Here is a 72,089-nt window from a genome sequence, read left to right on the forward strand (position 1 = left end):
AATGAAGACATGCAGGCTGCTGAAGTCATTTAAGATACTCAGACTTCATGTTATGAAGGTGATAGAGGTTACATAGGCCATAAAGACTATGAAGAACATAACAGTTATGCTGGTTGTAGAGACTCTCATACATTCTACACAATAATATATATGCTACTTAAGTCCCAGAAGCTACTGAGGACATACAGACTACACAGGTCATAACGTTTATGCTGGTCATAGAGGCTACTAAGTAACATAGAAGTCATTCTGGGCATAAAGGGTTAACTAGCAACATAGGCTATTCACTCCATTAGATGCTACTCAGTTCGTAGAATCTTAAGGTCATAGAAGCACCTAGGACATAGAGGTTACTCAAGTTACTGAGACTAGGCAGGTCCAAGGGATTAATAAGATCTTTTAGGCTAAAAAATCCATAAATTCTTATGCCGATCAGAGAGTATACATAAGTCATAGAGGCTACACTGTTCTAAAAATCTACACTGGTCATAGGTTGTGCACATTGCATAGAAGCTACTAGGTCATAGAAACTACTCAGTTCACACAGGATAAAAAAATCCATTGGGTGACTAAAGTAAACTAGGCTACTTATGCCATAGAGATTACTCATATCATAGATGCTAAGCAGAGTACAGAAGCCATTTAGTTATAGAGGCTATATGACCAGATTTCTACTAAAGTAAGAGAAGATATTAAGTTCATAGAGGGTACTCAACTGTTGGAGGGTATGAAAGAACTAGAGGCTTCTCAGTCCAGAGAGGCTATGGAGGTCATAGAGGTTCCACAGGTTGCAAAGACAAGATATGCAGATCATGAAACTGTTGATATTGGTGAAAATGTTAGAGGTTACTTGGTTCATAAGGGGTAACATAAAAGCTAATCAGACCATAGAATTTATGTAGGTGATAAGGGTTATGAAGGTCATATAGGCTACTCATGCCATAGAGTAATCAGGTTATAGAGGCTACAAATTTCATAGAGGATTCTTAGGCATTAGTGGCTACTAAATTTATAGAGGCTACCAAGATCATAGAGAATATATAGTCATAAGGGCCACTATGGTCATTTAGACTAAAAACATCTTAGATTGTACTCAGATCATTTAGGAAAAACACAAACCATAAAAGTGAGGCAGGTCATTCAGGATCCTCAGGCTATATAGGGTTGGAAATTCAGAGGATACTCAGTTAATAAGTCTATATTATTCATATAAGTTCTGCAGGTCACAGAGGCTATTTAGCACATAGAATTTATGAAAACATTAGAGTATACTTAGGCCATGTAGACTATGAAGGACATTGATCTGTGCAGGGCTTAGGGCCTACTAGGTTCATTTTGGCTACTCAGGCCATCAAGACTATTTAGGACATGCAAGCTCAGCAGACCATGTGTTATACTCTTGTAATTGAGGCTACTCATGCCATATGGCTATTGAAGTCATACAGTCTATTCAAGGCAAAAAAGCTACCTATATAATAGTGGTTATGCTGATTGTAGATAGACTCAGATCACAGAAGATGCAAAGGACAGTAATGCATCAAAGGTAATTATAACCTTGCAGGTCATAGAGGTTACAAAGTTCATAACAATAAGCAGGGCACAAAAGATCTATATGTCATAGGCACTGCACTGCACAATTCATAGACTGTACAGAGTAAGAGAGTCTACAAAGATCATACTGCCTAATGAAATCAAAAAAGAATACTCAAGCCATAAATGCTATGAGGGTTGTTGATGCTGTGCAGGGTATGTAGTCTATATATGTTATCAGTGCTACACTCTCTTGGAAGAAACATAAGTGATAGTTGCTGTGTATGTCATAGAAGTGACTCATTCCATAGAAGTTATGTAGACCATAGAATATATGAGAATATTTACAAATACAAGCATGCACAGGACACAAAATCTATGCAAGTCACAGAAGTCATGCTGGTTATAAAGGGTAAACAATTCATAGAGGAAACTCATAGGTCATTGAGTGTTCACAGGAAACAAAGGCTACTAAGGCTATAGATTCTAAGCAAGTTATAGAGCCTTCAGGTTATGGAGGATATTCAGTTCATAGAGGCAATATAAATCTTAGAGGCTATGGTGGTTGTAGTGACTATTATGGTCATAGCTTTTATGAATATCTCTATAATCTGCAAAACACCTATAGACAGTAGCCTTTTTGACCATGGTCACTTCTATGGCCTGAGTAATCTAAATGATTTCAGTATCCTATATTACCTCAGTAACCACTATAAACTGACTAACTTCAATAATCAAGTAGACTCTATGATCTGCATAGAGGTCTTAGATTCTACTAGGGTTATAGAAGCTACAAAGATCATAGATAGTAGTATGCTTATGAAGGATTATCTATGAAAGTCATAAAACTTCCTCAAGTGATGTTGGCTACTTAGGACATAAATTCTGCACAGATCATAGGGGCTATTAAGGCCATAGGTGTTACTCAAGTCAGTTAGGTTAGTAGGACCATAAAGGTTATGCAGATTATGAAGATCAAACTGTCCTTAGAGGCTACTCAGACTATAAAGACTATGCAGGTCAGAGAGTCTACTAGATCAAAGATGTTAGTCAGTTTATAGTGGTTAATGAGGTAATACAGGATACTGAAATCATTTGGATTACTGAGGTCATAGAGGTGACCGTGGTCATAAAGGCTACTGTCTATAGGTGTTTTGAAGATCATAGAGATATTCATAAAAGCTAAAAATGTTCATAAATACTATACAAGTTATTGAGGTTACTGAGTTCATAGAGATTATTCCGTCCACATAGGGTTAACAGAATATAGAGTCTATGAATTTCAATGGATCAATTCAGATCATATAAATTACACAGGTCCCAAAGGCTGCTTAGCTCATGGAGATTATTCAGGTCAAAGGGGCAAACTAAGTTCATTTGGACTACTCAGGCCATAGAGAGCATGTGGATGACAGAGGTAATGTTTTGTACTGAGACAACATATGTCCTAGAGGCTACTCAGGTGATAGAGCCTACTCAATCACAGAGGGTGAGCAAATCATAGAGGTTACTGGGATTAAAGAGACTATGCAGGTCATGTAACCTGTACAGGTGATCGAAGCCACTCAGGTGGTACAGGCTTCATGGAATGGCATGTGTAAAGACTAAGAGGATAATCAGGATTTACAGGCAATGAAACCTTGTAAGGTCATAAAGGCTATAAAGGTCAGATAGTCTAGTCAGTTCTTAAAGGCTATGTAGGTCACAAAGGTTCAGCAGGTCATAAAGTTGCATAGTTCATAGAGGCTATCATGGTCACAGAGGCCACTCAGTACAGTGAGGATACTCAATGCATAGATGGTACACAGAAAATAGAGAGTAGTCAGACAACATAATCTATGCCAGTTGAAGGGTTATTCAGATCTTAGAAGATGCTCAAGTCATAGAATCTGTATCGGTTATAGAGGTAATGCAGGTCAGAGCTGTTACTCAGGACATACCTTCTATACAGGTCTTGGAGTGGCATCAGAGATCATGGAGACTAGAGAAATCACAGGTTTTGCTGATCATATAGGTTACTCAGTTCAAAGAGGTCACTCAGATCACCAAGAGTACAGAAGTAAGAGATATTTTGCAGGCCACAGATGCTATGCAGGTCACCAGAGTTATTCAGTTCATAGAGGCTATACAGATCAGGGTGGCTATTCAGGTTTAGTGTAGTAATAGAAACTACACCAAAGATGCTAGTCAGGTCATAGAGGTTGCTCAGCAAAAAGGATATGCAGACCACAGAAGCTGCTCAGACTGTATATGCTACTCAAGTCATTAATCTACTTAGTATACAAGGCAATACATGACATAGTCTATGCTGCTAACAGGAGACTCAGGTCATACAATTGCCGTAGGCCATAAGGCTACTCAGAAAATAGAGCATGTGCAGACCACAGAGTCACACAGATCACTCAGGTAATGGAGGCAATGCAGTCCATGGAGGCTATTCTTCCAATAGAGTCTATGCAGGTCATAGGTGCTACACAGGACATAGACATTACATAGGTCATAGAGACCCGGCAGGTAGTAGATGACCTCAGGTCATAGAATATTTTGGCAACTCAGGATATAAAGGCTATATCAGTCATAGAGGCTTCACAGGTCATAGAACCCTCTTATATTATAGGGGCTACTAACATCATTTATGTTACTCAGACCTTTTGGGACAAACAGGTCCAAGAGGCTAAAATGATCATAAAGTCCACTCCAGCCAGTTGAGGCTGTCAAGGCTGTAGAGGTTATGCAGGTCATAGAGATTGTGCAAATCGTAGAGGCTACTCAAGTCATAGAGACTGTTATACAATGGTAGTTACACAGGCCATAGAGAATACTCATGTAGTAGAGGCTTCCCAGTTCTTATAAGTTGCTCAAGCGATAGAGGATATGGAGGTCATAGAAGCAACTATGGTCATTAGGCTAATATGATGATAGAGGTTAGGTAAATTAAGCACTTCAGGCCATACAGGCTATGCAGATCATAACAATCACACATGTCATAAAGGCTACTAAGTCAATAGATGATACACAGACCATAGAATATACTCAGAACATAGAGGCTGCATCACTCATACTCAGTCATAGAATCTATGCAAGTCATATTGCCTCCTGAAGTCATAAAGGCAATTAATGTCATTTGGACTACTCATGCCAAATTTTACACAGTATACAGAATCTGTATAGAACAAATAAACTACTCAATCCAAAGCTTCTTTGCAGGTATTACAGGCTACATGGGTCATACAGACTTTGTTGGTCATATAAGCTACTCAGGTCATAGTAGCACCCTGATCAAAAAGGTTACTTAGTTAATTGAGGTTACTTGGGTCATAGAGAAAATATAGGTAGTAGAGTCAACTAGGTCCATATATGTTACACAGGTCAAAGGGGATATGCACGTCATAGAAGCTGCAAAAGTCATAGTTCAGAGGGACTACTAAGGTCATTTTGGTTATTCATACAATAGAGGCAACTTAGGTCATCAAGACCAACTAGATAACAAAGGCAACACAGATATGACTGAAAAGGTCATATTGTTGGCTAATACCATAGAAGATAGGTAGTCACAGGCAGTATGTGATCACAGAGACTATGCAGATCACTAATGCCACTCAGCCAGGGGCTACTCAGGTCTACAGACTTTGAGGATCTTAGAGATGACTGAGGCCTAAGAGACTTTGGAGTTCATAGAACCTCTGCGGTCATAGAGGCTATTCAAGTCATAGGGTTCATGCAGGCTACAGAGGATGCCCAAGTCATGAAGAAAACAGAAGTCATAGAGGTTTCAGATTTCATAGGTGGTACTCAAGCCTTAGACACTACTCAGTTTATAGAAGGTATTCAGGTCATAGAGGGTATGCAGGCAATAGAGGCTAGTCAGTATATAGATGGTATTCAGACCATGGGGTTACTTATTTTCTTGTGGATATGCAGGTCATAGGGACTACACAGGTCAAAGAGGTTACTCAGGCTATAGAGGCCATGAAAACCATAGAACTTATTCAGGTCATAAAGACAATGAAGAACATAGGGACCAATAATGTTATTTAGCCTACTAAGGCTACAGTTGTTACTCATGTCATTTACACCCCTGAGGCCATAAAGTGTATATGGACGTTAAAGACTTGAGTGACCATAGAGTTTACCAAGTCCATGGAAGGCATGGAGGCCATAAAGTATATTCATCCTGTAGAGGTTATACAGGTCATAGAGTATATGCAGTTCTAAAAATTAATAAGTCATAGAGGCTATATTGCTCATAGAAGTGACTTTGGTCATAGATGCTACTCAGGCCATTTAGGCTACTCAATCTATAAAGTGTTTGCAGGTCATAGAGTCTGTGAAAAACATAAAAGCTATGCAGTTCAGTGTCTGCACAGGTCAAAGATATGCTTTTCATGATACCTACTCAGAACATAGAGGATACACACACCACAGTGAATACTCACCACAGAAGATACTCAGGTCATTTTGGCTACTCAGGTCTTGCAAATTCTATGCAGATTATAGAGGCTATACCGGTCTTAAAGGATATGAAGATTGTGCAAACACTTCAGGACATACAGGAAACAAAAGAGGGTATATGGATTACACAGGCTCTGCAGGTTCTAGAAAGTACTCAGTTCACAGAGTCTATGGAGACCAAAGAAGATATTCAGACCACAGAGACTATGCAGATTACAGAGACTACACATAAAAATTAGTCAGGACATGAAGGACATGCTTTTCTGAGAAGTTGTACAGTTCATCAAGGCTCTCTACAAGACACAAAAGAAATGGAGATCATGGGGCCTAGTGAGGTCATATATATTTTGATGTTTAGGTTACTCCTGCCATAAAGTCTATGCTTGTCATAGGGCCGATGGCATTCTTTATATTTTGGCATCCCCTCGGAGTTCATGTGCAATATAATCTGAGAATTGTCAGAAGTGAACTGATTACATTATGATAGTTTTAATCTAATGAGTGTATTCATCCTTGATAGAAAAACTCAGGTCCTTTAGGGTACTCAGATCAAAGCTTACACATTTCATACAGGCTGTGCAATTCATAGAGGTTACTCAGGTCATAGGTGCTACTCAGTCCATAGGAGCTATTCAGGTCATTCAGGCTATATAGGTCATACAGTTTACACAGGACATGGAATCTAGCAGGTCATAGAGGCTACTGAAATTATTGAGAATTTTCAAGTCATTTATGGTACTTGGGACTTAAAGGTTACATATGTTATAGATACATTGCCAGTTATAGAACTCTTGCAGGCTATAGAGGCTGTGTTCATCATAATGGATACCCAGGCCATAGAACCTATGCTGATCATGGACACTAATAGAGGCTATTAGGGGCACAGAGGATTCTCATACAACAGGTCCAATAAGTACAATGCAGAGAGGAAATACTAAGGTAATTTAGGTTCCTCTTATCTTAGAGCATATTTAAACTATGATAACTACACAGGACCTCAGGCTATGAAAGTAATAATGGATATTAAGGTCATGAAAACTGCACAAGTCATGTTTTTATGCAGTTCAAGACAGTTCAGTTTACAGAGGCTGTCTCAGGTAATTTGGGACGCTCAGGACATAAAGACTATGTAAGTCATAGAGATGTAACCAGTCATAGAGGCTACCCAGGTCTTTAGTCTACTAACACCATATAAAGAATACAGATCATAGAAGCTACGTTGGTCACAGAGATTTAGCAGGTCATAATGACAACTGAGGTCATAGAGAATAATCAAGTCATTTATGCTTCAAAAGTCATATGATATGCAGTTAATAGAAGCCACATAAGGACTGGAAGGTATGTAGGTTAAGGATGTTTCTCAGGTTATAGGTACTACTCAGGCCATAAAGGCAATGTAGGTCAAATAGGCTACACAGGTCATAGAGGCTAAGGATGTCAATCAGTCAACTCAGAACATAGAAATTATGCAGTACATATAGGCTACCAAGGTCATAGATTATATTCAGGCCACAGAAACTATGCACACCATGAAGACTGCTCAAGTTATAAAGGATTATGGAGCTATGGCATAGAGAGTATTTAGGCCATGAAAACTATTCAAGTCACCAAGGTTACACAGATCATAGAGCTTAAGTAGGTCATAGAAGTACTTAGCTCCTTTTGGTTACTAAGGCCATAAAGGTTACTTAGGTTATAGAGTGGAAAGAGTTCATAGAGGCTACTCATGCCACCAATAATATTCATTCTATAGAAGCAACAAAAGTCAGAGGTGTTGTGCAGGTTGCAAAGTCCATGCACATCATAGAGGCTAATCCAGGCATGGAGGATTCTCAGGATATTTTGGGAAGTCAGGACATAAATCCTCCATGGACCTAAACATCAAAGAATGTGCACAGGGAATATATGTAAGGAAATTTATAGAGATAACTTAGGCAATATTGGCAACACAGGGCATAGAGACTATACAGGACATAAAGGATACAAAACACATAGAGGTTACATAGATAATATGGGTTATGCTAGTGGTGCACTCTACTGAGTACATAAAGACTACTCAAGTCAGAGAGTACATAGGCAGTAGAGGCTATGCATATCCTATAGGCTTTAAAATTCATAAATGATGCTCAGGCCACAGAAGCTAAGAATATCAAGGAGACTGTACATTTATGTAGGCTCATAGAAACTCATAGAAGTTTCTCAAGTAAAGGAGGCAATTTAGTCCATAGAGATGACACAGACCACAGAGAGTACTTTGTCCATGAAGAGTACCAGTTTGTAGAAGCTACCCAGATCATAGCAGCTATGATGTTTGTATGTGATCCTCAGGTTATAGAAGTCATTCAGGCTGCTTGGGTCATAGAGGCTACACAGAATATGGAGATTAAGCAGGTCATAATAGCTAGTGAAATTATGGAGGTTAATTGGGTAATTTAGGCTAAGTGGACATAGAGACTACACAGGACATAGAGGAGACATGGGTCACAGATTATATGTAGGGCACATATGAATGCATAACAATCAGGCCATCAAGGCTTTGTAGACCATAGGAGCTACCCAGACCTTAGTGGCTATTCAGGACATAGGGGCTTAACAGATCATAGAGTTTAATATAATTCAGGAGAATGCTTAGGCAATAGTAGCTTTGCAGAATACATAGGGTAATAAGGTTGCAGAAGATATTCAGGTCATAGAATAGATGCACATTATGGAGGCTTCTAGGACCATAGAAGCTAGGCAGGTAATAGGAGTTGCACTGGTCATTCAGGCAACCCAGGTCATAGCAGGTCCAGGTCATAGTGACCATGCAGGTCCTAAAGGCTACTCAGGATGTAGAGCTTACTCATGTCATAGAGTACAAGCCATAAAAGCTACTCAGTTCACACATGCTATAGAGATCATCAAAGAATCTCAGGCCCTAGATACAATTTAGGTCAAAGAAGCTACTCAGGCCATAGACACTCTATAGGCCGTAAAGGCTATACAGACAATAGAGGTTATGGTATTCAAAAGGGCTACATTTCTTAATACTGCTCATGTAATAGACAGTATTAAAGCAATTGAGATTAATTATGCCATAGGATCTAGGCAGATCATAGGAACTACTAAGATGAGAGACTACATAAATCATAGAAGCTACTGAGGTCAGAGGCTATGGATATTTTAGAGAATACTTGTGTCATTGAGCCCACACAATTCACAGAGGTATGCAGAAGATAGACTACTCTGGTGATGGAAGTTAGGTAGGCTATATAGAATACTCAGGACACAGATTTTAAAGGATCATACAAGTTACAAGATGACAGAACAGGACACAGAACATGCACTTCATAGAGGATACTCATGCCATGGAGTTTATACTGGTCATATAATATAAGTAAGTCATAGATTTATTAATATCCTTTAGGCTACTCAGGCTGTAAAGGTCATGCAGTCTCTGCAGTTATTAGAGCCTAATGAAGTCATCCAAACTATTCATGCCATAGTGGCTACTCAGATAATAATGGAGTCTTAAGTCACACAGGATACTCAAGTCATTTAGGCTATTCAGGCTATGTAGTTACATAGGTCATATAGAATTCTCAGGCCAAAGAAGTTAAGTACCTCTCTGAGGCTACACGGGTAACAGAGGCTATAAAGATCACTGAGGTTTTACTGGTCATAGATGCTGCTCAGTTCCAAGAGTCTACATAGGTCATAGAAGTTCCTCAGGATATAGAAGCTATGCAGGACACTGAGGATACTCAGATCATGTAGGCTACTCAGGCCCTAAGGGCTGCTCAGGTCATAGAGGGTGCACAAGTCATATTGACTACACTGGTCACAGAGGTTATGGTAATTCTATTGACACTGAGTTCCACAAGGGTACTCAAGTCAGGGAAGGTGTAGAAGCTACCTAATAGGTCATATAAGGTAGGCAAAAAATTTCTACTTGTAAAATAGATACTACACAAACTATACAATTTACTTAGACTACAGAAGTTTCCAAGGTCTGAGAGGCTACATAGGTCCTAGAAAATACCCTGGTTAAAATCTGTCTTCAGTCTTAAGAGACTACAAGGGAATAGGATATTCATTCCATAGAGATTACACATACATAAAACCACTGTAGAAAATAAAGGCAAGCAGGTCATAGGGGTTATGCTGGTCATAGAGGCTCTGCATATTTTACAAGCTACTCAAGAAATAGAAACTTTGTAGGTCACAGAGGCTACACAGATCATAGAACTTACCTAAGTTATAGAAGGTAAACAGACTATAGAAATAACCCAGACCATAGAAGTTACACAGGTCATAAAAACTATGCAGCTTATGAGGCAACTAAGTTAATTTAGGTTAATAAACCCATATAGACTAGGGAGATCATTTATGCTACTCTAGTTATAAAGGCTATACAGGTCATGGAGGTTACTCAGGTGATATTGATTACAAGGATCATAGAAACTACACAGTGCATAAATTCTCAGATCATAGTAACCATGAAGGTTATGGTTGCTGAAGAGGTCATAGAAGAACTGAAGTCATTTAGACTACTCAGTTCATTAAGACTGTGCAGGTCATATGGATTGTGCAGATAATTGAGGCTATTCAGTGCTCAGATGCTATGCAGGTCATAGAGGGTTTTTACAACATACAGGTAATTTAGGTCTTGGTGGCAATTCATGCCATAGAGCATATGCAGGATATCAAGTTAACTATGGTTATTTAGGCTATTCAGACCCTAGAAGTTGCAGTGTTAATAGAAGTAGTATGGGAAATAGAAACTATGCTGCTCTTAGAGTCTTCAGTTTTAAAAGGCCTACTTAGGTCATTCAGATTACTCAGCTATAAAGACCACACAGGTCATAGAGTCTACTCAGGCCACAGAGCTACTCAAGTAATAGAGTATATTCAGGTCAGCAAGGCACTTCAAGTCATAAAGATGCCTAATAAACTATTCCACCTCTAAAATTGTTCAGGTCAGAATATTTAAATTGCAGCAGCAAAAACTGACTAAAAAGATACTAGTTCATATAACCTACTCAGATCATACAAGTTATGCATGTCATAAAGGCTAGGAAGATCATAGTTAGGTTATTTAGTTTACTAAAACCACACAGACTTGGTAAAGCATTTTGGCTACTCAGCGAATAAAGGTTATAAAGGTGATAGTAGCTACTCAGATGATATAGGATACTCAAGTTTAGAGACAATGTAGTATATACAGGCTATTTAGGCCATGAAGAATATGAAAATTATAGTGACTACTGAGGCCAGAGAAGATATTGAGGTCATTAGGTTTCTCAGGCCTTTAGAGCTATGCAGGTCACAGAGGTTCCTCAGGTTATTTAGACTATTCAGAATATAAAAGAGATACAGGCTATAGTGACTACAAAGGTAAAGAGGTTACTCAAGTCATCAAGGCTATGTAGGTCATAGAAGCTTCACAGTCAATAGAGTCACTTCAGGCCATAGAGTATACTCAAGTTTTGAGGCTTCAAAGTCAATGCTTTCACTAATCATACAGGCTATCTTGTTAACATATTCTATTACAGTTATAGAAGATATGTGGGAAATAGAAGCTACATGACTCTTAGGTCCTACACAGGAAATAGGGGCTACTCATTTTACACAGTCTAATAGATCATTGATTATAATCAGGTCAAAATGGGTACTAAGGCCTAGAGGTTACACAAGTTGAAGAGTTTTCACAGGCCATAGAGGCTTCACAGGCCATAGAGGTTACACAGACCATTCAAAGTACACAGGAAGCTTTGACTTCTCAGGTCCTAAAAGCTACTCAGGAACAAGAAACTATTCTAGCCAGAACTACTATGGTGATAACAAAAGCTACTCAAGTTATATAGATTATTCAGGTCATTGAAGCTATGAAGTTTATATGGGAATATGTACGTCATTTAGACTACTAGGTCATAAAGATATGCAAGACTTAGAGTTTATTCAGGACAATAGGCTACCTAGTTGTTTTAGACAGTCATTTCAATGCTGTGACTAAAAGGATGGAAAAGCACAATGCAAGGAGTAAAAGCTTATTTAGAGGCTCCTGGTTTCACAGGTCACAATCCATAGACATCAGGCTCCATTCCTCAGAGATTGAGTGTGTGGTAGAACAAAATGGTTCAAGAAATCACATCAGGAAGCAGAAACTACACTCAACTCACCAAATTTACCCCAAATTCATTCCCCCAATGACCCACCTCCTCCAACCATACCTTACCAGCCTATGGTTACCCAATTAATCCTTATCAGGGAATTAATTCACAGATTGAGTTAAAGCTCTCATAAATTTTATACTTTCTTTCATCTTCTTATACATGAGGGTTTTTCGGGGAAACCTTATATTTAAACCATAACAATATTCATAGAGACTACACAGATCACAGTGGTTACACAGGTCAATGTGGCCATTAAATTTAGGCCATAAGCCATTTAGGATACCCAGGCCATAAAGGCTGCACTGACCATGGGGTCTATACAGGTCATAGAGTATACATGGTCATATAGACTATGGAATTCATAATGGCTACAAGATCATAGTTTTGCAAGTCATAGACTTCTCAGGCTATAGAGGTGATGTAGGTCATATAGGCCATAGAACTACTCAGTTTACAGAGGCTATGCATATGCATGTGCATAGAGGATACTCAGACATAGAACCGACACAGCTCTTACTGGCTATTGGGTATTAGAGGGTACTCAGTTACTATTCAGGCTATTCAGGCAATAAAAATTATACAAATTATAATTATACAAATTATAATAAAAATTATACAAATTATAGAGATTTTTCATGTCATGGATTCTGTGAAGTCATAGAACATATGTAGGTCATTGCAGATACACAGGTCACAAATGTTATGGTGATAATAAAGGCTTCTCAGTTCTCATGGGATAGTTAGTTCAGAGAAGCTACTGAGGCCATGGTTGCTATGTGGGTAATAGGAAATACTAAGGTCATTTCAGATACTTAGACCAAAACAGCTATGAAAGTCATAGATGGTACACAAAATATACAGGTTATGAATGTCATAGGGAACACGCAGGTCAAAGACAGTACACAAGTTATACAAGACACACTGATTATTTATGCTTCATGGGAATTAGAAGCTAAGTAAGTTTTCAAAGACCATTGAAGACACAGTGGCTATGCAGTTTGTTGAGTCAACACAGATCATGGAGACTACACAGATCATAATGGTTCCTGGGGTATAGATACTACAGAAGTTATTTACACTAATCAGGCCATGAAGGGGATATACACCACATTGTTTACGTGCAGCATAGGTCATGGAAATGAAATACAAAGGCCATGGATATAATGCAGGTTATAGAGACTACTCAGACCACGAAGTCTATACTGGTCATAGAGACAATGCAGGTCATAAAGGCTACATGGGTCATAAAAGGTTTGGGGAAAACTTATATTTAAACCATAACAATATTCATAGAGACTACACAGATCACAGTGGTTACACAGGATTTAATCACGCCATAGTTTCTACATAGGTTGTTGGGGCTCCTCATGTCAAAGAGGATATTTGAGTCCTTTCAGAGTAACTGTATTGGTCATAGAGACTACTGTGTTTATAGGGGCTACTAAGGACATTAGGCCACTCAGGACATAGAGGCTATGAAGGTCATAGTGTCTACTAAGTCCATAAAAATTAGTGAAGTTTTTTAAGACACTCAGTCTATACAGGCTGCACAGGATATAGAGACTACTTAGGTTATTTGTCTACTCAGACCACATAGGTTGGGGTCTTAGATGTTGAAGAAGACATAGAAGTTACCTAGGTCAAAGGGTTTACTAAGATTGTGTAGGCTACTTAAGTCATAGAGGTTGCATAAAACATACAGGTCACATGGAAACAAAGTCTAAGCATATAATAGAGGTTATGCAGATCATAGAGATTTTTCAGGTCATTAGAGACTTCTAATGCCATTTTGACTACTTAGGCCATGAAGGCTACAGAAGTCACAAAGTATATGATGGGCATTTAGAATTCTGAGGCTGCAAAGGACCTTGGAACTAAAAATGACATAGAGGCTACCCAGACCCTGTGGATAAACAGGACATAGAATATTCTCAAGTCATGAAAGATACATAGGTAATAGATATTGTGCAGGTTATACAAGCTACAAAGGCCAGAACAACTCTGCAGATCATAGAGGTTACCCAGGTTATACAGGCTATGGTGTCTATAGAAGCTTCACAAACCCTAGGCACAACTAAGGACATTGAGTTTACTCAAGCCAATGAGGATACTCAGGTTAAAGTGGCTAACCATGTCTCAGACTACTCACACATTAGGAGTCAACCAGGTCATAGAGGCTACTGGAGTAATTTATGCTTCTTTGGTTATAAAGTCTATTCAGGTCAAAGGTCCTTTGTCATAGATGTTACATATTTCATAGAGTAATAAGTAATAGAGGCTGTTCATTTCATTTAGAATATTGATGCCATAAAGTTTTGCATGCGATAGAGATGGTATAGTCCATAGAGTCTCCTCAGGCCATAGAGGTTACTAATGTCACTTAGTATATTTAGAACAGATAACTTAACCAGGGCACAAAGGGTATGTTTATGCTAGAGGCTATTAAGGTCATAAATACCACATGGGTCATGGGGAGTATTTAGGTCATGAAGAGTAGACATGTCACAGGGGCTACTAAGGTCATTTTCATTTCTCAGGTTATAGATGCAATGCAGGATATAGAGTCCACTAAGAACCCAGAGTCAATAATATCAGATAGGCTTCACAGATCTTAGAGGCTTCACTGGTCATAGGGCTGCTAATGTCATTTAGACTTATCTTGCCATTAAGGCTAAGCAGCTCATAGACATTGAATACATCACACACAACACTCAGTCACTGAGGATACATGGGTCAATAAAGATTATTATCAGGGATAATACACAGACCACAGAGACCACAGAAGCTGCAATGGAAATAGAGATAAAGCATGCCACTGACATTATGTAAGTCTTGGATGACACTTAGAGTATATACATTGACCACTGAGGTTGAATAGGTGATAAGGACTTTCAGTCTACTCAGGTAATAGAGGCTCTGGCTATTCAGGCTACCCAAGTTACACAAGTTAAACAACCTGTGCATATCATAGAGGTTACATGGTAGATAGAGGCACTAAATTCTTTTAGGTTACTAAGGTTACATATGTCACAGAGCCTTCACGAAACATGGAACTACTCAGGCCATAGATGCTTCAAATATTGTAAGGTCTACTAAAGGCATATACAATATAAAGTTTAAGTTTTTCAGAGCAAAAAAGAAACACGTTTCATAGAGGCCTCCCAAGCCATAGAGGCTACACATGTGATGGAAATACATAGGTAATAGATGTTATGAAGGTTATAAAGGCTACCAAAGACCATAGAGGCTGTGTAGATCATGGATGTTAAGAGATTATAAACGGGACAAAAACATACCTTTGACAAAACAGTCTTTTTAACAAATTGTGCTTGGAAAAATAGTTATTCATATGTATTTAAATGGGACAATAACCTTATTTATCACTCTGCACAGAAAGTCAATTCAAAATGGAATAAAAACTTTGAAATTAGACCAGAAACTATGCAACTCTTAGAAGAAAACTTGGGATCAACACTCCAACCTATAGGCACATGTAACAACTTTCTCAGTAAGACCCCTAAAGCTGAAGAATTAATGCCAAGTATTAATAAATGAGATGGCATCAATTTTAAAACCTCTGCACAGCAAAAGAAGAAATTTAGAATGTGGAGAATCAACAAAATGAGAGCTAGCTACTTTTGCACAGCAAAAGAAGAAAATTAGAATGTGGAAAACCAACAAAATGGGAGCTAGCTACTTTTCTTAAAGAAGATTAATATTCAGAATGTAAGAATAACTTAAATTACTTAACATGAAAAATTCACAAATAACCCAATTAATAAATGGCCAAATGACCTACACAGTCACATCTCAAAAGGAAAAATATGACCAAGAAATATGTTAAAAATGTTCAAAATCATTACTAATAAGAGAATGCAAAGCAAAACTACACTGAAATTTCATCTCATTCTAGTCAGAAGGACCATTACCCAGAATGCAAACAAAAATAAATGCTGGAGAATATGTGGAAAAAAGAAATACTTTTCACATTGTTAGTGGGATGGAAAATTAGTACACCACTATGGAAATCAGTGTAGAGATTTCTAAGACTAGGAATAGAACTGCCAGATAGCCCAGCTGTACCACTCAACAGTGTGTATTGTAAGGAATTATTTATCGTAATATAGCAATATCTGTATACCCCAAATTTATAACAGCACAGTTCACAGCAACCAAACTACAGAACCAGTCAAGGTGTCTATCAGTGGATGAATGGAAAAGAAAATGTGGTATATATACACAATAAAATTTTATTTGTCCATAAATAAAAATAAAATTATGTCATTTTTATGCAAACAAATGGAAATTGAGAACATTATGTTATGTACAATAAGCCACACTCAGAAGGTCAAGGACCATTGTTTTTTCTCATATGTGGAAGCTAGAGAGTAAAAGGGAAAAGAAAGGTATGTATTTCCATGTATCTCATGGAAATTGAAATTAGTAGAGTAGAGGAAAAAAGTAAGGAATGCAAGTGGGAGAAGTGAATGGTAAGGGGAAAACCAGGGGAATAATATTCGCCAATTAGTGTTATATTGTGTATGCACACAATATGTATATGTATATGTTACAATTGTGAATATGTAACAAATTCTACCATTATATACAAATGTATGCACAAATAAAAAATTCCTTTAAAAAAAGTAGAAGATAAAATGGACACAGAGTTTACAATACTTACACTGGCTACTCTGTTAATACAAGGTTCTTGATCACAGAAGATATGCAGGCAGTAGATGATATTCTATCCATGCTAGGCAGGTCATATGGGCTACACAGACAAAAATGATACATAGACTCTACTGGCTCTAAGTGTCAAAGAATATACGTAGGTCAAAGAATATATGTAGGGTCAAGACCCAGTTCATGATGAGGTTGACAAAGGCCAGGGCCTTGAGTGTGACCATGATGCAGAATGTGACCAAATCAGGGCCCAAAGTGTGACTACAGTCAGGACTCAAAGTGTGACCAGGGTCAGGGTCCAATGTGTCACCAGGTCATGTCTGGCCCAGTTGTAACCAGATCAGGGCCCTGTGTTTGACCAATTCAGGACCCAGTTGTGAACAGATAGAACCCAGTAGTGACTGATCCAGGGCCCAGCTGTGAGCACCACCAAGGCTTCTACCTGCTACCCTACTTTCTCCGCCTTTCTGAGCAGTTGGTGTCCTTGGGAACAATCTGAATCCAGAGTTTCCCAAGCAATTCGTGGAATGGACAGAAGATCCATCTGCTCCTCTGAGACCCTCTGGAAGGAGGCAGCCCCGCTGTTGCCATGTTGCAGCGGGGGACAGGGCCAGAGCAGTCAGTATTTGCTGAGGAGTTATGGCCAATCTTAGTGCCCAGATTAGAGATGGGGTCTTCTTGGGCCCACCCTGCTGTTGGAGGCCCTAATGCCAGATAAACATTTCAACCCCCATCACATGACCCCCTCCATCCAGGAATGCAGGCACTCACTTTGTCAGGTATTCAGGCAATATCATGCATCAGGTTGGCAAGAGGAGGTGGGAAGCAATTGCATACCCGATGACAAGCACTCTTGACACCTTGGTCCTAGGCTGTGGGAGACGTGCCTCAGTTCAGGTTCCCAGGCCTCCCATTCCATGGTCATCCACCCACAGGCATGCACCCTGGTTTTTGGAAGCACCAACCTACCAAGCACTACAACTGGTCCTGGCCACACACCTGCCTGCCCACCTGGCAGACAGTCTGCTGATAGTTCTAGGAACTCACCAGTCACCATCACAGCAGCCTACCCTCTCTCCAGGGCAGAAAACTGAGGCCCTAAGCAAGGCCCACCCTGCGCCCTGCTCCTCCCCTGGGTAACATATGCATGTCATTCTGGGGACATGTCCATCTAGGTCAGCCATACCCTCAGGGTGGCATTCAGGATCCTCAGAGGCCCTGGGCACACAGGGCAGGGCACCCATGGGCTCACCTGGCCCTGCCAGTGGAACAGAGGCAGTAACCAGAACAGGCTTCTCAACCCTGGTCCGGACAGGCAGGTGGGTGGGTATGCTGAGCAGGTGTCTGGCCTGCCTGAGGCCAGCTGATTTTTGCAGGGCCCCCTGGTGTGGTGGGTGGGGTCAGGGTTCCAGCTCACTCCTGGCTACCACATTTCTGGTCATGAGGTATGATCAGATAATGAACACTTCTGAATTTCACAGACCGTGAGGGGACCTGAGGCATGGACTCAGGACCTTGGGGGATACCACCCTGCTGACCACTACTGGCCAGACCCTGTCCACATCAGAATCCCAGATGACAGAGGTGGCTTGCCTGCCGCTGAGCATGAGGGCTGCCAGACTCTCCAAGGACCCCCACCCAAAGTTGGGGGTTCTGGGAATGAATTGCAAAGCATGGCTGTTTCTCTGTGTGACATTGAGCACCTCTGTACTCCTGGGTCCTGCCAAGACTCTCAAAGCTGGCTGGGGCCTGAGCTATGTTCTGCTTGGTGCCAGAGAACTGGGAGGAAGTGCCCACCTGGACTGCTAAAGGGACTTTCCTCCCTGCCTCCAGGGTCCCCTTTCAACATCACAATGCCTAGCCAAGAGTCCTTGGCCCTGTGTGTTGTCACCTCAGCAAGTACCCCATGGATCCAGACCTTACCCTGGACCACGCAGCTGGCTGAGGTAGGAGGGCTAGTGGAACCCATGTCCTCACCTCTCCTAACAACTCGCAGGACTATTTTCCCTGGGAAGTGAGGGACTGAAGATGAGTCCAGGAACACATGGCCTTCACAACTAGAGAGAAAACAGGGGTGAGGGACAGCCTCGAATGGGTGCTGGAGGCAAGGTTCCCTGGAAGGGTTTCAGCTTCCACCAGCCCTGTGTGGCCTGACTGGGTCCCGGTTCTGTCAATCAAATAAATATTCCAGGTGCAGAGTTTGGGAATTTGGTCTTTCTTCTCAGCTACCAGGATTCCCCAAGGGAGTAATGACCCCTTTTCATGGGAAAGTAAACCAAGGGCCTAATGGGACATGACAGACCATGTCACATCCAGGGTGAGGCCTGCCCTCCACTCAGGTTTTGTGTGCTCACATCTGTTCTATTGTCTGTTCTGTGTGGGTAGAGTCACCACCCTCCTGGAAGCCAGCTGCAAGAGGAACACTGGTGACCTCAGAAAAAATGCAGCCTGCCACGTGCTGTTGGAGTGGGAGCAGACTGGGAGTGCCCCATGTGATGGAGCCTTGACCTTGGCCAGCAACCAGGCTCAGTGGTAATGGAAGGGGTAGACTTACTCCAGCATGACCCCATCCCCCTGAGTCCTCCCAGTATCCCAGGAGGAGGGCTGGTTTCACCGTCTTCCAGACAGGGAGCTCCAGCCACACTCATGTTTATGAGCCAGTGGGAAAGGCCAGGGTTCAGACAGAAGGAGCAGCAAAACCCCTCTAAGGGAGTCAGGACAAGAGCTGAACTTGTCACAGTGACCAGCCTGCAAGTTCTGCTTGTCTGTTTTGTGACTAAGCTTCACCCCAGGTCACCTGCTTAGTACAGCAGGCAGCTCAGAATTGTGCAAACAGAAAAATGCCCCAGAGACATCCTGGTTCTGATCCTGGGAATCTGCAGTACATCACCTGGCACCATAAGGGGATTTTGCAGATGGGATGAACCTAAGGATCTGGATGTGGGGAGGTGATTCAGGAGGCCCAGGGGCCCTGATGTCATCCCAGCTTCTTAGCAAATGTAAGCAAGAGCCAAGGGTCAGAGACAGACCAGTTAGCTGCTGTCCTTGCCCCAAGACAGTTCTTCCCATCTCTGTGTACTCAAGTCCATGAGGACAGGAAGCTCACACCAGCCAGATATTCCTGGACCTTCCTCTCCCTACATTGACTTTGTCTCAAAGTTCCTCCCAGCCAGAATCACAACTTCACATTCTGCTGCTGGGTCTGCTCAGAGCAGTTCTGGTGTGGCAGAACCCCTCCTGCTTTTGTCTCTGTGTCCCCACCACCTTCTGCACTGCAGACCTGTTCCCTCAGCCAAACTGACCCAGAGCCTCCTGGTGCCCCACACAGGGCAGAGGGTCCACACTTTTTTCTGCATGCATGAGGTCCTGGTTTTTGCTCTTGATGAGGAGATGGAAATCCAGATCCAGAGTGCCAGGCTTTACCCAGCTATGCCACTTATTTGCTGTGTGAACTCAGGCTGGTCATTGAACTTCTCTGGGCCTCAATGACCTTATGTGTAAATGGGGTCTCATGACAGCACCTACTTCCTAGGGCTTGGGGAGTAAGTCTGATACACACAAATCCTAGTTGGGGTGTCATTGTCCCCTGAAGCGCCTTAGACACGTTCTGTAGTTCTAGCACCATAGTGTAACTATCTCCCAAATTCTGATGATCTGCTGCAGACTGAACATCTAGGTAGGGTGCAAGGGTCTTCCTGTGTTGTGTTCTCTGCTGACCAGGCTGTGCAGGCTAGTTTCTCTTCTGTGGCCTTGGCATTTGGTTGGCAGCACTGTGATGAGCACAGGCTCTGGATGGGCCATCTGAAGCTCCAGACCCAGCAAAGCCCATTCCTGGGAAGGGTGCCTGCAGCATGCCACATCACAGCTTGTCACCCTGTGTGCCCAGCAGCATCAGAGGGTCCAAGGAGAAATCTTTGCATGCAGCCTTGGCCCTGAGTCACTCCATGTGCCAGGGAGATATGGTCTCTCCACAGCTCCAGGGCAGGACTCGAGGTCAGCAGCCTCAGGCACACTTCCTTTTCCTCTGGATCCTGGCCATTTCTCCCACACCACTTCTGAGCACATGCCCAGAGGACTCTGGACCCTGGTAGTGCCATAAGATACTCAGCACACCCAAGTCTGCCCAGGAGACATTGGGCAGTGGAGCTGTCCACGTGGCCGGGAATGCACCCTCTCCCTGGGGATGAAGCATGAGGCATGAGAAGAAATCCAAATACCACAGGCCCTGCCACTCATACTGCACACCCACAGCACAGCCCTTGCCAGGATGGCAGAGCTCTAAGGCCCACCCAGGCCCTCTTCCCACCCTCCATGGCCAAGCCCCACCTCCTGGAGGAGGAGAACCCAGAAGCCAGGAGCACAGAGTGTGGGCCACACAAAATCTCATCCTGGACAGTTACCTGCTCCTGTGTGCTTGAAGCCTATGCTATGTCACCTGGGAACTGGAGGTGACACACATCTAGGAAGATAGGCAGCCTGAAAAACCAGTCATCATACAGGGAGCATGGCCAGTATAAGCTCTGAACATGGGCGCTGTTCCCAGATGCAGACAGCTGCTCATGGAGGCTCTCCCTCTCCTCCCACCCCTGCCATGGCTCCTCCCTCCTCACCACCTCTCCCTCCCTCTCTCTTTCCAGGATCCCTGCTATATGGGCCCTACTACCCCTAGGCCCTGCCCTCTCCCTTCCCCATCTGGTCCTTCCATCAGCCTTTTGTCCTCCAGGTCCTCCCAAGCTCTCCTGGAGTCCTCCCTCCTGCATGTGGCCCCATCAACTCTACCAAATGGTGATGACTTTCTCCTTTTCCAAGTCTGCCACTCCCCAAGCCCCCTCACTTACCCATGAACCTGGCCTCAGCAGCAGCCTTCTGGTGCCCCAGTCCCATAAGCTGCCAATGGTCCTAAACCACCCGACCTCTCTCCTGTCAAGCACTCCATCCTGCTGCCCTGGCCAAGGCTCTAGCTACTTGCCCTCTGTCCTGTCTCCACCCTCCTGGCTCCACAGCAGGGCAACTCTGACCAGATCACTGTTCTGTTCTGCTACAGGAGGTCCTCCCCAGGGGGGCTACTGCCTTCCCCTAGAATAAGCCCCAACTCCCGGCTCTCTGTCCAAACTCCCAGTCCCTCTGAGAAGCAGTCCTACTTCACTCATCTCTGGACATTTCTCTGAATGCTCTGCTGCTACTGTGGTTCCTGCTTCTCATCACTGAGAAGAAACAGTAACAGGAATAGGAAACTCCATTAAGGGTACCCTGGACCTTCACCAGGATACACCCTGCAACACTCTCCTGAATTCCCCATGCCACCCCTGCCCAGTAAACCCTTCTCAGGATCTAACTCCAGCCCATGTCTTCTCCATGAGTAGAATCAGGGGGGAGCACTGCTTTGAACTAGAGTGGGCTTCATACTGTGCATCTGCATCTAGAGTCTTTCCACACTCTGTTCTGTGCTGTTGAGTGACCTACTGATGATGAGTGTGTCATGGAGACTCCTCCTCTCTCCTGTTTATGGAAATATTGGGCATGACCCACCTTCAAGGGTCCCCCAGGTTCTTTCCTTCCTCTTGGCTGTGTGCCTGGGGCAGTATGCACTGGGCACAGGGAGGTGCTCTGGAGGGTGAAAACCAGCTTCTCAGGCTGTAACAAGATGCCAGAGGCCTGCAGGAGGAAGGATTTGCTTTGGCTATGAGTTTTAATGGCCTCAGTCCAGGGCTGCTTGTGGCCTGGGGTGAGGCAGCACATCATGAAGGAGTGTGTGGCAGGGCAAACTCCCCACCTCATGTCTGGGATGCAAGAGAGAAGCAGGATGAGCCCAGGTCTCACAGTCCTCTTCAATAACACCTCAAACTCTGAACCCCCACAGGGTCCAACCTCCTATGTTGTTCCCCTTCTCAGAAGCACCATATGGGGACTAGTCTTGAACAGTTGGTCTGCAGGCACTCTGTCCTCCACAAAGCTTTGCTGGGCTTCACTACTGGTACTGTGTGAGACACGCTCATGCTGAGATAATCACTAGGTTTCCCTGAGGCACAGTCTGATCAGCACACTGTCTGCAAAGAAGGCCCAGGGCCATCTGTCTGGTGCCCTGGCTTCATCCTGGGGCAAAGTGTGAGACCACTTCTTCAGGAGGGAGTGAATCTAAGGAGTGGGACAGAGGCCTCTGCTGTGTAGCCAGGCCTCTGACTCCCCTGCTGTCCTGCCATGCTCCAGTTGCCCTTAGGCAGATGCTCTACTGTTTGGGCCAGAGCCCACTCTGCCACCTGGATGGGGGCTCTGCCCTCAGCCATGGCACCCTCACTTCCAAGGCCACAGGAAGACTGTAGGCCTTGGAAACAGCAGGAAAGTATGCAGGGAAATATGCACAGCAGATGGTTGACTATTGGGGTGTCAATGGGGGAGTCATGACTCCATGTCTTCTTCAAATTCCATGGCAATCCTAGCACGTGCCAAGGAGACACCAAGAATAAACATCAAGAAGGAAGGCATTCTTTCATTGGAGAGCACCCTGGCCCAGCAGCCCAGAGAAGGGACCCTCCAACCCTGTCCTGGTCAGGAAACTTCCCTTGAGCAGGTGTCACCCCGCATGCTGTGGTGGAAGCCACTAGGCTTTCAGGCCCTAAGGATGCACACCTGGGACCTGGACCAGGGCCACCCTCCATCTCAGCTGGGAGGCTTTAGTGTTGGAACGAGAGAGGGAGGGTGTAGAGAACAACCTGAGAAGGTCTGAGCAGGGCCTCGTCACAGCCACTGTCCAGTAGTGAGCACCCTGGTTTCCTACCCTAGCCTTCTCTCTTGTGCATGGGCACGGAGGTTGCAGTCTCAAGTCCACTCAGTACAAACATGGCCAGAGCACACAGTTTGTTCCTCACCCCTGTGGCCTTCCCAGTGCCACATGAGCTGGCTCCTAGGGTGGCATGAGCGCAACCATGGGTTGATTTCCAGGTGCTGCAACAGGAATGGCAGGGTGCTTCCAGTCTGTCCTCCATGGGGCACAGAAAGCCAGGCTCCTTCTTGGCACTGGCCCCACCAGCCCACCACTGTTTGGACACTGGGAATCTTTGGAGAAGGCTCAGGCCTTGGCTTATCTATCAGGCTCAGGGTTTTCTTTTCTGCCCCAAGGTGTCCTGTGTTCACAGGGATCATGTCATCACCATAACTGCCCATGGCCTCCAGAGGGCAGGGTGGCCCTAGCACTGGGTGATCCTGAGGGCCTGGCTTTGCAAGACTTAGTCACCTGGAATTGAGGGACAAAACACATAGAACACACCACATGCATACACATCTCCTTGGGTCTGCCAGATGCAGCAGCAGGTGGTCTTGCAGTGGAGAGTGGCCCAGCACCTGCCTCCTGTCCAGCCCAGATTCCAGGTTCCTTAGCTGCAGTCTCCCTCCCTCCTGCCAAGTGCCCAGGAGCCCCTTTCACCTCATGGGGCTGCCCAATTTCCAGGTCTCTTTGGGTGTCCAGCATGAAGGTCTCTGGGACATCTGTGAGAATGTGGAGCTCAGAGAAGGTGCTCAGACCTATCTCCTGTCCCACTACCCATCCTCTTGATTCTGTAAGTGTCCAGACTTTTGCTATCTGAGCCCTGCCCTCTCTTCATCCACCCCTGGGGTATATGCACCTGGGCATGGTCCAAAAATCCACTTTCTCTAAAGGGGAAGCTAAGAGTTCCCACATCTTATCTTTGTTATGGGGTGCAACTTAAGAACAGACTGATCACCACTGAGAAGTCCAAATTTTAGGGTCTTTATTAAGCCAGCCAGCTAACTGTCTCACACAATGCCTCAAAAAATGGCTATTGGGAGAACAGCCCCAACCACAGTGCTGTAGGGGTTCTTATATCAAAAATTACATTAATCATAAGTGCCTGTTGCTATGATTCAAAATTACACATTAACATCATGAGATCATCAACAGAGGGGGAAGTGGGTCAAAATGACCCTTACCTAGGTACAAACTAAAGAATGGTTACTAACATCCACACAATCACTGTTCACATGGTACATTGTTTAGGAGCAATAGGGATCAAAAGAGAGCAATTTTTCTTTACATAGGAATTATCATTCTGTTTTGTTAAACATGTCACCCTAAGTAACTGATGATGGGTACAGAGGCGGGGTGTTCCCATGGGAGAAACTTATTTCCTATATAACATGGAGACTCAGAGCAAAATGGAGTCTGTTCAGTCATTTCCCTTAGAGTCTGGCCTATAACATTCTCATGGAGCCAGATCTGTCAGCCCATCACAATCCTCCCCATGTACCCCTTCAACCATGTGACTCCTGAAGTTCAACCTGGGAGGCCCTCTGTGATGGGGGTTAGGCTCCCAAGTGCCCCAGGTGTGGGATAAATGAGGCATCAGCACAGTGACCAGGTGACCCTGGCTGCTACCTCACACCCAGAGCCATTGGAAAGCATTCTACCTGCAATTAAATTATTTATTTATTGTGTTACAAAACAGCAGCCATTCTAGTGGAAGTTTTGGGGAAGGTGGAGAAGATGAGTGTAGGAGGAACCAATGGTCTGCATGGAACCCACACAAGACTTTTACCCTGAGTCACACAGCATCTCTGTGGTCTGTGATCAGGGAGATGGAGGCCTGAGGAAGCAGCAAATTCCACATTCCACTGCCAATGCTGAGCAGAAAGGCACATGGCAGACCCTCCACTCCATGTCTGACCAGGTTGAATGAGGACCTCTTCTCTTCTCCATTCCTCAGGGCTGAGCCAGGCCATTATTGTAGAGGGCCAGGAACACCTATCTTCTGGGTTTTCAAAAAGACTCAATAATTCCTTGCATCTAAGGGAAGCATATATTTCTGTTGAGATTTTACTGCATTGCTTTCCTCCCTGAAGGGACAGAAATGCCTGAAGATAGGGTTATTCCTCAAACCATCAGGGTCAGATCTTTTCTCCAGTTACAGTTCCCATCATTCTGTCCCTTTCACCTTTTAACTAGACATACCATCTCAGCCCTGGGCAGCAGCACAATATGAAGTCACATACCCAGCCAAAGACAAAACTGCCCCAGGACCCCATTATTCTCCAAAGACTTGGGATATCCAGAACCTGCCAGAAGGTCACTGCAGAAAGACCTCGGACCTCACTCTGCAGTGTGTATGAGTCTTTCCAAGTGAGGTCACTGGATTATAACATCCACAGAACCTGGTTAAGTGGCCATGTCTGGAATACCAGCTACTGGGAGGCTGAGGCTCCAGGATCCCATGTTTGAAGCCAGCCAGGGCCACTTAGTGAGACTCTGTGTTCAAATTAAAAAAGAAAAAAATTGCAGAGGGTCCCTGGGTTCCACATGCAGTACCTCAAATGAACAAATGCTTGTAGGTTTTTAAACATCCATAGATGGATGGACCAAGAGCCAGAATCAGGGCCTAGGATAATCCCAGACCTCCTGTGGAGGAGGTAAGTTCCCAGCAGCACCAGCATCACCCTGCCTCACATGCCTGGGCCTGCCACTAACAAAGCTGTCACCTGAGCTTGGTTAGGTGTGTCTGAATGGTGTTGGCCTGGTCTTTTTCTTGGACTTTGCCTCATCTTGATCTGGCTGAGCTCAGCCTGGTCAAGGTCTGGAACTGACCCCTGGCCTTGTGTCTCATCTCCTCTGTACACACAGGCTTATCTGTGCTCCTGGAGTTAAAGCTAGGAACATCAAAGTCTCTGAATGAGCCCACGAACCAGTGGGACAACTGCTTGGCAGACCATTTCACTGGAACACTCAGGCAGAACAGCCTTGCATATCACAGGATAGGAGCTGGTCCATTCTTGACTGGCTCCTGTCTGCATCCTCCCCTGGAGGGTGCTGCCTGTAGCAGACAGAGCATGACCCCAGGGCATATGGGCCTGGGTTCTCATTCCTGGCCTGTCCCCATGTTGCTTGGGTACCACTGGCCAAGGGACATCAAAACCCTAAGCTTCACTCTGCTATGGAAGCAGAGGCAATCACTCCTGCCTTACAGACTTGAGGCAGATGGTCTATGACCCCAGGTGTGTGGAGCATCCTGCAACACTCAGGGCAGAACAGGTGCTCTCAGCTTTGGAAATACTGCCCTCCTGGCTCCCTAGAAGGATGGAGCTGGGACTCCCACCTGCCTTCATGCCCTCAGGTCAGAGTCGACATGTATTCCCCCACGCCTGCACCCTGCCCATCCTGCCCCAAACCCCCCACTTGCTCTTTACTCACCTTTGCCTCTCCACCTGGGTCCCCCTGAAGCCTCCAGAACACCCCAAAGAAGGCTCAGTCCCACTGCTTGGGCTGGTCCTGGGGAGGAGGCTAGACCTACAGCTCAGAGAGGGCCCAGTAAGGCCTCCAGGGTGATAGTGCCAGCTCTGTGGCCATGCTCTCTTGGTGTAGGCATGCATACCAGGCAGGGCTGAGGGATGGGGCCTTGCAGAGGAAGCTCCAGGGCTGCTGGGAGAGTGCTACAGGGACTGGCAAGCAGCAGTGCAGGGCTCTGCAGGAAGAAGCAAGTGGCCATTGCAGAGTCCTGTGTGGGAGGACTGCTGTCTATCATGCAGCGCACAAACAGACCTTCCCCAGAGACCCAGCTGAGGAATGCCACAGCCTTCCATGACCACCTACCTGTGCACTAATGCACACGACCCCATGTTCAAACTACAGAACTGCACATGTGCAGAGCCAGGGAGGCCTTCACTGAGTCTATCCCACAGTGCCTGCTCCTGATCCCGAGGCATTCTCTGCAGCTAAACTGTGGCCCTGCACTGTGTCCAGCTCCTCCACTGCCTCATCTTCACTCTTCACCACTGGAGTGCTTCCTCCCTTGTCTGAAAAACAATTTCCACATCACATTGCCCTGCATGTTTCATGGGCCCTTCCTGCCTTACTGCATGAACACCTCCTCCTCCCCTTTCAAGTGCTTCACAATTTCTAGATTGGTTCAGTGGCAGAGCTTCCTCTCATTGCTCCATCTGCATCAGTGACCCCAGAATGGCGACCTTGGTGCTGGAGCTTGTACTTGTCCTGTTTCCAACAAGCTTTTCAAGTTTTTTCCACTGGGTCTTTGGACATGTATGTTTGGAAACATCCATTTCAACTCCTCCACACTGGCACTTGCTATTTTTATTTTAAGAAAGGTCTTTCCCCAACAGGAGGGTGCCATCTGACCTCCCGGCTCTGGCTTTTATTTATGTTGCCAAGGGTTGGGCCCTGAGGCCTCTCAAGGGTGGATGCCTGTGCCCTCCCTCTCAGCATTCAGTGAATTCTCTTTCTCCTGAAAGTTCCTTGGATTGTTTTGAATGGCAGCAAGTGTGATTTCCTACAGCTCTGACTTCAGGTTCAGAGGAGGCAAGCAAAGCCCAAGTCTAGCTGTGCCCACAGCTTTGGGATCCTCAAGAGGGATGCACCAGGTTGACCACAGGAGAAGAGCAATGGGAGGGGACAGAAAGTGGGAAGAGTCTGGGGAGGACAGTAGCCCTAGACCCTGGAGAGGAGCAGGAGAGGTAGTGGTTGGAGGAGACTCCACAGTTGCACTATGGATGGAGCCAGCCTTGCCCCAAACCTTGCCACCTTAGCCACACCTCCATGGGTGCCATGTGTGCCTGGAAAACTGTGCAGAAACCAGGTCTGGCCATGGACAGGGCTGGGCTCTTGGACCTGTCAGCCCACCCTCAGCTCCAGAGCCAGGAACTGAGTGAGGCACTCCTGGGCTGCTGTTCTCCCACCTGGGACTTGAGGATCTCTGTGCCATGTCTTGCTGTCTCACCTGCTCAGGTCTCACCTGTGTCACATTCACATACACCCAGACTCACTATTAAACCTGCTCAGGACTCACCTGAGTCACATTCACAAGTATACATGGCACTGCTGTACTCCAGGTCCCTTCCTGGAAATGCCCAGTCTGGGTTGCATGAGGTAACTCCAACAGGGAAATAGGTGGCCACTACCTCCTGTGGAATGGTGTGTAGTTTGATGCATTTACTCCATTTAATGCAGTGATTGTGCAAAGGCAAATAAAGAAGAGATGTGTATCTATGTAGCCATTCCATTGTGAAGAGTTACAGAAATGTGTGGAACTCACTTCCTACTCTCAAAACTCGCATATTTTTAACTAGAAACATCCACTCATCTTGCACAAAGGAGCCATGTGCCACAAACGTTCCCTTTGGCCTGATTTTCTGTGCACAAGAAAAGGAGAAGACTGGGATCTGCTGAGCAAGGGCACTCACCCACAGACCCAGAGGAGACTGAGCACTGGTGGGTGAGGGGCACAAACCCAGAGAATCCAGAAAAGTCTGAGTAATGTTGGGCAAGGGGCATTCACCATTGAATGAAGAGCAGACTGAGAGCAGAAAGGTAAGGGGTGCTTGGTAATAGCATTCAGGGAAAATGAGCAATTGTGTATGAGGGGCAATTCAGTCAGAAACCAGAGAAGACTGCACTGGTGGAATCGGGGTGCTCACCCACAGGATTCAGAAAACCCTGAGTAATGGTGAGGTATGTGAGGTTAAGACAGAAACCAGAGAAGGTTGTGAGCACTGTTAGGCTATATATGCTCACACACATGAGCCAGAGGATGGTGAAAAAAGATTGGCTAGGGGAAATCAGCACATGGCTCAGAGTAGACTGAGCACTGCTGGGTGAGGGCACTCACCCAGAGGCATAGGAGAATACTGAACATGACTGGATGAGGTGCAATCACCTAGAGGACACAGAGGGGACAGGGTACTGGAGGGTAAGGGGAACTCCATAACAGTCATGGAAAACTGAGCTCCTGTATGTGAGGAGATCTCACCAAAGGACTCAGATGATACTGAGCAATGGTGTGTGAAGGGAGATTAAGGACAGAACCTAGAGAAGTCTGAGCAAGGATTGCCTTGGGGAAGATAGAACAAGACAGAGAGAAGACTGAGCACTCTTAGGTGAGGGGTACTCACCCAAAGGACCCAGAGTGGAACAATCAAGAAATGGTGGGGGTATTCAGAAAAAAGAAACAGAAGACTGACCACTGTTAGGAGAGGGGCGCTCTCCCATAGGACCCAAATGAGACTGAGTAAGGAAATGTTAAACAAACTTAGCAGCTTAAACAAAGAAGGCTGAGCCATGTTAGGAGAGGGGTTCTCACCTAGAGTTTCCAGTGGAAACTGGAAAGGGTAGGGGTAAGGGGTGCTCACCCACAGAACTCAGAACCCTCAACCATGACAGGTGAGGGGAAATTTAGGGCAGTTCCCTGAGGAAACTGACCACTGTTGGGAGAGGGACATTCACCCATAGGACACAGAAGTCCCCAAAATGGTGGGGGAGGGGAGACATAGGGCAGGACCACAGATGGTGGATGATGTGTGGTGGAATGAGGTCCTGAGTGCTGTAGGAATTGACATCCATTAAAATGGTCTAGGGTTTTCAGGTAATGATGAGGAGCCTGTCTGTATGGCAGCAACAAAGTTCTACTGAGGTTGTTGATAACAGGGAGTATCCACATCTCTCTAAGTTTCCACAGTAGTGTTGGCCTTGACATGCAGATAAGGCCCAAGATGGTGCACTGACATTAGCCAGAATGGGACTCACCAACAGAATTCACTAATAGAAGGGGGTTGCCTAAGGCTCAGTGAAAAGGCAGCACTAATGGCACAAGTGTGCCCACCCAAAATACCCACAGGGAACTCAGCACTGTTAGGAGAGGGGTGCTCTCCCAGAGGACTCAGAGTAACCTGAACAATGGTGTGGGAGGGTAGATTAAGACAGGACAGAGAGAAGACTGAGCACTGATGGGAGAGGGGTGATCACTCACAGGACTCAGAATATCCTGAACAATGTTGTGGGAGGGTAGATTAAGACAGGACAGAGAGAAGACTGAGCAGCGTTAGGCTACCTTTGATCATACACATGAACCAATGGAGGGTGAGATAAGCTTGACTACAGGAACTTCGCATATGCCACAGAGGAGACAGCACTGCTGGGTGAGGGTTGCTCACCCAGAGGACACAGAGTAGACAGAGAACTGGAGGGTAAGGGACACTCCAAAACAATATTCAAGGAAAACTGAACACCTGTGTGCAAGGGGCACTCACCACAGGACCCAGATGACCCTGAGAAATGATGTATGAAGGGAGATTAAGGACAGGACACAGAGAAGACTGAACACTGTAAGATGAGGAGTGCTAGGAATGAATTGTTCAGGTGTGCCTTCCATGCTTCTGGGTTGGGGTCACAACCAGAAGACTGGAGACTGTGGAGTCTAGGTAACAGAGCCTCAGTTTCCCATCCAGTCCCTGATGGAGCCAGGTGCCCCTTGGCCCCATCTTGTCCACAGGAACCTCAGGTCTTGTCTCTAACCTTTGTTCCTCATGCTCAACCCTGTGAACCTGGGATCTCCCATTCTCCCCTCCCCTTCTCCAGTCTTTTACCTGGCAGGTGCACATTGCTTGGTGCCTTGCCCTACTGAAACCCCACTCAGACATGCTGTACCAGGTCTTTGGACCCTGACAGCAGGAGTTCAACAGGCTCCTGTGAAGTCCTCATTGATATGTGGGAAGAAAGTCCACCACAGGACCTGAATCTTTCCTTGTACCTAGGACTCCTCAGGCAGGATCACCTGTGACCAGGCAGAGACTGCTCCTCAACCACAGACCCACTCAGAGTCCCCAGTGCTATAGAGTGGGACACGTGGTTATTTTCACCCTGCCTCCCCCACAGACTTCCTGAGGGGCTGTGGTTTTAGAGGAGGCTGAAATGCCTGGGCCCTGTGGAGAGAAAGGAACCCTCGGTGGCTGCAGGACAGTAACACAGCTGAGCGAGCCTGGTGCAGAGGGGCCCAGGTGCTCTTCTCTTCTCCTCACTCCCTGTTCCTCCTTGCTCAGGGTTTATGGGATTTACCAAGAATTGCAGGGAGCCTTGTGATGATTAGGGTGATACTGTTCCCAAACCCCAAGTCCTAAAGCACCAAGTCCATGGTGTTCTCAGGTCCCAGGGGCAGCTTCAGCCCTGAGTCCCTCTCCTGTTTATCTCCTCCCCTTTGTCAGGGTGGGGAGGGCACTGGGACTGGGACCCAGGGTGCTCTTCTCCTGAGCTACTCCCTAGCACTCTTTGTGTTTTCTATTGAGACAGGGTCTCTCTAAGATGCTCAGGGTGGCTTCAAACTTGATCCTCCTGCCTCAGCCTCCTGAGTGGTTGGCATCATAAGTGGGGCACCCTGCCAGACTCAGCTCCACTTGTTAAACTGTAGACCTTCCTTCACAAGGGACTGGTGTCAGGAAATCTATAAGTCAGACCCACACTGAATCCAGCCAGGAAGTACAGTGTGTTTAAGGTCACACACACTCAAGTTCACTTGTGTGCTGAGACTGAAGCCTTGTTGGCCCCACTTTGAGAAGGACCAAGCCCTGAGGCCTGAAGAGCTGTCCACCCCTAGCTGGGCTCCTGGGACTCACGTGGTTGCCACCCCATCTTGCAGTCCCCACCACAGGGAGCTCCAGGCTGGGGTGGCCTGGTCAGCCTGGTCACACAATACTCCCCACAGTGGTCTTGGGCCCCAGAAAGGAGGAAGGTCCAGTGTGTCCAGCAAGGGTCCCCTAATATGGGCTCCCTCAGAGTCTCCCCCTAGAGGGTTCCCTCTGCAGCTGAGGAACAACGCTGGTCAATCAGAAATGCAGTCCTGTCTGGGTTCTGCACCATCACGTGTCTCTCTCTATCCTAACATGCACCACCAACTAGGTCCTTGGCATCAGGTACCCCAGCTGGAGGCTCCCACCAGGGCCACAGGCTCACTCCCCAGGACTCTGCCCAGCTTTGCCAGCTTGAGGGATTTCCTTTTGTCCTTTGGAACCCTGACAGGGCTGTTTCCTCCCACAGCCTCCTCCAGGATCCCACCCTGAACCCTCCATGGGACTCTTCATGTTAGGTCCCCTGGAGGGGCAATTGTGGAGTTGTGGGGAGGCCCCTCAGCACAGTCAGGTGCTGGTAGATAGGGTGATAGGGTGACATGTCTGTGGCCTAGTTTCTTCCCTCACAGAACCAGTCCCCAGGGTGGCCTACATTCTGCAGTCTGGAACATAAGCTCAGAGGCTCCTCCTGCCAACAAGACTCCTGCAACATCTCCTAGGAGAGACAGAGAGGGCTTACTGTGTTGTTCCTCTGAAGAACTCTCACACCAAAGCTCTGCAGGGAAGAGTCCAAGGTTGTGCTGGCAGGGCTTGGTTGCCAGGTACCTGCTCTGTTGAGAGCTCTCCTGCTTTTGACCTTGACAGGTCACAGGAAGGCCTGTGCTCCTTGGGGACCTTGCCACAGACTGCTGGTTTTTCAGGTCACATCTGATAAGGACTTTGTCCTTGACCACATTTTGTCCAGGCTTCTTTAAAACTGGGAATATTCAAGAAGCCTCAAATAGCTTTCCCCAGCCCTAACCATTGTCCCACTGACCTGCTCCTTCTTGTCTCTGCCAGGGCTTCCAACAGGCAATGCCCACATGCCAAGGATGGGAACCCTGGCCCTGAGGCCAGGAGGGTGCCATAGAACTCAGGGGACTGTATCCCCAGCTATGCTCTGCTCCACCAGAGAGCAGCCTCCCACTTAAATGTCCCTCCTATGAGGTTGGGGGCCAAGTCACTGTCTTCCCAGGAAGACCAAGCTGCACTGCACATCAATTTGGTTTCCCACTTCTTGTTGTTTTCCTCTGGTTCCTGATGCAAGCTGGCCACAGATTTCAGTCAGTGGGGACTTCAGCTGCAGGCATCTGGCCTGGCCCCAGAACAGAATTTGGCCAGGCTGGCAGGACTAGAGCCCTCTGCTGCAGTCACTGGATACAGTTCCCAGGGCCTAGCCCAGGGCTGCTGGTCCAGGAAGAGGGACAGGTAAAGATGGTCCCGACAGCTACAAAGCTCAATCTTGTGTCCTGACTTTCTGACCCTCAGAATCAGTGTTGATTCCATCACTGCTCCTGATAAGATGGAAAGATGACTTTTATGACTCTGGACCTAAAGTCTGACCCCAGTAAATCCTCCCCAGTGGGAACATGGACCCTGCCTCCTCCCTGTTACTTGCCTTTGGGTCTCTCCTTGAGCCCATTTGAGGTCTCTCTTTCCAGTCCAGGGGGATCATTTTGAACTATTTTTCTAAAAGGGCCATTGGGGATTTATTTGTGACTGTGATAACTGTCTACAGGAAGAGAGGAGAGAGGCAGAGCAACAGGGTTAGTTTATGGAAAGTGTTTGCAGACTGATTATAAGAAGTCTGGAGAGACACCGTCCAAGACCCTGGATGTGGGTACAGTCCAGGAACTGCCAATTCACTAGAGAGTGTCGATCCCAGGTCCTGAGGGGAAACCAGATGCCGCCCCACCCTATACCACATGACCCTTGGAATAGAGCCATCAGGATGACCCACCATGCCTGCTCTTCATCTTTACCATCTACATGTTTCCATTCATGGAGAGTTCATATCCCCAAAGAGCACCTCAGGGCAGGCACGGACCCCACTCTGTGCTTTGTCTTTCTGAATGCATCTCTGCCTGTCTCTGCTGACAGGTCCTGAAATCCCTCTCTGTAGCATGTCAAGAACCTACTGAGTTGAAATCCCCTCCCCTCCTGGGGACCTAAAGTGAGCCCATCTGGTGATGACAGGATTCCATTTCAGAAGCACATAGCCTACTCCTGGGGGTGCCTACAGTGTGATGGCCCTGACCCTGGAGCTTCTTACACCCCTGGTGTTCTGGCTTCCTGAGACATGTGCCAGACTAGGAAGAAACCTGCTCATCAGCACACTCACTGCCACAAGCTCCCTTAGAGCTGGGACCTTGGCCCCCTCAGCAGACCAGCCCCTGCCAGGATCCACAGCTGCCCAGAACCCACCTGAGCTGACTGCCTGAAACTTCAGAGCAACTTTAGTCAGGATGTCCAGAGCTGCCTCTGTTTGTTCTTTTGTGTTTATGAGTTTGGGAGATTTGACTGGAACATTCACGTTTTGGTTTTGCACCCTTAAATGATACATCTGTTTTGTCTAAAGGGAGGCTCTCAGCTCTCAGGCCCTTTGCTCTCTCACTGTAAGCTCTGGTTATTCAAGTTACTTAGGTGACTGATCCCTAGTCAGCAAGTTGAGTCACCTGCACCCTTGAATGGGAACCTGCCTTCCTAAATAAGCTGTCTCTCTAAAAACAAAAAGAAATGAAGAAAATTTATTTTCAGACTGGGCACTGAAGACTTCTATGAAGACTTCACGCAGGATCCTAAATTTGAGACTTGTGAGCAAGTGGCCTCAGCTTCTTTCAGCTCATCACGGCATGACTGGGATCTGACTGTGCCTTCACAGACTTAGCACATATATTATCATGTTGCTGTGTCTCATGGCTCAGATTCAAACATAGGAGGATATCTGACATTTGGATTAATTTAGAATTGATAGAGAAAATGAGGGTGTCCTCAAAACACATGTTCATTTTGTTGTTTTTGTTGGCTTGGGGCTGGGCTGCTTGCCATTCAGGAGCCTGCATGAGTCAATACCCTGTACAGCCCCTGCAGCCCTGAGGGTATCTGGCTCCCCTGCTGGTGGCCCCTCTGTACTGCAGTCTTTGTGAGTGAGTCAGGGGCAAGGAGCCTCATCACTGGACTGTGTCTGCAGCTCAGCAGGGTCACTCCTCAAGGACCCCGGAAGATGGCAGAGGCCACAGTCTGGCTTTGGTTCTATCTGAGGGGCCTAAGGAACCCTACCTTCCTGGGTCCCTGCCCGGCAGCACTGGGCCTGCACTATTACCCCTGCTCTGGCATCCAGAAATACGAACTTCTCCCCAAATCCTCCCACAGTCTTGAATCCCCCTACCAAGGGACACATTCTGGCACACTCATCTGAAGGGTCTCAGGCCACCTACCTTTCAGCCACCTAATTTGGAATGTGGGTAGACTTGAAATGAACTGCATTTTCCCTGGATTCCAGTGTCTGTCACACCTGGACCTGTACACAATCAAGTACCAGTGCTGCCTAGTCCACACCAGTCCCATTCTGTAGGGCAGAAGGTGTCCTGGCTTGCTTCTGGTCCCAGCAGTGGGTCACATTTGATTGGAGGCCTCCAGCACATAGATGTTGGGGCAGCGTGGGTGTGCTGTGTGCATACCTGCTATGGTGACTCAGTGCAGATGGTGTGTGCACATGCGGAGTATGGTGGGTGCATGAGAAGAGTGTGTGCATGTGGAGAGTGTGAGTGTAGTCAGTGCCCATGTGGAGTGTGCATGAGGAGTGAGTGTGTATGTGAAGAGGGCTGACAAGTTGAGTGTCCATGTTGGAGTGTGCATGTGGACTGATGTGCATGTGGAGTGTTCATGAGGCATGAGTGTGCCTGTGGAATGTGTATGAGGAGGATGAAAATGGATCCTGCATTAGGAGTGATTGTGTATGTGTACAATGTGCATGAGGAGTGAGTGTCCATGTGGAGTGTGCATGAGGGGTGAGTGTTTATGTGGAGTGTACATGAGGAGTGAGTGTATGGGGGTGCACAAGAGCAGTGAGCAAGCATGTTGGTGTCCATGTTGGCATGAAGGAGCCTGGGGCCTGCAGCCTGGTGGTGCAGTGTGCATACCTGGCCACCCTCCACTCTGGTTTGTCCCAGAACTGCTCTTTTGGGCTTTGAGGCCTCTGAGCCTCACCCACCCCCAGTCTCTCACTGCCTCCTCTCCCACACTGGGCCTGAAGGCCAGGCCTGATGGGGAAGAAAAGTCAGGGTTCCAGTCAATGTCTGGTCAAAGACCCAGGGTGAGTTGGGGCAGAGAGGTGAGGCTGGCAGGCTCTGGACCTTTTCTGAGGTGCCAAGCCAGGTAGGGTGGGTGGGGAACACAGCCCCCAGGTCCACCAGATCAGATACCGTGGGAGCACCCTCCCTACTTTCCAGGAGATCCCCTGGGCCAGGCTGCAGGGAGAGACTTCTTAGGAAAAGGTGAGGCAATCTCTGTGGAAAGGGGGAAGAGTTTTCTGGAAACAATATCTAGCTGAGCCCAGGTCGGTGGGGAACCTGGGCATCACCCAGAACCTCTACGCTTCCACTTCCTTCCTTTCCCATTTCTTCCACACTGAGTCAAAGCCCCAGAACTTCAGGGTCTCCAGGAGGAGGTAGGTGGAACCAGGGGAGGAACCCCCAGACATTTGTGAATTCTGTTGGCAGGGCTCCAGGCTCATATGAATGGGGGCTCAGGGAAAGAAAAAGTAGGTCTGGGCAATGGGAACAGAGTGCATGAGGTCCAGTAAAGTGTGCAGGGCATTGAAAGAGTCTGGGAGGTGGGGACCTGGGACAGGCAGGGGGAGGAGTCTGAAAGAGTTTGGGTGGTGGGGAGGTTGCTAGCCCCCTTCCAGGCCCTAATCAATGCCGGCAGCAAACAATTCTCCTAGGAAATAGAATTAAAGCAAAATATAGAGAGGATCAAAGATGGCGAACAAGAGGGTGACTGCATCTCCCGACGCTCCAGAACCCAGGATTCAAGAAGGGGAGGCATTGAGAGACTCGGACTAACATACAACCGCAGGGTGAAATCTCCCACCAGGTGAAGCTCGGGCCTGGCGGCAGGCGCCGTACACAAGCAGCTTCTCGGAGCAGGGCAGCGCAGCAAGAGACTTCCCCAAGCAGCCCTGCCCCATCCGGCGGCAGGCACACTCTACAGCCACCTCCTCGGAGCAGACCCACCCAGTAAGAGCTTTTCCGCACAGAGCAGCCACCAGCCCTGGACCCAGTAGCGGGCTAGGGGCAGCTTTCTTCGGAAGCACAACATTATCAAGTTCCTCCAAGACATCAGGCTACTGAAGGATGGGAGATGATATACTGGAAATCTACAGGGACACTATAAGTCAAAGAGGAAAACTGCAATATCTCAGAGTCCCACTGATATCTGACCAATATGAGAAAACAAGGGAAGAAAAGGTCCAAAACAAACCTAGATACTACATCAATAAAACCCAATGACAGCACAGCAGAAGAAATGTCAGAAAGGGAGTTCAAAATGTACATAATTAAAACAGTCAGGGAAGCAAATGAGGAGATGAAAGAGCAAATGCAGGCATTGAAGGAAGAGATGAAAGAGCAAATGCAGGCATTAAATGATCACACCAATCAAAAGTTAAAAGAGCAAATACGGGAAGCAAAAGATCATTTCAATAAAGAGTTAGAGAACTGAAAAAAAAACAAACAGAAATCCTTGAAATGAAGGAAACAATAAACCAAGTTAAAAACTCCATAGAAAGCATAACCAATAGGATAGAACACCTGGAAGACAGAACCTCAGACATTGAAGACAAAATGTTTAATTTTGAAAACAAAATTGATGAAACAGAGAAGAGAAGATGGTAAAAAATAATGAACAGAATCTACAAGAATTATGGGATATCATGAAAAGGCCAAATTTAAGAATTATTGGGATTGAGGAAGGCTTAGAGAAACAAACCAAAGGAATGAACAATCTAATCATTGAAATAATATCAGAAAATTTCCCAAATCTGAAGAATGAAATGGAAAACCAGTACAAGAGGCTTATAAGACTCCATATATACAAAATTACAACAGACCCACACAAAGGCACATTATTATGAAAATACCTAACATACAAAATAAAGACACAATTTTAAGGCCACAAGAGAAAACAAACAAATTACATTCAGGGGGAAACCAATAAAATATCAGCAGATTTTTCAATCCAGACCCTAAAAGCTAGAGGGTCTGGAACAACATTTACCAAGCCATGAAAGAAAATGGATGCCAACCAAGAATCTTATACCCAGCACAACTTACTTTCAGATTTGATGACAAAATAAAATCCTTCCATGACAAACAAAAGCAAAAGGAATTTACAAAAAGAAAGCCAGCATTACAGAACATTCTCAGCAAAATATTCCATGAGGAAGAGATGAAAAACAACGATGCAAATAAGCAACAGGAGGAACTAGCCTAAAGGAATAGCCAAATAAAGGAGAAAACAAATCATGTCAAAAAACAAAATGAGTCAAATGACTGGGAATACATATCATATCATGATAATAACCCTGAATGTTAATGACCTGGATTCATCAATCAAAAGACATACACTGGCAGATTGGATTGAAAAGAAAAATTCAACAATATGCTGCCTGCAAGAGACTCATCTCATAGAAAGAGACACCCATAGACTAAAGTTAAAAGGATGGGGAAAACATACCATGCCCATGGACACAGCAAAAAAACTGGAGTATCTATCCTCATTTCAGATAGTGTGGACTTCAAGCCAAAACTAGTCAGAATGGATAAAGAAGGACATTACATACTGCTTAAGGGAAGCATAAGTCAGCAAGACATAACAATCATAAATATCTATGCCCCAAACAGTGGCTCATCCATGTACATCAAACAAATCATTCTCAATTCCAGAAATCAAATAGACCACAACACAATAATACTAGGCGATTTTAACACACCTCTGTCACCACTGGATAGATCTTCCAAACAAAAATTGAAAAAGAAACCATAGATCTCAATAACACAATCAACAATTTAGACTTAATGTACATGTATAGAATATACCATCCAACAAAGAACAAGTACACTTTCTTCTCGGCAGCACATGGATCCTTCTCTAAAATAGACCATATTTTATGCCACAAAGCAAATGTTAGAAAATACAAGAAGATAGAGATACTACCTTGTATTCTATCAGATCATAATGGATTGAAATTAGAAATAAATGACAGAATAAAAAACAGAAGCTTGTCCAATACCTGGAGATTAAATAATATACTATTATATGATGAATGGATAACAGAAGACATCAGGAGGGAAATAAAAAATTCTTAGAAGTAAATGAGAACAAAAAACATCGTATCAAAATCTCTGGGACACTATGAAAGCAGTACTTAGAGGAAGATTTATTTCGTGGGGCACATTCAACAAAAGAAGCAAAAATCAACAAATAAACAACTTAACACTACAGTTCAAAGCCCTAGAAAAAGAAGAGCAGAACAACACCAAAAGTAGTGGAAGACAGTAAATAGTTAAAATCAGAGCTGAAATCAATGAAATTGAAACAAAAGAAACAATCAAAAAAATTGACAAAATAAATAGTTGGTTCTTTGAAAAAATAAACAAAATTGATAAACCCTTAGCCACACTAACAAAGAAAAGGAGAGAGAGAAAACTAAAATTACTAAAATTCCAAATGAACTCAGAAAATCACAACAGACACGAGGGAAATACAAAACATAATTAGAAGCTATTTTAAAAATCTATATTCCAACAAAACAGAAAACCTCGAAGACATCAACAAGTTTCTAGAGACATATGAATTACCTAAACTGAACCAGGAAGACATACACAACTTAAATAAATCAATTTCAAGCAATGAAATAGAAGAGGTCGTCAAAAGCCTACCAACAAAGAAAAGTCTGGGACCAGATGGGTTCTCAGTCAAGTTCTACAAAACCTTTAAAGAAGAGCTCATTCCAATACTCCTCAAAGTGTTCCATGAAATAGAAGAGGAGGGAACCCTCCCAAACTCAGTCTATGAAGCCAATATCACCCTGAGACCTAAACCAGACAGAGACACATGGAGGAAAGAAAATATCAGACCAATATCCTTAATGAACACCGATGCAAAAATTCTCAACAAAATTTTAACACATCACATACAAAAATGTATTTAAAAGATAGTGCACCATGAGCAAGTGGGTTTTATCCCAGAGATGCAAGGTTGGTTCAACATCCAGAAATCAACAAATGTCATTCACCATATCAACAGACTTAAAGTTAAGAATCACATGATTATTTCGATAGATGCAGAAAAAGCATTTGATAAAATACAGCACCCCTTCATGCTCAAAACACTAGAAAAAATAGGGATAGTGGGAACATTCCTTAAAATTTTAAAGGCCATCTATGCTAAGCCCATGGCCAATATCATTCTAAATGGTGAAAAACTGAAAGCATTCCCCCTAAAAACTGGAACAATGCAGGGATGCCCTCTTTCACCACTTCTATTCAACATCATCCTTGAAACTCTAGCCAGAGCAATTAGACAAACCAAAGAAATTAAAGGGATATTAATAGGAAAAGAAGAATCCTATTGGCTGATGACATGATTATATATTTAGAGGAACCCGGAAATTCCACCAAAAAACTTTTAGAACTCATAACTGAATTCAGTAAAGTAGCAGGTTACATGATCAATGCTCATAAATCCAATGCATTTTTATACAGAAGTGATGAATCTTCAGAAAGAGAAGTTAGGAAAACTACCCCATTATCAATAGCCTCGAAAAAATTAAAATACTTGGGAATCAATCTCACAAAAGAGGTGAAAAACCTCTACAATGAGAACTACAGAACACTAATGAAAGAAATTAAAGAAAACCTTAGAAGATGGAAAGATCTCCCATGTTCTTGGATAGGCAGAATTAATATTGTCAAAATGGCCATACTCCCTAAAGTGCTATACAGATTCAATGCTATTCCAATTAAAATCCCAATGACATACCTCACAGAAATAGAGCACGCAATTATGAAATTCATCTGGAAGAATAAGAAACCCAGAATAGCTAAAGCAATCCTTAGCAGAAAGAGCGAAGCACAGGGTATCGCAATACCAGATCTTCAACTCTATTACAAAACAATAGTAACAAAAACGGCATGGTATTGGCACCAAAATAGACAGGTAGACCAATGGTACAGAATACATGACATGGACACAAACCCAAACAATTTTCTCATACTAGACAAAGGGGCCAAAAATATGCAATGGAGAAAAGATAGCCTCTTCAACAAATGGTGCTGGGAAAACTGGAAAACCATATGCAACGGAATGAAATTAACCCCCTATCTCTCACCCTGCACAAAACTCAACTCAAAATGGATCAAGGACCTCGGATTCAAACCAGAGACCCTACACCTTCCAGAAGAAAAAGTAGGTCCAAATCTTCAACATGTCAGCTTAGTATCAGACTTCCTTAACAGGACTCCCATAGCACAGGAAATAAAAGCTAGAATCAGTAACTGGGATAGATTCAAACTAAGAAACTTTCTCTCAGCAAAGGAAACTATGAATAATATGAAGAGAGAGCCTACAGAGTGGGAGAAAATCTTTGCTACTCATACTTGAGATAGAGCGCTAATTTCCAGAATATATAAAGAACTCAAAAAACTCTACACCAAGAATATAAATAATCCAATCAACAAATGGGCTAACGAAATGAACAGACACTTCACTGAAGAAGATCTACAAGCAATCAACAGATATATGGAATAATGTTCAACATCTCTAGTAATAAGAGAAATGCAAATCAAAACTACCCTAAGATTCCATCTCACCCCAATTAGAATGGTGATTATCAAGAATACAAGCAACAATAGGTGTTGGCGAGGATGTGCGGAAAATGGTACACTCATACATTGCTGGTGGGATTGCAAATTAGTGCAGCCACTCTGGAAAGCAGTATGGAGATTCCTTAGAAAGCTTGGAATGGAACCACCATTTGACCCAGCTATCCCACTCCTTGGCCTATACCCAAAGGACTTAAAGTCAGCATACTACAGAGATACAGCCACATCAATGTTCACAGCTGCTCAATTCATAATAGCCAGATTTTGGAACCAACCTAGATGTCCTTCAATTGATGAATGGATAAAGAAACTGTGGCATATATATACAATGGAATATTACTCAGTCATAAAGAATGATAAAATTATGGCATTTTCAGGCAAATGGATGAAATTGGAGAATATCATGCTAAGTGAGATAAGCCAATCTCAAAAAACCAAAGGACAAATGATTTCGCTGATAAGCAGATGATGACATATAATGGGGGTAGGAGGGGTTAGCATTATTGTTAGGGTTAGGTTTAGGGTTAAGGAGGGTGGCAAGAATGGAGGAAGGACTGTATAGAGGGAAAAGAGGGGTGGGGGGGAAGGAAAAAATAACAGAATGAATCAAACAGCATTACCCTATGTAAATTTATGATTACAGAAATTGTATGCCTTTACTTCATGTACAAACAGAGAAACAACATGTATCCCATTTGTTTACATTAAAAAGAAAATAAAAGCAAAATCTCCTGAAAACCCAGAAACACCTTCCACAGTACAAGGGAAAGAAGACAGTTTTAGCCTTGAATAAGCACTAAACCAGGACAAGATGGCCTCACAGCCATCTGATAGGAGACTGCCTGGAGTCTGGATCCCTGTCCTATGCCCTTCATCCCACACATTGCACAACTCTATTGAGGCTCCCACATGAAGACCTGTAGCAGGAGGCCTCCAAGTTCTCTCTGTCCTGCCCCTGGATTCTCCTGGGGTTAAGGTCATTTATGGACTAGGTAGGGACTAGCCTATTGCAGGTTAAAGGAATAAGAGTCAGCTTTCTGTTGCTGTGACAAAATACCTGAGGTGAACACTCACCAGGAGAAAAGGTTTCAGAGGTTTCACTTCATGGTTACCTGACCCTGCTGCTTTGGCCCGTGGTAGCACAGCACATCATGGCTGGAGTGTGTGACCCCAGAATTCCTGACCCCTAATGGTAGCTGGAATACAAACAGACAGGAAGGGCCAGGTCCCCAAGTCCTGGCCTCCTCCCACCAGGCCCTGCGTCCTAAGGGTTCCACCTCTCCCAACAGCGTCACCAACTGGGGACCAACTTCAACACATGGGCCTCTGAGTGGACACACCTCTGGACCTCAGCAGGGCACAGGTGGCCTCCTGAAGCAGGGTGTGCAACTGCAGAGGCTCAGGTGTGGTCAATGAAGGGACAATGAGTTAACAAGGCTGCAGCCATTTCTCCCCTGCCATTTGTTGTCACCACTATTTCTGCCCCTTGACACACACACCATTTTACAGCCTAGATTATTAGCCCACGAACTTTCTCATCAGGTCAGTCATTAGTCAGATTGTTATTAGCATGTGAAATTCCACTACTTGAGAATAGCTGAATAGCTCCCCTGCCATTCTCTCTCTCTCTTTCTCTCTCTCACCCTCTCCTCACCTTCTCACTCTTCAGGGCAGACACTCTATTCATCTTCTTAATAAAAACCTCTGTGTGCACTGGTCTCTGACTGGATCACAGGATCAGATGCCCCTAGATCCAGAGAGATTTTTTCAGCACAACCCAGCTGACACAGGCTTGGGTTTGGGTTACCCAGGCTAAACCCCTCTCTTGCCCTCTTACAGTCTGAATGTGTGATGCCCCAAATTCACGTTGACACTTCAATCCCAATGTGATGTTATCGGGAGGGCCTTTGGGAGGTCTTAGATCAGGAGCATGGACCCTTCCTGAGTGCCTCATACTCAGAGGCAGTGAGTTTTCTGCCCTGACCACAGATGAGGCATGGTGGGAAGACCAGACTTCCAATTTGCTGTGCCTTGGTCTTAGGCTTCAGCATCCAGAACCCTGGGCATGAATTTCTGTTGTTTATGAGCTGCCTGGTTTGGGTTTTTTTGTGGAAACCTGAATGAACTAAGACAACTGGCACTAGGCAAGGACTGGCTGTACAAACACATGAAATGTGGAGGTGAATTTGGAGCCAAGTGGAGGGGAGGGACCCAAGGAGGTCTGACGTGCATGCTAGAGAAAGCCCACATTGCCACACAGTTTGCTAAGAAAAGTTGGATGCAATGGTGCAGAGACTCTGGAGGCTCAGGCAGGAGGATCGTCAATTCAAAGCCAGCCTCAGCAACAAGCAAGGCCCTACCTCAAAATGAAAAATGAGCCAGGCTTAGTGGTGGAGCTCCCTGGATTCAGGCTTCAGTGCCAAGAAAAATGTGAACCAGGGAGGAAAAAGAAAAGAGTCAATGATACATATTAAAGTATCTCAGGGTGGATAACTCAGGAACGGCATTTCTAGGGAATGGTTACAAGTATATCCCTGGGCTCTGATATTAGGTTCAGTAGTAGCTTCTCTATGCAATGAGAGAGTTAAAGAAGTGAACTCAGTACTTAATACTTAGGAAGTAGCAGAAGCAAGGACAGACTAGGCAAGAAAGGATTAGAAAGAGACATGTCTACTGGATACCCTTCCTTAAGTCCCAGATAAATTCACTCGGCAGCAATTATATCCCACCAAAGTCAATAGCAACACAAATATTAGAGACTAAGAATTACATGCCTCTGTCATGGCCCTAGAGCAAAAGCAACAAATACTTCTTTATAAGGGGACAAATGCCAGAATTGCACTGGGACCACTGTGAAGACATTTAACTTCATGACTTATAGTTATGTCTTGAATGGTGATTACTACTGCCCTAATTCACTGAGCTACCTGGCTAAATAACTTCAGAGAGAGCATCCTTTCCTCCTTATTTGATGATATTTCTATAGAAGGTATCTCTGCCTGGCAAGAGATTACTTAATGGTACCTGCCTATGTTCTTTGCAACCTGAAAGATCCCAATGAGTCCATGGGACCACTCCTCTAGGGCCCTCTTGCAATATAAATTATATTCAAATTTGAATACAATATAAATTGTATTCAAAATAAAATTACTCAGAAGGTTAGTAAAATGCAAATAATCCATAATGCCTTGAAGTGCATGCAGAAACACTCCATTACTAAAAGGAGACCTCCAAGTATGCATACAAAGTTTCCTCGGCACTTTGTTAAATTGGGTAAAATCATTTTGCAGGTGGTTATTTTGCTTTGCTGTTTTGTTTTTGCATGGAGTTGCCTATCAGTCCATATGAAATCAACCTCAAGTGGACCTTTATGCTCCTCCTCTTCACCTTTTAAACCTTTCTCCTCCCCTCACTGCCCTACATATCTTCTTGTGCATTCTTCTGAGATTACTAAATGCACTGGGTGGTGAGGGGATAGGGAGCTCTCTTGGGTTCCTTGCGTCCTCAGAGTTGCTGGAGCTAAACTTTAGGTCTCTCAGTTCTTCCGAGGAAATCTACCAAGCAGGATTACTCTTCTCCACAGATAATGGTCACTTCCTGTGTGCTATTATGCTAAATGCTTCCTTTTGCCCTGTTTGGGCAATGACAGAGAGGACTAGAACAGAAGGATATTCTTTGCCAAACATGTATGAGAAGACACTACCATAGTTATATTTTTCTAGGTCATAGTTACTATTCACCAACAAATTACCTGTTAGCATTTTATTCCTGTAATGCTGAGAGATGAATATTGTGTTTTAGGGGTTTCTGTTTTAATATTTGGGGGAGCTGGCATTTACCACAGAAGGGGAAGAAGATGGAGACTCCATGGTTTAGAGGTGCAGTTCCTCTAATAGCTTGCTCTGTAGATTTTGTAATAAATTCTTTCCCAACCAGACTTTACCTTCTGCATCTTTGCCAGACACCCACAGAGGGACCGAATGATTTGCAACATCTATAATGAAGGTGAATGGCAACTAGCAGTAGGCAAGCTAGTTTAGATTCCAGTACCATAATTAAAGTAAAAGGACTTCAACGATATTTGTCATCACTCTGACAAGAAATTACTTCTGAGAAGGAGCAAAACACTCAACCCATTGTCCTGATCACCCACAGCAATGGATGTTTTGGAGGCTGTTTCCCTCCTTGTCAGAGCTCTCCCAATTCATAAATACCTGGTTTGCTCTCCTTTCTTTCCTTTCAGGACAAGAGAACACAACTGGTAGCTTTGTGCAGTGCCCTACAAAACCAGGGAGCAGTGACCTACAGCCCTTGGGCTATAACTGGAGCTTTTTAAACTATAGATAATAAGCCATCATGGTTAAGAAGATAAGAAGAGAGAGGATTGAACTTTAGTTGTGATTCTCCCAGAGTGTGTTTGTAAAAGCTCTCAGAGGCCACCACATGAGGGTTTTATAGCAGCTAGAATGGACTGACACAGAAAATAAAATCTTCAGAACATTCAATGTTGCCTAATGAGGCCACACAAGACAGAGAACAGTTATGCTGCCCTTTTCTGAGAAATTCAAAGGACCTCAATAAATCACCCTTACTCATGAGTTGTAAGACCCTTCTCTTAGAAATCCTTACACATCATGTTACTGGATGGTGTGTGACCCTACCAAAGAAATGAACTAGACTAGAGCCTAATCCTTCAACATAAAGCAAAATGAGAATGTTGGCAAGTGGCCTAAAGACTGGAATGTCATGACATGATCCCTGCAGGGGTCTTTCTTGCTGGATGGTGGCTGGCCATCCCAGTTATATTCTCTCCTTAAGGAATTTAAATATAGAACCATAAATAAGGCAACACAGAAAGCAGACTACTGTGCAAATTGGTATATAGCTACAAAAAATAACTGAATTTCTTAGCCTAAAAACATTTCTTAAAAAGGTATTGGGGTCCCAGGACTGATTGGAAAATAGAGGGATGAACCTGAAAAGACACATCAAGACCCAGAGACCTCTGTAGACAGCAGGAGGCACGACAGGTTCATGCAGGAGGAGCAGGGTGTCTGTGACACATTGTGTTGTGACAACTGTGAAATAACCTCCAGTCATCACTTACAACATTAAGTGGTTTGCTTCAAGGTCCAAAGACACAAGGTTCATGAACTGACCCTACCCTAAATGTTCACTTCTTGGTTGCCCAGGTAGGGAGTGGGCCAGGCTGTCCCCAGTAGTCTCTGCAGTGGGAGTTGACCAAGAGCTCCATTGATGATCACACACAAAGGAAGGGTACTCCAAAAGGGAGAGGGAGGTGCCATTTGAGAGAGGGAACTGAGCACCGGTCAACTTGAAATAGGTCAGATGCTGGTTGCAATTCACTTCTTTTTGCTGCCTATCATGATCACTTACACTCTTGTCCCCAAACTTACATGAAAATCAGAAACAAACCAAAAATGCATTGTCTGTACAATGCTGATGTCCTCACATCTTTGTAAACTGCTTACCCCTTTCTTATCTACTCAGATTCTTAAGAATTTCTTGGCTCGGCACTGGTTGAGGATCTCTGGCCACTCATCAACTCTTCAGGATTATAACAAACCCCATCATAATAGTCACCTACATTTCCTACATTCAATATAAAGATGAAAAGGCAAGGGAGGTTAATTCAAAATACATAAATAACATTTATTAACCATTAGGGAAGGGAGTATGGGTGGCATATATAGTCCTTGTTTCTGAAATTATCATGAAGTAAATTAATGAATTCCATCCTCCCTTGCCTTAGTCTCCTTACAGTTGGCAAGAAACCCATGGGGAGAATGTTCATTGATAATTAAAATATCAATTTAATTTCTAAAGGATCTTGGCTCCAGGTGCCCAAGAAATATTCTCAGCTTCCAAATTTGATTGGATTATTGCTGTGATTCCTGGGAAAAGCATTCCTTGCTTAGGTACTAAAACACCAGACCAATGGAGCCCGGTTTGCATGCTGACTAAAACATATAAGGAGTTAAGAACTGAGACAGATAAGCTAGCTCTTAGTCTGGTAGGGTCTTCAGACATGCCACAAAATTCGAAGTTAAAAAATGGACCATTCTTCAAGAGTTTGTAGGTAACATATTCATCTAGAGACAGGAGCTTAAGGAGATGGCTCAGCCTCCTGAGACTATGTAGTCAGCAGAAATAGCAAGAAGCCAGAACCAGACAAGACAAGGTCACTAGAATTAAATCCACTGGAACAGGACAATAGTGTGCCCTATTATGAAAATAATTAGGGATTTTCCCAGATGACAAGAAGCAATTCCAGTGGAGAGGGCCAAATACTTTCATAGAGTAGTCACTAAAGTAACCTGCATTTACCTTTGCTCCATTTACATAGTAAAAAGCACACCCCAGTGTACAGATTTAAGATTGGTGATGAGGCACCTGTCATGAGAAGAGGTATGATGAAGAAGAGTGCAGACACAACTAAAACTCTCCTCTATGTGTGATGGTGCTAGGAGTCTTGGGTCTCTACCTGCCCCACAGGTGCCATAAAAGCTATGTATTTTCATCCTCTTTTTGAATCAGCCTGGAACTCCTATCTCCATGTTCAGCCCTGCCTTAAACTCAAGAATAAAAAATAGTCTTGTATTTTTCTTAGTTGTGTCATTATCTGATTCTTCTGACAGAAAGCACAACAACCCCAGTGACAGACTCCTTCCTGAGAGAATATTACATGCTCACAAAAGGGCACACTTTGTTCTAAAAATATGAGTCTTCTGAGATAACCCCGTGGAGGCTTTCCATAGACTCTCCACCACAGCATCACCTCTGGCACAAACCCTTCAAATAACATTCAATCTACAGGTAATACACGTTGAACATCATAGATGAGACCTACTCAGAACTTCCTCTTGCTCTAGTCTCAAAATGAACAGTTTTTTTTTTCTTTTTTACAGAAGATTTATTGAGATTCAAGCACAAATATAGTTAATGTTGTTTCCAAAATTCAACTAAGACCACAAAGGCTCTTGCTAGAGAAAAGCTGATTTTTTTATTTTTCTATTTTTTAGAGAAGATGTTGAAAATTTCTCGGGCTATTGGCATGCCTAACATCACTGGGAAATTTATCTCTTACCTATTACAAAGTCATCTGCAGTATTGAACATACTTTCTTTTCAAATCCTATATTAGCATGGTGTCATCAAGAATTAGACTGAGAAAGCCAAAATTTCTATTGATTTAACTAAAGTACAAAATTAGAAGGTAGACATATCCTTGAGTTAAACCTCTATCAAATGAAAACCAAATTTTGTTGTTCCTTGCTAACTGGGACAAAGGAAATAAAAAAGTATAAACGAAGATCAAAAGTTGTATATCTGGGGTTCGACTAATATGACTATGTCTGCCTGGTCAGATCCAATACAGAGTATAGTGGCTTTAGTGGTCCACCCTCAAACTGCAAGATAAAACCTATTTTTCACTATCCAGACTAGATAGTTAAATGAAAATATGTACCTTTATTAGTTAAATGAAAATATGTACCTTTGTTTCTTTCTAGTATTTGATGATGTTCCTAAGCTTTGTGATTTTTCTCAGGGTGTTGAATTCTGTTTTTGTTTTTGTTTTTAGCTACTTGAATACAGAATGCTAGCACCAAAGGAATTCCATTGCCCATTCTGAAAACAGCATCCTAAATCATGAATCAAAGAGTCAAAAAACTCACCTATCAATAATAAAGACAACCATATTAAAAGAGATCTTATAGACATTTCATCAAAAATTATATGCAAATGAATAATAAGTACATGAAAAAATGTTCACCATAATTATTCATCAAGGAAATGCAAATAAAAACCATGAGATACCATTCTCACCAACTAGAATAGCTTCAATAGAAAGCATAGTTAATAACAAGTATTAGTGAAGATGTGGCAAAATACACACCTGGTAAGAACATAAAATAGTAAGGTCACCACTGAAAAATAGTCTGGCAGCTTCTCAAAAAGTTAAACATACCATTTGGCCCAATTTTACTCCTAGGAATATATCCCCAAATAATGGAAATGTACATTCATGCAAGACTTTTGAAATCAATGTTCAAAGCAGTTTCATTCATAATAGCACAAGGTAGAAACAAACCATACGTCTCTCAATTGATGGATAAACAGAATACACATACAATGGAGTACTATTTGGCCATGAAAAGAGATGAAGTACTAATACATACATTTGTGAACCTTGAAAACATTACACTAAGTCAAAGAGTGTAGATACAAAAGATCACATGTTATGACTCCACTCATTTACAATGCTCAGAATGGGCAAATTCAGAGACAGAAAATAGACTAGTGGATTCCTAGAGCTGGGAAGATGGAGAGATTTGATATAATAGATAGAGGTATGGGCTCTCTTGAAAGTGATGAAAAGTGTTCATGGTGATGGCAGCAAAATTTTGGACAATAAGACCACTGAATTGTAAACTTTTAGTTGGTAAATTATATCTCAATAAAGTTGTTATTTTAAAAAAGAACCAACAAATAATCTTTCCTTCTTTTGTTATTAAAGGTAAACATTTTAAATTATACACTAAGTGGACAAATAATCACTGAAATTCCACTACACTTCTCACAAAGCAAATTTTAGGAAAACATTACTTATTACCTGCCATATATGCTCTGTTTGAATAGGTACCAAACAGTGAATTTCTGGACCTTTTGAAATCAGTATTTATTCAGAGACAATGCCCAGAGTTCCATGTTGTTTTAAGATTTATCCCATTCCTCATTATATAAATTCCCTGGTTAACAAAGACAGGTCTCCTTTAGGGAAATCTAGAAGGAAAAGCTAAATGGTGAAGTCTGTTGAAACAGCAATTCTTTACCCAATGAATTACCCTGGAACCTTCATCAAGGGATAAATGCTTGAGTCCACTTCAGCATTCACTTTCCTGTTCCATTAAATAGGGCTTGAGGTTTATTGAGTTTCTTTTGGATCTATCAATTTATACTATTATAAAGAGTAAATTTTTTTGGAATTTTTTTTCTTTCCTCTCCAAAAGGGACTTATGGTATATATCCATTTAGGGCACTTGAAGTGATTTTGTAGGTCACTGATGCTTTGTTCATGAATTTTTTTCTCTTTCTTTCTGTATTTTGTTTTGGTGTTTCTACTGTAATGTCTTCAGGTTCACTAATCTTTGCTTCTGCTTTTAATTCTATCAGCTGTGTTTTTTAAAAAATCTCACATTTCAGTATGCATTATCCAGAAGTTTAATTTAATTTTTTCTTAAATATCTTAGTGTTACTTAACTATTTGAACATAAAGAGTTATAATGCATGTTTTAGTGTCCTATCTGATAATTGAAACTTTCAGTTCTTTAAGAGAATTGATACTTTTCCCCCCCTGTGGATCATAGATTCTACTTCTCTTAATGCCTACAAATTTTTTACTGGATCTCAGACATTATGATATTTTTACAGTGCTAGCTTCTGCTTGTTTTTATTTCTGATAAATATCACTGACATTTGACATTCAACAGATTAATTTATTTTGAAATTATTTGATGTTTTGATTTAGTTTTACTTTTTAAATATTTGATGGAATTTGCTGGTGAAGACATCTGGAACTCTTGTTTTGTTTATGGAAAGATTTTAAATTATGAATTCTATTTATTTAATATATGTGGAGGTATTCCATTTATGTGTTTCTTCTTCTTTTTTGTTTAAAAATCTTGCAATGAAAATTAAAAATATTCTGGTAAGGATTTATGTCAGTTTTTTATTTTTAAAATTTATATTTCAAGCCTGGCATTGTGGTACATGCCTGTAATCCCAGCGGCTTGGAAGGCTGAGACAGGAGAATCCCAAGTTCAAAACCAACCTCAACAAAAGAAAGGCACTAAACAACTCAGTGAGTACCTGTCTCTAAAAAAATACAAACTAGGCTGTAGATATGTTTTAATTATCAAATGCCCATAAGATCAATCCCTGGTATCCCCTTCCAACAAAAGAAAAATTTTATATTTCAATCTATACACTGATATTCTTTCATTTTCCCAATTCAAATGTAATATGCTATTTTTTCCTCTCTTTTTTTGATTTGTTTTTATTGAAAACAAATGGGATACATCTTGTTTCTCTGCTTGTACATGAAGTAGAGGCATACCATTTGTGTAAACATACATTTACCTAGGGTAATAGTTTTTGATCCATTCTATTATTCCCCCCCCAGACGCCCCCCACCACTCTTTTCCCTCAATACAGTCCCTCCTTCCTCCATTCTTGTCCCCCTGCCACAATCCATTATGTGTCATCATCTGCATATCAACAAGATCATTCATCCATTGGTTTTTTTCAGATTGGCTTATCTCACTTACCATGATATTCTCCAATTTCATCCATTTGCCTGCAAATGCCATAATTTTATTATTCTTTATGGCTGAGTAATATTCCATTGTATGTATGTGTATATGTATATATATATATCACAGTTTCTCTATCCATTCATTAATTGAGGAGCATCTAGTTTGGTTCCACAGTATGGCTATTGTGAATTGAGCAGCTATGAACATTGATGTGGCTGTATCTCTGTAGTATGCTGATTTTAAGTCCTTTGGGTATAGGCCAAGGAGTGGGATAGCTGGGTCAAATGGTGGTTCTGTTCCAAGTTTTCTAAGGAATCTCCACACTGCTTTCCAGAGTGGCTGCACTAAGTTGCAGCCCACCAGCAATTGTATGAGTGGACCTTTTCCCCCACATCCTTGCCAACACCTATCATTGCTTGTATTCTTGATAATCACCAATCTAATTTGAGTGAGATGGAATCTTAGGGTAGTTTTGATTTGCATTTCTCTTATTACTAGAGATGTTGAACATTTTTTCATATATCTGTTGATTGCTTGTAGATCTTCTTCAGTGAAGTGTCTGTTCATATCCTTAGCCCATTTGTTGAATGGGTTATTTGTATTCTTGGTGTAGAGTTTTTTGAGTTCTTTATAGATTCTGGAAATTAGTGCTCTATCTGAAGTATGAGTGGCAAAGATTTTCTCCCACTCTGTAGGCTCTCTCTTCACATTGCTGATAGTTTCCTTTGCTGAGAGAAAGCTTTTAAGTTTGAATCTATCCCAGGTATTGATTCTTGCTTTTATTTCTTGTGCTCTGGGAGTCCTATTATAAGGACATCTGATCATAAGCTGACATGTTGAAGATTTGGACCCACTTTTTCTTCTACAAGATGCAGGGTCTCTGGTCTGATTCCAAGGTCCTTGATCCATTTTGAGTTCAGTTTTGTGCAGGGTGACAAATAGGGGTTTGGTTTCATTCTGCTGCATATGAATTTCCAGTTTTCCCAGCACCATTTGTTGAAGAGTCTATCATTTCTCCATTGCATATTTTGGCACCTTTGTCTAGTATGAGAAAATTGTTTTATTTGGGTTTGTGTCCGTGTTCTCTATTCTGTACCATTGATCTACCTGTCTATTTTGGTGTCAATACCATGCAATTTTTGTTAATATTACTTTGCAGTATAGTTCTGGTATTGCTATACCCCCTGCTTCACTCTTCCTTCTAAGGATTACTTTAGCTATTCTGGGTTTCTTATTCTTCCAGATGAATTTCATGATTGCTTGCTCTATTTCTGTGAGGTACATCATTGGGATTTTAATTGGAATTGCATTGAGTCTGTATAGCATTTTTGGTAGTATGGCCATTTTGACAATATTAATTCTGCCTATGCAAGAACATGAGAGATCTTTCCATATTCTAAGGTTTTCTTTAATTTCTTTCTTCAGTGTTCTGTAGTTCTCATTGTAGATGTCTTTCACCTCTTTGTTAGATTGATTCCCAAGTATTTTATTTTTTTCAAAGCTATTGTGAATGGAGTAGTGTTCCTACCTTCTGTTTCTGAAGATTCACCACTTATGTATAAAAATGCATTAGATTTATGAGCATTGATCTTGTATCCTGCAACTTTACTGAATTCACTTATCAGTTCTAAAAGTTTTCTGGTGCAATTTTCCTCTCAATATATAATCATGTCATCAGCCAATAGGGATAGTTTGAGTTCTTCTTTTCCTATTTGTATCCCTTTTGGTCTGTCTAATTGCTCTGGCTAGAGTTTCAAGGATGATGTTGAATAGAAGTGGTGAAAGAGGGCATCCCTGCCTTGTTCCAGTTTTTAAGGGGAATGCTTTCAGTTTTTCACCATTTAGAATGATATTGGCCATGGGCTTAGCATAGATGGCCTTTACAATGTTAAGGAATATTCCCACTATCCGTATTTTTTCTAGTGTTTTAAGCATGAATGAATGCTGTATTTTATCAAATGCCTTTTTTTGCATCTATCACAAAATCATGCAATTCATGACTTTAAGTCTGTTGATATGGTGATTTACATTTATTGATTTCCAGATATTGAACCAACTTTGCATCCCTAGGATAAACCCACTTGATCGTGGTGCACTATCTTTTAAATATATTTTTGAATGTGATTTGCTAAAATTTTGTTGAGAATTTTTGCATCAATGTTCATTAAGGATATTGGTCTGAAATTTTCTTTCCTCGATGTGTCTCTGTCTGGTTTAGGTATCAGGGTGATATTGGCTTCATAGGATGAATTTGGAAGGGTTCCCTCCTCTTCTGTTTCATGGAATACTTTGAGAAGTATTGGAATGAGCTCTTTAAAGGTTTTGTAGATCTCGTCTGAGAACCCATCTGGTCCCAGACCTTTCTTTGTTGGTAGGCTTTTGATGACTTCTTCTATTTCATTACTTGAAATTGATCTATTTAAAATTGTGTATGTCCTCCCGGTTCAGTTTAGGTAATTCATATATCTCTAGAAACCTGTTGATGTCTTCAAGATTTTCTATTTTGTTGAAGTACAGATTTTCAAAATAGCTTCTAATTATGCTTTATATTTCACTCATGTCTGTTGTGATATTTCCTTGTTCATTCTGAATTTTAGTAATTTGAGTTTTCTCTCTCCTTCTCTTTGTTAGTGTGGCTAAGGGTTTATTGATTTTGTTTGTTTGTTCAAAGAATCAGTTCTTTATTTTGTCAGTTTTTTTTTGTAGTTTCTTTTCTTTCACCTTCGTTGATTTCAGCTCTGATTTTAACTATCTCCTGTCTTCTACTACTTTTGGAATTGCTCTGTTTTTCTTTTTCTAGGGTTTAGAACTGTAATGGTAAGTCGTTTATTTGTTGATTTCTACTTCTTTTGTTGAATGCACTCCATGAAATAAATTTTCCACTAAGTACTACTTTCATAGTGTCCCAGAGATTTTGATATGATGTATCTTTGTTCTCGTTTACCACTAAGAATTTTTCCATTTCTCCCCTGATGTCTTCTGTTATCCATCCATCATACAATAGCGCATTATTTAATCTCCAGGTGTTGGAGTAGTTTCTGTTTTTTATTCTGTCATTTATTTCTAATTTCAATCCATTATGATCTGATAGAATACAAGGTAGTATCTCTGTCTTCTTATATTTGCTAACATTAGTTTTGTGACATAGAATAATGTCTATTTTAGGGAAGGATCCCTGTGCTGCTGAGAAGAAAGTGTATTCGTTCTTTGTTTGATGGTATATTCTATAAATGTCCATTAAGCCAAATTATTGATTGTGTTATTGAGATCTATTGTTTCTTTGTTCAACTTTTTTGGAGGATCTGTCCAGTGATGAGAGATGTGTGTTAAAATCACCTAGTATTATAGTGTTGTGGTCTATTTGATTTCTGGAATTGAGAAGGATTTGTTTGATGTACATGGATGAGCCACTGTTTGGGTCTAGATATTTATTATTGTTATGTCTTGCTGATTTATGCTTTCCTTAAGCAGTATGAAATGTCCTCCTTTATCCCTACTGACTAACTTTGGCTTGAAACCCCACTATCTGATATGAGGATGAATACTCCAAATGTTTTTCTGAGTCCATGTGCATGTTATGTTTTTTCCCATCCTTTCACCTTTATTTTGTGGGTATCTCTTTTTATGAGATGAGTCTCTTGCAGGCAGATAATTATTGCATCTTTCTTTTTAGTCCAATCTGTCAGTCTATGTCTTTTGATTGATGAGTTCAGGCCATTAACATTCAAGGTTCTTATTGAGATATGATTTGTATTCCCGGTCATTTGGCTCATTTTTGTTTTTCGACTTGGTTTCTCCTTTATTTGACTGTTCCTTTAGGGTAGTCCCTCCCTTTGATGATTTACATCATTGTTTTTCATCTCTTCCTCATGGAATATTTTGCTGAGAATGTTCTGTAGTGCCAGCTTTCTTTTTGCAAATTCTTTTAGCTTTTGTTTATCATATATGAATTTCATTTCATTGTCAAATCTGAAGGTAAGTTTTGCTGGGTATAAGATTCTTGGTTGCCATCCATTTTCTTTCAGAGCTTGAGAAATGTTGTTCCAGGCTCTTTTTGCTTTTAGGGTCTGGGTTGAAAAATCTGGTGATATCCATATTGGTTTCCCCCTTAATGTAATTTGATTCTTTTCTCTCGCAGTCTTTAAAGTTCTGTCTTTATTTTGTATGTTAGGTATTTTCATTATAATGTGCCTTTGTGTGGGTCTGTTGTAATTTTGTATATTTGGAGTCCTATAAGCCTCTTGAACTTGATTTTCCATTTCATTCTTCAGATTTGGGAAATTTTCTTATATTATTTTATTGAATAGATTGTTCATTCTTTGGTTTGTTTCTCTCTGCCTTCCTCTATACCAATAATTTTTAAATTTGGCCTTTTCATGATATCCTATCATTCTGTAGATTCTGTTCATGATTTCTTACCATCTTCTCTGTTTGTTCAACTTTGTTTTCAAGATTAAATATTTTGTCTTCAATGTCTGAGGTTCTGTCTTCCAGGTGTTCTATTCTATTGGTTATGCTTTCTATGGAGTTTTTAATTTTGTTTATTGTTTCCTTCATTTCAGGGATTTCTGTTTATTTGTTTGTTTGTTTGTTTTCAGTATCTGTAACTCTTTTTTGATATGATCTTTTGCTTCCCACATTTGCTGTTTTAAATGTTGATTGGTATGATCATTCAATGCCTGCATTTGCTCTTTCATCTCCTCATTTGTTTCCCTTATCATTTTAATTATGTACATTCTGAACTCCCTTTCTGACATTTCTTCTGCCATGCTGTCATTGGATTTTATTGCTGTAGCATCTAGATTTATTTGTGACATTTTCTTCCCTTGTTTCCTCATATTGCTCAGGTAGTGAAACTCTGAGATAGTGCAGATTACCTCTATTGACTAATAGATTCCCTGTAGATTTCCAATAACTCACCTCCTAGCCCTCAATAGCCTGAAGTCTTGGAAGAACTTTATAATGTGGTGCTCCACAAGGAAACTGCCCCTCTAGGGGTGGTGGCCTTCAGGTGGTGTATATTCCCTGTCAGTTGGCAGAGGCACCTCCACTTTTTGACTGATGATCAGCCAAAGGGTACTAGACTGCAGACTGGGGCATGTCTGATCTGGGCCTGTGTCTCTGGTTCTACTGCCCTGGTGTGAAAGCCTTGCCCAGCGGGAAGGACTCACCCAGTGGGGAAGTTTCGCTGGGCAGCTCTACTCCAAGAAGTTCCCTTCAGTCCAGAACTACCACCAGGACTGGGCAGCCCTCCTCTGCGACGTTCCCAGGGATCCTGAACTATGGCCTGGACTGGGGAGCCTGGCCCTATGAAGTACTCCCTCACTGAGCAGCCCTCCTCTGCTCTGTTCCCTGGGGACCAGAGCTACCACCTGGGACTCAGACCCTCACTCTGCGTCAAAGCCTTTCACTGTGCAGCCCTCCTCTGCAATTCTCTCGGTTGACTGGGTTCACAGATCCAGCGGGGGAGTCTCACTGGGCCACTCTACTCCATGAAGTTCCCTGCATTTCAGGACTACTGCCCCAACTGGGAGCCTGCCCAGTGGGAGAGACTCACCCAGTGGCTCTGAGTTGGTCCCAAGTCTTTCAATACCTCCTCTTCTTGAATCCTGGGTCTTGTCAAAGTTCCTCTAGCCTCCTGTGGGTGTCTCAGGAAAGGAGCTGCACTTCCAATGATGATGGCCACACCCTCAGTAATAATTCAAAATGCCTGCACCAGCCTATAAAGAGGCTGGGGAGCCCCAGCAAGGGTGCGCTGAGTCAGCACAGAGGAAATTGCAGTGTCCTCAGCAGTAGGGGGGGGGCAGGCAGGTAGGCTCAGCAATGGTGCCCAACCTCGGTGTCGGGGTCAGGTGGGCTGGCTCACCTTCTGGCTAGTTCCGCCATGCAGGCGGCCTGACTCACCCGCCAGCTCGCTCCGTGATTGTGACCAACCAGTGATGGCACCCGACCTCAGTGCAGGGATCAGGTGGGGTCGCTCAGTGATGGCGCCAGACTTCGACCTGGTGTTTGGCAGGTTGGCTGTCTGCCGGCTAGCTCTGCCATGCAAGCGGGTTGGGTTCCCACCAGTTAGCTCTGCAGTGCAGGCAGCCTGACTCACCCACCAGCCTGCTCCGTGACTGCAACTGACCCTTTTTTCCTTTTTCTTTTTTTTTGACTATAGGGTGTATTTTGACATATTATATATCCATGGGGTACCCATTATAATTTTGATCCCTTTCTAATCATTGAACATAATGTGGTGTTACACTGGTCTTGTATTCATATATGAGCATAGGAAATTATATCCAATTCATTCTGCTTTTTTTCCTATTCCCATCTCCCCTCCTTTTGCTTTATTCCCCTTGTCTAATCCAAGGAACTTCTGTATTTCCCTTCCCTACCCTCCCTTGTTATGGGTTATCATCCACATTTCAGAGAGTATATTTGATCCTTATTTTGGGGGGACTGTTTTATTTCACTTAGCATGATAGTCTCCAGTTTCATGCATTTACTGGGAAATGCGATAATTTTATTCATTTTTTAAACTAAGTACTATATTCTCTTGTGTATATATACCACATTTTCTTTATCCATTCTTCTGTTGAAGGGCACCTAAGGTTGGTTCCATAGCTTGGCTATTGTGAATTTAGCTGCTATGAACATTGATGTGGCTGTGACACTGTAGTAAGCTGATTTCAAATACTTTGGGTTTAAACCAAGGAGTAGGATAACTGGGTCAAATGGTTGTTCCATTCCAAGTTTTTGGAGGAATCTCCATGCTGCTTTCCATAATGGTGTCATCAATTTGCAGTCCCACCAGCAATGTATAGTCAACCTTTCCCCCACATTCTCACCATTTCTTGCTACATGTATTCTTGATAATTGCCATTCTGACAGAAGTGAAGTGGAATCTCAGTGTAATTTTGATTTGCATTTCTCTAATTGCTAGAAATGTTGACCATTTTTTCATATATTTTTTGACCATTCGTATTTCTTCATCTGTGAAGTGCCTGTTCAGTACCTTAGCCCATTTGTTGATTGGGTTATTTGATTTTTGGTGTTCAGTTTTTTAAGTTCTTTGTATATTCAGCATCCATTCACATTCAAATTACTAGAAAACCTAAGGATAGTAGAAACATACTTCAACATTGTAAAAGCTATATGTGCTAAACACAAAGCCAACATCATTCTAGATAGAGAAAATTGGAAGTGTTCCCTCTAAAAACTGGAACAAGACAGGGTTGCCTTCTTTCACTAATTCTATTCAACATACCCCTTGAAACTCTAGACAGAGTAATTAGATAAAGAAATTAAAGGGATATGAATAGGAAAAGAAGAGACCAAAATATACTTCTGTGCTGAGAACGTGATTCTACTACCCATCAGTGAGTATTGAGCTGCCATATGCCCACAACACACTGGCCAAGGGCTGTCAGTCCATGTGTTTGCTCTTTGTTGTCAGTGGCTGGTTAAAAAGAAAGACCAGTACCTTCACTAATAGAGTCATGAAAAGTTCAAAAGGAGTATACTTACCTGATTTTTTTTTCTGTGATCTGGCTCTATGCAAGTGGAATGAATTATTTCAAGGGGATTATTGCCCTCAAAATATTTTCTTTCGAAATAATCTCTTCCTTCATCATTTGAATAATAATTTGTCTAAAAAATATTGCAGATGCATGATAAAGTACAAGAAGGATATAAAACAATATAATGAAGAGAAATTGATAATGGTGGATAAAGGCAAGAAAATTGTAGGAGATTGGAGAAGGAATAAGTAACGACAAAGAAAATGACATTCTAAGAGAGAAGTGCTAATTTAGCAAGAAAGATCAACAAACTTAAAATCAACTAGGAAAAAAGCTAGCAGGGAGATAAATTTGGATGACAGATCAATCAATATGTAGATCTATGTTGATGCCTATGTGTGGGAAGATGGATGGTCTACATGCAATGCCTACTTATATAGCTTATTGTGGAGACCTAGGGATATGTTACCTCTGTAAGTGAGTATATTTGACACTTTTACAATGTTTTGTTTATTCTACTAGATCATGTTTATTACACACTCTCTTATCTTAGAGTTATTTATGCCCCTATCTGTCTCCTTTACTCCAGAGTGAATGAATGCTTGTGGGCCAGAGTCAGATCTTATTCACTTCTGTATTATCAGCAGCACCTAGCACAGCATCTATGACACACTAAAGGTTTAACAAAATTTTAGAGTAAATTGAACTATTTTTGAACTTTATAATCTCTTCTGTGTGTTTGTATGTGTTAAGTTCTTTTATGGAAAATTTCATTTTGATTAAGCATCTCAAGTTAGAAATATGACAATAATGCACCCAAATACCAAGAGAACAATTCAGAAAATCTGCTTGCAACAATTCCAGGGAATAATTACCTGTCTATTCTTGATGGGTATCTATCTTTCAAACTAAGAGAATAAGGAGAGAAAGCATGTTCTTTTTATTTTTCTTTTTTTACAGACTGTATTTTGATTCATTGTACATAAATGTGGTATATAATTTCATTTCTATGGTTGTACATGATGTAGATTCATACCATTCATGTAATCATACATGTACATAGGGTAATGATGTCTGTCTCATTCCACCATTTTTCATACCCCTCCCTCTCATTTCCTTCTACATAATCTAAAGTCCCTCCATTCTTCTGTCACCCCCCACCCCCCACCCCCATTATATATTATCAACACTTATCAGGGAACACATTCAGTCTTTGGTTTTCTGGGATTGGCTTATTTCACTTAGCATGATATTCCCCAATTCCATCCATTATATGCAAATGCCATATTCTTCTTTAAGGCTGAATAATATTCCATTGTGTATATATACCAGTTTCTTTATCCATTCATCTGTTGAAAGGCATCTAGGTTGGTTTTTTTAAGAGTTATCATTAGTCTTCATTTATAAAATGTTTGATAATTTAAAACATATATTTATATCCTTTTATGCATATTTCCCTGAGATTAACACATTTTAAGGATCTTTTATTATATATTTTTAAATAAAAGTCTGTTCTTTGTTGTCTGCACTATTAGGATCCTCATTATACATTCATACCTCTGGGGCTTTGAAAGGTTAAGTAATTTGTCCAGTTGGGCCCATTGGGAGCTAGGATCTCTGCACATAAATTTTGGAAAAGACAAAAATATTTAATCAATAATGGAATAGAAATGACACCAGAGCAGGAACTACCTGCCTTTAGCAGGTGCTCAATAGGTGTCACCGCCCACGGCAACAATTGCGCAGGTATTTATCAGAGGGGCCTGGAAATGAACTACTTTTCCTATATTCACTAATTTATAGAGGAAGAGAGACTGAGAGGAAGAGAGACTTTGCTTAGAGGAAGAGAAACTTTGCTTAGAGGAAGTTTTAGAGAAAAAGAGGCTTCTACGCTTGTCAGAGATCTATTTCTTCTTAAAGTTCTACTGCTTCTTCTTGAAAGTGCATCCTGCATCCTGTGAACTAGGTGCTATCTATCTGTGATCTACGATCTAAGGCTCTATGATCTGCCTTCTGCCGCTGCCTGCTTCTCTCTGCTAGCTGCTTCTCCTAGCTGCTTCTGCTTACTGCTGCTTCTTCTCTCTGCTAGCTGCTGCTATTCTCCTTCTACCTACTGCCCACTTATATTCCCTCCAGGAGGTGGAGGGCGGGGCCACACCAGTTGAGATCAGGCGAGGAGCCAGCTGCCCTATTACGGCAAAGGTTAAAACGAGCAGGCCGGAGCAGGAGCACTCGGGAACACCTGTGCACGCATTGTGTGCCTGGACTGAATATGACCAATGACAAATCACCTGAGTGTGCTTATGTTAATTAACCTCCTCACTGCAGATGTGATCAAAACAACCTCCGGCTGGCCACCAGGCACCATCCTGACACAACCCACATGGCACAGCCCCCAACAAATAGGCATTTTGATTCTACACAACAAAGGAGATGGAAATGCATGGTTTTTTAAATTGGAGTATTAATTACCCTGCTGGAGAGGAGAGCAGATAGATGGATAATGTTGTATATAGCAAAGAAATACAATGCAAGCCATCACCCTTACCACTTAAAAAAATTAAAATCTATCTGAAGAAGAAAAAACTGAAATGATTAAGTGACTAAGGGATATAAGCAAGTCACACACCTCTTCACATGATGAAGATACTTTGACATGAATGATAGCAGGTATGAGATTGTTCTCCACCACAAAACCATTTCAACATCATCATCACCTTCATCATCAACTATTTTTGCTTAGTTATCCTGAGGTAAGGCTTTTAGTTCAAAGTTTCATAGTTAGTTATCCCCTCCCTGTTTGTTTAAAAGTGTCCTTTAGCTCTAAAGTAATATGATGTGGCAGAAGTGGGTAGGGCACTTAGCCTGCATCAGTGGACTACATCCACTGAGACACCTTTCAAAGACATGGGAGAGCAGCCTTTGAAAGCAAAGCATGGTCTGTCTTAATGGAGAAGAACATACAACTTCCTCAGACAAATGATAAAACTGCTTTTCTTCTTTTTACCCATATCTGACAGTTCTTCACTCATACTGTGAATGTGTATAAAAGTCAAACAGTGACCATGAAAATAGTGACTTTAGGCAGATGGGCTGAAGTTTAAGGACCAAACATAGGACCTGTAAGACTATACAGATAGAAGCTAACAAAATAGTCTTTGGGACTAGCTTCTTGGGTTCCCGTTACAATCAACTTCTTGTCTACTGGGTGACTTGACTGTGTCTGTTACTTTATGACTTTATGCTTCAGTTTTCTGAGCTATAAATCTGGAATGTAACTATAACACTTTACTCAAAAGAGTTATTGCCATGGCCAAGTGCAATTATACATGTAAAGTGCCTACACAAAGACTGGCACATAGCAGGTGATCAATAGGGTAGACATCCAATCCCAGTTCATTTACCACTCCGTGCAGCTCTCCTTTCCTTCTCAGCAACTTAATTTCTGATCCTTGGTCTTCTGTTGCACGCAGAATGACTCTACTTCCCAACAATTAATTTTTTTTCATTGTTAATAAAAACATTAATTTTTTATTTTATACAGAACACCCTGAAGTCTGCATCATGACTTGATAGTCACCCAGGGGTTTACAGTGTGTTCATCTCAACAGCATGGTTCTGGGGTTTGGGGATCCACACAAACACAGGCAGGAGTTTTTAGGGAAGAAGGGGGCACAGCAGGAGTGTATATCAATCCTTTCTCAAAGAAAAGGAAGTAGAGCATTCTGAGTCACTGAAAACCTATGCAAATGGGACTTCTAAAACAAACATTGTACTGCAAGCTCTTAGGGATGGGGCAGGAAAAGACACTGATAAATAAGGGAACATTTTCTTGCGGTAGTGGATGAGGAAGAAGGTTTACTACTCTTTTGAGTGCCACCAGCCTTAAGACCTGATATCTGAAGATATATTCAATCTTGAATAATTTCTCTGTTCAAAAAGAAATGCTCTATACAGTCCTTCCTTTCTCCATTCTTGCCCCCCTCCCTAATCCTAACTCTAACCCTAACACTAACCCCTCCCACCCCCCATTATATGTCATGGGGGGAAGGAAAAAAATAACAGAATGAATCAAACAACATTACCCTATGTAAATTTATGATTACACAAATGGTATGCCTTTACTCCATGTACAAATAGAGAAACAACATGTATCCCATTTGTTTACAATAAAAAAAAAGAAATGCTAGTACCCCTGGGACCAGATCATAAAGGAACTGGTCATTCCTGAGCCCATGTTCTATGCCCCACAGTGTATTAACACAGGAGGAAAAAATTCAGTGTAGTGGTTTATGTTCTGTGGAAGTAAAAAGTTTAATTCACATTAAGCACTGATAAAGCCAAATGACTGGAAAAGACCACAGATCTGACAAACCTGCTGAAAGAAGTCTCTGGTAGGGATCAAGAAAGGAAGGTCCACAGAATCCTCAGCTTGAGCCATAGCAGGTATAAGAAAGTTTGGAAGGAGGCATTAAAGTAGTGGGAAACAGAACACTACCAAACCTTAATTTTAATGGGATGATTTTAAAAAAAAAAAAAAAGGGCATCAGTTGCAACAAATGTTATGCCTTTATGGTCATCTGGCAGCATTTAAAAAAAAAAAAAAAGCCAAAGCAGGTCTAGCTAACCTAACCAATAGGTCTTGCTAGGAAGTGTTTGTGTACATAGGAGAGGGCTGTGGGGGGCTTGGTACAGTTGACAATCCAACATGATTCCTATGGAAACAAAAGGGGCAGAGTCCTGGCTTCCCAGAGGGCTGGGAAGAATGAAAGCAAAGGCTCCAGAGTGACTGAAGATTCTTTGCAACCTGCTTTGACTCAGGGTAGTGGAGTCAGATTCTCACTCTAGAGAAGATAGGAGGCCAAACCTAACCCATACCACTTGCATTAGTCCTGGTTATCCTATAGTTGATGGGCAACTCATACCGGAAGGGAAGGGAACTGGTTAGGGAAGAAGGGGTCACTTTTTATCTTTTAAGGTCTTAATTTATATCTTAACTTCAAACATATTTTCAGTGCCTCAGATACTTTAATCTTAAATCTTTAAAGGTCCCCTGAAACAAAACAAAAGAATACCTTTTTTTAAGCTTCCTCATCTTCTGGTAGTCAATTTTACCCTGACTTAGAGTCCACAAACTTCATCAAACCATCTGCGCTCATGGACTTGGGCTGTCGGGATCTTAAACCCCACTGCTCTTCTCGACCAGCGGCAAGGGAAGGGGACACTCCCCAACAAGGTCAGACCCGGATAGGTAGGGCCGACTGACTGCCTGCACGCAGCCCTCAGGGTGGAGGACAATCAGATGCTGTCAGGGAGACCAGTCACAGCAGGAACTCATTTATTGAGGAAGTCACACAGCTTTTATGTAGTGTGGGGTCTAGGCGGGAACCAATCAGCTTAAAGGTCAGCGGGAGTCGGGGGGGGGGTGTTCACGCAGGTGAGAGTCCCATAGGACTATATGGCAAGCATGAGCTGATCACATTCGCAGAACTGTTGTTAACCAATCCCTGATGGTGGTCCGATTTATTGTCATTAACTATTGAAACCGCCTTTGAGGCCTTGATCTTGCTCACTCACCAGGGAGTAAAGAGTCAGCCTGAGTTAGTTAACGTGTAATTAGTCCCAACATTGGGCCTTTCTAAAGGGAAGCCTAGGGCTGGGCTCCAGATGAGCTATGCCAGCACAACCACGGCCTGTGACACCCCAAAGAGGAGCATGTAGTAATTCATCTCTGTCATGCCATAATACTGGAGTAGCACCCTGCTGTGCACATCTACATTTGGCCAAGGATTCTTGGCCTTTCCCTGCTCCAAGAGGATATTGGGCACAATCTTGTACAGCTGAGCAACAAGTTTGAACATAGGGTCACTAGGCAGGTGTTTCAAAGCAAACTCTTGCTGACAGGAATATCTTGGATCTGTCTTCCTTAGTACTGCATGGCCATAGCCTGGGACAACCCATCCTGAATTGAGTGTGTTCCAGATGTAGTCTCTTAACTTTTCATCCGAAACATCTTTGCCAACTTCCTTCTGTAGTTGTGTTATCCAAACAGGTACTTCCTGATTGGCCAGTCCAGGATGAGGCCCTGCCAGCCCATTCATGGCTGCTGCAAATGATAGGTGAGGGTCTGAAAGGGCACTGCCCACCAAGTGGCTGGTATGGGCACTTACATTGCCACCTTCATGGTCACTGTGGATGGTGAGGTATAAATGCATGAGCTCAGTGAATTGAGCATCAGTATAGCCTAACATGTTGGTGAAATTGTGGGATCAGTCCAGCTTAGAGTCAATGGGCTGCCCTCCCGGTAGAGATTCTGGTTGATCTTTGCAGCAACACAAGGTAGTTCTGCAATGAGATCCATACAATCTTCATATATTAACTCCCAGTACTTGGTTCGGTTAATACCCTCTGCATATGCCCGGGCAAAGTTACTTTCACTATTGAGGGCTGTAATGGCTGCACTGAGTTGAGACATCAGATGTATATTGGTGGGAAAGTTGTCCAGCATTGTGACCATGTGAGAAGGCAGAGCTGCCCTCTTTGCCCGCTCCTTTGAAAGCCAAGATACCTGTTCTTCTGTTGGGATCTTTCCAGTTACCAGTAGCCAAAATAAGCCCTCAGGCAGGGGTTCCTCCCCACCCTTAGGCTTAGGCAGTAATTTCTGGCATTCAGGGATACTATGGCCTCTGAAACAGATGCCCTCATCGGGATCAAGAACTGATGTTTCATATACAAGTCCCTTCATGCCTCTCATGCCACCATACATCATGTCCACAGTGATTTGGCCCACCACTGTCTTGCCATGTTGCTGCCTGAACGCCTTAATTCTGGTCTGCTCCTTAGGTATCAGGTTGGCCAATACATCTTTCAAATTCGTGGAAGAAGCACTAGCATGCCAGGCAGCAAGAACAAGACAGGATGCATTTTGGCTCCCAAAAGCTGTGCGGCCGCAGTAAGTCCCAACAATTAATTTTGATATTCCCGGATTCTACTATATCAATTATCCCTCCATCTTTCTTCCTCTCTAACCTTGCTCTTCATCAACTTGGGGATCTACAACTCACATAAACAACATTAATAGATAACAGATTGAAAGAAGATACTTATAACCTATATTAACAAAGAGATCATGTACAGAAATATAAAAGATTCCTACCAATTACTAAGAAAAACCAATTCAATAGGAAAGTGGTCAAATTGAATTAAAAAAAACTGATAGAAAAATAAAATGGACTATCAAAAAGACATGTGAAAGTAATCAGGAAAAGTTCATCAATAGTAAAGCATCCCCTACTCCAGAGATGGGCAATAAATCAATGTCTAATTTTCAAAATGCTGGTGAGGATGCTTGATAAGAATGCTCATATGGCTCTGGTGGGAGTTTAAATTGGCACGTATACTGTACATACATACTTTGCAGAACACTTTGACAATGCCCACTAAAGCTAAACATGAACATGATTTGAGCACTAGACACCACTGAGTGCCTATCAGCATGCTTCCCCAAACCCTGGCACATTCAACAGAAGCCTGATTTGCTTTGCCCAGCCATTCCATCTTTAGTACTGCCATGTGTTACACTGGAAGAAGAGGATCCCTCCAGTTCCATGAATGGGCTTGATTTTTTTCTAAAAGGGATTGGTTACATTGTCACTAGCAGTGGCCCAACTGCATTCAATAGATTATAAAGGGGAGTCTTTTGGGCATGTTCTGGAGGAAAATTATAATTCTTAAGAGATCACTTTAGGAGAAATAGCCATCCTATTTGTACACAGTTGTCTTTGGATACCATGTTTGCAAATGATGCAGCCATTACCAACGTGACAAGGAAGCTACACACAGAATGACAGGATGAAAGATCAAAAGGAATGGTTTCTAAATAACCTGGCTGAACTTTGAATAAAATGACCCAAATTCCAACCCAAGCCCCAAATAACTTTTTGAGTAAAATAATAAATGTTTTCATTTATAAGCCAGATTGAACTGAACATTTTGCTTTTTATTGAAAAAAATTAATCTATTTCTAGGTACAAAGCCTACAAAACACTGACTCAGGTATAGTATACATGGTTAGATATACAAAGACACATTTGTAGTAATCTTTATAAAGTACCCAAAATGAAAACAATCAAATTGTCTATCTTCAGTTGAAGGTTAAATACATTTTAGTCTAATTATACCATAGAAAACTATAAACTGCTAAAATGAATGTATTTGATATATTTTATAGATATGGGCATATAGCAAAATAATAAAGTAGAATAAAAAAGTTACTAAAAATATGTACAATATACCATTTGTGTAAACTATAAGAACACATCAAACTATGCTATTTGGGGGCCAACTGGCATGAGCATATGCAGTAAATGCATAAAAAGTGATTAGTAAGAACACATAAACTCACAATAGAGGGAATTAACAGGAAATGCTAAAGTTATAAGGAGAATTTCAAATGTGTCTAATATTTTACTTCTTTTAACAAAAATGAAAACTACATCTGAAGAAATGTTAGCATTTGCTAATTCAGTTTAATGACAACATGGGTGTGTCTAATTTTACTCTGATTTTCTGTATGCCTAAATAATTTATAATAAATATTTGTAGAGAGCTAGAGCCCGTGTGTAGGTGGTGTGAAGTGTTTCGTCTCTGAGCAGCTCGGCAATCCGTGCTTCCTAGGAGGCTGCAGCAGAGCCTCTAGAGAGAAGGTGCAAGAGGTTGGAAGCTTCGATTGAAGCCCAGCAAGCAGCGATGTCAACCAGGAGTCATGAGAGGCAGCGGGGAGCAGAACTATGGCGAGTGGGAATCCCATTCTGCTTCCAGAAATGGAAGTACTCATGAATTGGGGAAATCTGCAAGGCATACCCCTGCAAGAGCTCACTCCAAGGAAGATTCCAGGCATTCCAGGTCAAAGTTCAGGTCCAGATCTGAATCTAGGTCTAGATGCAGAAGAAGTTCTCAGAGGCATTGTACAAGGTCCCACTCCTGTTCCCCCTCCCATAGATGTTCTGTAGCAGGTCTTAAGTTGAGATTATCTCAGAAGGCACAGCCAGAGTCATTTTCCCAAGTCTACTGGAAGGCACCATGTTGGCAGTTGGGCAAATCCTGACCCCCATTGTTGTCTTGGAGTGTTTGGGTTGAGTTTATATACCACAGAAAGAGATCTGAGAGAAGTGTTCTCTAAATATGGCCTCATTGCTGATGTGTCTCTTGTATATGACCAGTAGTCTAGGCATTCAAGAGGATTTGCCTTTGTATATTTTGAAAATGTAGATGATGCCAAGGAAGCTAAAGAACGTGCCAATGGAATGGAGTTTGATGGACGTAGAATTAGAGTTGATTTCTCTATAACAAAAAGACCACATACTACAACACCAGGAATTTACATGGGGAGACCAACCTATGGCAGCTCACCCTGTGGGGATTGTTATGCCAGAGGCTATGATGGACGCTATGATGATCGGGACTACTATAGCAAATCATACAGAGGAGGAGGTGGAGGAGGTGGAGGAGTTGGAGGATGTGGTGGATGGAGAGCTGTTCAAGACAGGGATCAGATTTACAGAAGGCAGTCACCTTCTTAACTATAGTCGTGGAGGATGCAGGTCATGATCCAGAGCTCGATCCTACTCACCTTGTCGCTATTAAAGCATGAAGTTGAAGACTTTCTGAAACCTGCCATAGAGCTGGGTATTGTTTGTGGACAATATTTTTTATTGTCTCGTGTTTAAAACAGTGCCTAGTGAAGTTAGGTGACTTTTACACCTTTTATGATGACTACTTTTGGTGGAGTTGAAATGCTCTTTTCATTCTGCATTTGTGTAGTTCTGTGCTTTGTTCAAAGTTAAGTGTTTTCAGAAAAGTATGTTTTGCATATATTTTTTTACAGTCCAAGTTTTAATTGCTAAGAAGTTTCTGTTGTACAAAACTTCATTTAAAAGGTTTTTCTACTAAATCCAGGGTATTCTGAAGATTGAAGCCTGTGTGTAAAATGCTACCAAATAGCAAAAAGCAACAATAAACCATTTGATTAAAAAAATTGTAAAAACAAAATAAATTTTTAAATAAAGTAAATTAGGAAAAAAGAAAAGAGATAGAAAAAGAAACTGGGGGTGGGATGGTCTTTCACTATTCAATTTAAATAGTTCTTTATTCTGTGGCTGTTATAACAAGCATGAATTTTGTTTATAATTCCTTTGAAAGAGAATTTTGAAGAGGAATAAATTTGGTCTTTTGCTCTAACCCCTTTCTGTTTCAGTCCATCAACTCCCTGTTTGTTGACCTTCTTCTCTAGGGAGAACATAAGGTGAAATCACCTTAACCACCCCCACAGAGGAATTCTCAGCTTCCAATGTGTCTTTGAGAAGTTCACAATAGGTGAAATACTAGCAAATTAAACTGCTTGAGAACAGACACCCCAGCACCTTTCACATCCACCCTGATGACATATATCCTCACTCCCTAGCTCAAACTTACAACCCAACACCAAGCCCAGTTATGGAGAAAATAATTGCCACAGTGCTAATTCAGTGTGGACCTTATCCTTCCTTGACTCATTTCTGCATGCTTTGGGTGATAGCCTTCCCTGTTGAAATTTTCATTTCTTCCCATACACTTTGCCTCTCAAATATATCACTCTAGTTTCACCCACATCCTCTGTCCCACACCAGATTCCACCTTTCCTATTGGACTTCCCTATCCAGTTACATCAAGCTGAACACATTGTTTCACCCACAAAAGGATGAGGCTGATGGGGTCAGTACTACTAATGTATAAATGGAAGCTATTCAAGACGGAGGCAGCGTGGCTAGGGCAGATCATTATAGTTCCTTTAAAGATGACCTTAAATTTTGGATTCTTTTCTCATTGGGCCTGAAACTTTTGACACTCTTCTCATTGAGAGTTAGAGTCCATAATTCATCCTTATTTTGTATATTTATGAGTTTTATGACTAATTTGACTTAGAAAGCATGGCAAATGATCAGACTGTAAGAAATCCTGTACTTAAACCTTAAAAATCACTGGTGGCTTCCACTTCCTTACTTTTAGCTGTCTCTGCTGTCTGTTAAGTCCTAACACCAAAAAAGGAGTCCAGCTGCCTTATGGCCACCATGCTGGGGAGGACATTACATAATTGGTAGTCCAGTTGCCAGTCTTGAGATAGAAGTCTACCAACCATTCCTGTCAGGTGCCATGCTTGTGACTATCTCAACTAGTGCACTCACCAGCAGAACCACTGAATTGGTCAGCACCATGTGGAATAGAGGAGACACACTGAGCCCTGCTCCAATCACTGAGCCACAAATTGCAAAATATAACAAATGGTTTTAAAACACTAAGTTTTGGGATTTGTTATGTAAGAATCAATAACCATATAACTCCCTCCTACTCAGAGCTATTTAAAGCTGCTCCCAGTCAAATGGTTCCCACATATGTAACATTTTTACGGTTACTATAAGTTACTGAAAAATAATCATACACTCTCCCATTGCTGAAAATAATTCATAAGTAGATCAAATAAAATTTTAAGATCTCACCTTTATTCCCTGCCTTTGTTCATCCCCCATCTCAAAATTAGCCCATCTTCCTATTAATATTTTTATTATTTCTAATTTTTGCTAAATAAATTAGAATTACAGTAAATGGCCTTATACATATGTGAATATTCTCTATAAATATTGGATTCATAGAAGTCATATTTATTATATGAAAGATATTGAAATTGTTATACATAATATCAAGTTGCTCTCCAAAGGATTAAAATTTTTGCCCATAGATGTTGTCACCAATATTTTATTATTACAGTATCTGGTTCTACCAACACTGGTCACCAATGAACATTGTCAATCATTATATTTCACCATTCTGAATGGGCAAAAAGTGTTAGCTCACTATTTTAACTAATATTTCTCTGATTACCACTGAAGTTTTTATACTTTTCCTTGTTCATCATACATATGGTTTTATTCTTCGGTGCTTTTACTATTTGTAATCTTTTAAGAAAAACTTCTAGTAGATTGTTCCTTTGTTTTTATTGACTTATGATAGTTCTTTGTATTCTGAATATGAATTTGTTTTTTGTTCTACATGCCACAAATACTGTTTCATAGTCTGTGGTATGTCTTTTGTTCATTAGATATTTATTCAAGAG

General features: G+C 42.5%; 1 long non-coding RNA gene and 2 pseudogenes across 1 annotated transcript; 2 read left to right on the forward strand and 1 right to left on the reverse strand.

Annotated features, from left to right (window-relative positions):
• Window positions 1-18,654: 18,654 nt before the first annotated feature.
• Window positions 18,655-35,134, forward strand: LOC124985920 (uncharacterized). The gene is made up of 3 exons (XR_007108894.1): window positions 18,655-18,766; window positions 19,206-19,352; window positions 34,968-35,134. It is a non-coding gene; the product is annotated as an uncharacterized LOC124985920 (long non-coding RNA).
• A 29,918-nt stretch (window positions 35,135-65,052) lies between these two features.
• LOC124985445 (citrate synthase, mitochondrial-like) lies at window positions 65,053-66,901 on the reverse strand (annotated as a pseudogene).
• A 1,804-nt stretch (window positions 66,902-68,705) lies between these two features.
• LOC124985518 (transformer-2 protein homolog beta-like) lies at window positions 68,706-69,586 on the forward strand (annotated as a pseudogene).
• Window positions 69,587-72,089: the final 2,503 nt, after the last annotated feature.

Source organism: Sciurus carolinensis, chromosome 5, assembly GCF_902686445.1.
Source record: "Sciurus carolinensis chromosome 5, mSciCar1.2, whole genome shotgun sequence".
NCBI classification, from domain to species: Eukaryota; Metazoa; Chordata; class Mammalia; order Rodentia; family Sciuridae; genus Sciurus; species Sciurus carolinensis.